The sequence below is a fragment of the Rattus norvegicus genome, chromosome 6 (genome assembly GCF_021556685.1).
Source record: "Rattus norvegicus strain SHRSP/BbbUtx chromosome 6, alternate assembly SHRSP_T2T, whole genome shotgun sequence".
Classification (NCBI taxonomy): Eukaryota; Metazoa; Chordata; class Mammalia; order Rodentia; family Muridae; genus Rattus; species Rattus norvegicus.
Genome location: NC_141539.1, coordinates 76,229,945 through 76,302,033, shown reverse-complemented (window position 1 = coordinate 76,302,033; position 72,089 = coordinate 76,229,945). Strand labels below are relative to the sequence as shown.

Here is a 72,089-nt window from a genome sequence, read left to right as displayed (position 1 = left end):
TAGGTCGAGAGTACAATTTTTAAAATACTCTCTGCTAATCTTTAATAGCATCTGAGAATTCTATGACCTAGAAAGTCAAGAACTGAACTTTATTTTCTGACTTATAAAAAAGAATTTCAGCTCATAACTTGTAATCCATACCCAACTCAAAACATGAACTCAGATGTGAAACTGGGCCATGAATGGGGACCAGGCAAGAGAGGTGCTAACTAAGGCATCTCATGGCTTCCTGTTCTCCTCTTTCTCTGACTTGGAGCATGAAAGGGGCTGGTGAAGAGACACAGCTTTCTCCACCAAGACAAAGAGAAGATGAATAGACTTCAGGCTTCTAAAATAATGACTTTCAGAATTATTGAAATGCAACTTGGCCTGAAGTTTTTGAATTTACTAATCTAATTCCGAGTCTTTGGGCCATGTAAACAAATTTGGGAGTAATTACAATTTCAGGAAATCCTACTAATGCTACTAATGTGCATACTAACGTGTGCTTTCTCTCTCTCTCTCTCTCTCTCTCTCTCTCTCTCTCTCTCTCTCTCTCTTTCTCTCTCACACACACACACACACACACACACAGAGAGAGATTTTGGTGGAATGTATCTATTTTGTAACTGTAAGATACATTTAATTTTATTTGTTTCTATGTATTCACACAGCAATTCTTTGAAGCAATTGTAGTCATATATTTTGTTTTTCAGTTAAAGAAAATGAAGCTCTTCAAAGTTAAACAACTTATCAACTTATCAACACGGCTGATACTGGTGGAATCAGAATTTTACCCAGGCATCTTTATTCCATTTCAAACATGTTTATAGAGTATGTGGTGTGTGTGTGTGTGTGTGTGTGTGTGTGTGTGTGTGTGTGTGTGTGTGATATTTATAACTATAACTCCTTTTCTATTTTCCCAAGGTGACTCTGTAGTGGTGATCCTAGTTCCTGCTGAGTTGCCATTAGCTGTCAAGAAATGAGGTGGTCATCTCTACAAACAGCAATATAAGACGTTTAAAAGAGATTTGAACAAGGAACACTGAATTTGTGATACACTGCACTGTATTAAAGACAGTCTACTTCACTCAGCACTTCAGGTGACATGCTGTTAATGCTGTTCTCAAAAGATATGGAGCATCCAACCTGTTCTTTTCAGTGGGAATTTCCTTAGCTCTATGAAAGCAAAGCTCAGCGGTACGGGGTTGTGGTTCCTTTCTAAGACGTGTGTGCATGTGACTGTGTACCTGCAGTCCCCTCTTTACTGGTCCTCCTTTGCTTGAGGCAGGGCTTCCCGCTGTCCATCACTGTATTTGCTAAGCTAGCTGGACTGCGAGTTGTAGGGATATACAAGCTATCGCATCCCATTCCGTGTGGTCCTGGGGATCTGAACTCTGAGCCTCCTGCTTCCATGGCAAACACTTGAGCCACAGAACCATCTCCTTTCCCCCGTTATGGTTTCCATGAACAGATTCCAAGTCTTAATGTTAGGAGTTGAGGAGAATGGGAAAGCTCTGCTTAGACTTTACATGAAGTGCCCATAAGACAGAATTTGTATTCACATCACTGCCTTGATGTGCCTGCAGGAAACATCACCATCTGAACCTGGAAAGTTTGGCCTAGAATGAACTTGTTAGCAGTGAACCCTCATCTCTCCTGTTTGAGGGTCAAGGGGTTTGAGTCCCAGTGGAGATGGAAGGACTCCCAGAAACTCGTGCAAATTCAAGTATCTTAAGCCACAGCCAGCTAGAGGACACTTGTTCTCCTAAGCTCCCTACTGAGCACTGGGGGTCTTTTATTATCTGCTCCCATACATATCTCATACCTTGGCACATTAACAAGGACCAAGTTCTCTTACTTTCAATTTATTTGAAGCTTAAGGTCAAAATGGTCAAAGAAGTTGCTGGGAAACCCTGGGAAGGCTAAAAAGATTTTAATAAACCATGTGATGTCTAAAATTCCTAAAACTACAAGTGTCTTTTCAAAATCACCCCCATTAATAATCACATTCTTACTGTCTACAAGTCCATCCTATATTTCATAAAACATTTTATTATTTCCTTATTGGATAATGGTTACTCCTGAACCTATGGTCAGATTAGAAGGTTTGGCAGATGTCACTTTCAATTTAAGTGGATTTTTATGCCATTAAAAAGAATGTTTGCTCTGCCTAACAAAAGCATTGACTCTAAAAGTCACAGGCTCTGGGCCATTTCCTGTGGGATTTTTCTTCTACCACCCTTCCAATTAGTCAGTCAAAGTGATGCTTCTCTAAACACAGCCATCTATTTCTCTCTGGAGGGTTGCCTTCTATTCCAACCAAGAAAGAAGATCTTGGAAAATAAAGAAAGCTCTCTATATGCCTGCTCCCCCCCGTACAATATTTACGATTAATCACAGTGCCTCAGTGAGTGACAAGAGAAAAAAAAAACCCACTGTTTCCTTGTTCGTCTCAAATAGAAAACCATTTGTTGCAGCTTGAGTTGGCGCCAGCTTCCATTGTTTTGGCAATAATTAGTCAAATTATACCAATCACTAGTAATAATAACAGAAATTGTATAATTGTAATTTAGACCGATGACCTTGGACTTATGAAAATAGAATGTTGGGGTACTGCCTTGCATAATATATCATTACAATTCTATACAATCCGAAACTCGAAGGTTTTATATTAGTTGATTAATTTACAGTACCTTTGACATAAACTCTAAAAGTAACAAAACTACGTTAAGTTCCACAAAATGCTCAAGAAGCACTTTCTTTTAAATGTGTCCGTCCATTATTCAAATAAAACAAGGCCATCCTGCAAACAGCAACCTTAGTTATTTCGCAGATAAAGACTGATGTGGCAGGAAACATCTCGATTGTACGGAAGATGGACTCTGGTTCAAATTATTGACCGATTAAAGCAAACCAACATCGTTTCTAGTCGGAGAGACGTGGAAACGGCTCTACCCCGTCAGTGGAGTTCACTGTGAGTAACAGAATGAGCCCATGTGCATACAGAAACAAACCTCAGGCTGGACGCTTCACATCAACCGAACGATGAATAAAAGACTCTTCCAGCACAGTAGGCACATTTCCCCTTTAATAAGCAGCCAGGAAAAAGCAATATTTCAGTGTTTGCTTTCCTTCCGCTGAGGGGGAAGGTTTCATTGGGACTTATTTTACTTCCTTTTTACTCTGTCCTATTTTCTTGGCTCTCACAGTCAGCTCAGTAGCAACGCGACAATACCACTTTGCACTTGCCCAAAGCGCCTTTTCTCTAAAACTCTCAGCTGTGGTCTATGCGAGGAGAGTATAAAATAGGGGAAGCAACGCAAACATCCAAGTTCATCCTCTCATACAAATGTTTGAGAGACCTAGAATCATATTAACTCAAGGCAGGGAATGGAGGAGCTCCCGCCCCCTCCCCCTTTCCCCTTTCACTCCTCCTCCCCCACCCCCCACCGCTCTGTCCCGATAAAAACCCAAACAAATGAGCAAACAAAGTCCCTGAAAAAAATGTTTAGTAGCCATGAGGCCTCGGGTAAGACTGGCCATTATCTTGAGCTCTGTCCCACATATAAAACAGAGCGTGCCTTCATGAAGATGTGAAAAGTAACCAGCTGGACTCTCCTAAAGCAAAACTGGGGGGGAGGGGGACGGGGCGGGAGTGGGGGGAGGGTCCAGACTTTTATAAATTTCTAAAAATAAGTCTGAAGTGGGTACCTAGAAACTATTCATGTTTCTGGAATAGGGGATGCTTTCACTTTTATCATCTTTATTTTTATTAAAAAATGAAAAGGCATTATTAAAAATGAAAAGGCTCACTTATTTAGGGAAGACACATCACAAAATTAAAACGTTACAGACAATAATACTTAACAAAAAATTGCTGATGCTCTCTCTATTGGCAGACATTCTTTGCTAATGAAAGAGCATTCTTTAAAAATGCCTAAGCTCTGTGTTGTAGGTTTAGGACTATTGTGAGACACAGCATTAGAAACTCTCAGGACCCCAGTACCTGAATTCTAGAGACCTCCTTTCTCTCTATTCTTGATTATGGCCTTTAAACATAGAGTAGTTTCCCCTTCATATTCTGCTAAAGATGCAAATGATTTTTTTCAGAGTTTATCAGCTAATTAGAGGAGCTGTTTTGTGTGGGCTGGAAATTTCTCATCTCTCAGCCCAGATTTTGAATCTAGTGAACTTGAAATAAAATACACGTAATAACTGTCTACTCCTACTGCAAACGAAACATAGAAAAGAGAGAGGCAAATATGCTAAAGTGTGTGTGTGTGAGTGTGTGTATGTGTGTGTGTGTGTGAGTGTGTGTTTGTGTGTGTGTGTGTGTGTGTGTGTGTGTGTCCCTATGAGGGTCAGAAGAGTTTATTAAATATCCTAGAACTAGAGTTTCAGGTAGTTGTGAGTTGCCCAATACAGGAGGTGTTTATAAGCTTAGGAAGAACATCAAGTGCTCTTAACCACTCAGCCATCTTCCCAGCCTCACGAGCTTTTATTATAAACATCTATTTCTTCTAGATTTAAGAAAATGAATTTTCAAAAATATTCTGTATATATAGAATACTGTATTATTTTCTTTAACTACACAAACAAATCAAATACAACACATATAAGAAGATAGCATAGCATGGCAAAGATTTACCCTAGGAATACAAGGCTGAATACTGGGAAATCCACTGATACACATGATCATCTCAATACTTACTCACAATGTTTTCAGTAATGAATAAATGAATAAATAAATACAAAGTCTCCAGGCAATAAAGAGCACCTACACGAGACCTTCAGCTAGCCTCGTATTAAATGCTAAAAGAACAGACTTTTTTCTCCTTCTAAGCAAGACTGTGATGAGGATGTTTGCTCTTAACAGTCCACTTCGCATTCTACTGCAGGTCTTAGCAAATACAACAGTAGACAAGAGAAATGCAGATGAGTAGAAAATAAGTAAAATGTTCTCTGATCAAAGATAAAAGGATGTATCAACAACATTAGTTTTTAGGGTAATGCTAGTTAAAACTAGACTTTCATACAGCTACATACTCGTAACAGTAGTCTAAAGCACAGATAAGGTACCAGTTGGTGTGTGGGGCAACAGAAGCCTGTTGGTGGCGGTAGAAAGAAATATTGCTGGACTCATTCTAAACCCTACAACAGAGAAGTAGATGAGTGGTTACAGCGACCTGGGACTAAGACCTTGGGGAGGGGTTGAAGATAAAGCCATGTTGATTTTGACAACAACGTAACTATGTAAGTGCCAAAGAGTAACAACCCCAAAGTATGAAGGCTCTCTAGGTCCCTGCTACACATTTAAAGAATGAGTTGGCACACACGGATGAAAACAGGGAAAACTGGAACGCTGTATACCAACATACGAACACCAATCATCCCCTTAATGCATATTTCGGAAGATTAAATTTGCTTCCCGGTCTCGTTCTGAGATTTAAAAACAGACCTTGATCGGTCTGTGTGGTGGTTTGAAGATCCCTGGCACTGTTTGGAGGTGTGGATTTGCTGGAGGAAGTTTGCCGCTGTGAGGGTGGGCTTTGAGATCTCCTCCTAGCTGCTTGCAGAACAGTCTTCTCCTATCTAAGGCAGCCTGCATTACTTTTGTTTCTTAGAGGAAAAGAAAGTCACGTTTCTATCTGTTCATGTGAGAGCTCCTAGATCTGGTCAAGAGTACAAGTGCTTCTCGGAGGCGTCTAGATTCCAGTCTTGTTCCACTTGCCCCGCCCCCCTTGTCCTCCGCAAAGAGTTTTGGCATGGCAGTCCCTCATTTAAAGAAGCTGGGTTGATTGATTAAGGCCCACCCTGTTGTTTCTCTAGTCTAGATCTGACATAATAAGCTTGGGCCAAAACAGACTGAGCTGTTATTACAAGCCAGGCACTGCTAGGAGCTCGTAGAGTTTCTTACGCAATCCTAGCACTTTTCGATGATGTACTTTTTCAGCCCTCAATTTAGAGATGATCATGGTCAAATCCAACATCCAAATTCATAACCATCTTTGTGAAGTGGAGGTACTGGGGAACGTGGCGTCTGAAAGAAAGCTATCTTCCAAAGTTCCAAAGCCTGGCTTGCGGCTTGTTCGCCATGCAAGATTGGAAACATTGCTTAACCTCCCTGAGCCTGTTCTTACGTCCTTGCCTGCCACAGGGATTTTCAGTTCACACAGAGGACTGTCTAACTGCCCAGTAACAGCACCAGGCTCTTCTGGCTTCTAGTTCATTGCTCTCTGATTCCCTCACCCAAGTATATCTCCCCTTCTCTTTTCCTCTTCTCCTTCTCTAGCCAACAAGACTCAGCCTAAGACTCTGGATCTAAAACAGTGTTGCTTTAAATATCCCTGGGTAGTTAGATGATCATTAATAATTCTACGAACATTAATTTTACCATCAATTAAGACGTATGATTATTTATATTTTAATTATCATTTGTTTTACTGGGTTTAGTTGTTTGTTTCTTGAGACATAGTCTAACTTTGTAGCTCTGGCTAGTCTCATATTGTGGCAATCTTCCTGCCCCAGCCTCCCAAGTAGTAGGAATATAGGCACCAACCATCATACCATCTGATTATTTTTAAATGTAAGTGAATAGGATGAAACAAAGTTTAAAATGATGTTTTTCATTTGCACTAGCCACATTTCAGGGTTTGATGGCACCAATATAGGCTGTGTCCTTCACCCTATATGTCCTATGGAAGAAGCTCTTCTAATACGTAAATCCAATATGGAAATCCAATAGTATCCAACAGTGACAGCATAGGAGAAACTCAGATTGAGTACTGTGTTTTGCCTTGACCAGTCATCATTTGATGAGGAAAATAACGTGAGCCTAAGCTATGAAATACTAACTGATTAAATTATATATGCAATTGTAACTTTAGTTGCAAAAGATCAAATTTCTAAAGAGACAGACCATTTCCTCCTTTCAAAAAAAGAGAAACAAAGTAATTATTCTGCCAACCATGTCCTCTATGACACATGCAATTACACAGGATCTTAGATGTGGGAATGCTTATGTGAAATACTCTCCTGTGAAACCGTCCCTAAAACAATGCTGCTAATAAGACATCAACGTGCCTGGCAAATATTGCCTCAGCGACCTGCAGTATCAAAACAGAGGTAAAATGAATGTGTTTACCTAATTGTAAAGATGACTAAGGTCAAGTGGTTTAGCCAGGGTCACCTGTCAGCATTACTAGTGGATCCAAGTGTCATTGGACACCTGAGCTCCTACATTAGCCCCTCTTCATGGAATACTGAAGCTCAAAATTCCTCCTATACGATTAGGACATTTTATACCCACTAATGATACCACTTATTCTGAGTGCCTACAATTGGAAAGCTCTCTGCGAGAGTGGAAGCTGAGGCCAATGAACCCCCCCCCCCAACTCTGTCACATAAACAGCTCTGTGGCACTTGAGTAGATGCAGACAGGAAAGGACTCACACACAATAAAACCAGACCAAGCTTCTACCGTTCCACTAACTCTGCTGCAGGCAAGCATATTGTTAAGAAATGACATAAAATTGGTAAATCTGCATTACTACCACCATATGCTAAGAGGTTTTTCCAAAAGATAATACACACAAAAATCCATATTTCAGACAGGAGGGAACTGGGGAAGTGGCTTCGGGGATATGATGGCTGAGATGCTCATACAAGATAAATTGCTTTTTGATAATTAGATTTGAGGCAATTTTTTCCTCTTCTGACTCCATTGTTTAGTATAATTCAGAAAAGACTTAAAATTCCAAGGAGATAAATGTCTTCTCGACAGGCTCAATCTCTTTACAATTATATCCAAGATAACTCAACAAGAAATTTTGTGAAATTTATTTGATGGGCTTATTTGCCAAATATTTTCAAAATTCAAGTGGTTCATCTTTTTCAACCAAGCTATAATAAAGACTCAAAGAAGAAAGTTAATCCAGAGTACATCATCACTAACATTCTATAAGAAAGCAAGGAAGGATAGATATGCATTTCAACAAATGAAATTAGCAAAACAAACCTGATTTTGTGTTTTAAGTGTTCCCAGATAGATCCAGGAATCATAGTATAAATAATCAGTCCCAATTATTAAAACAGAAATTTAACAAGGCACAAGATTGAAGTACATGCATAACCTCACTCTCCTTCATTAACAATTATTAAAAATGCTGTCCTCTGGCCTTGTGCTTCAGATTCGTGATGATTTCTTAACCAACAGCATTTCCTTATTGCAACAAATCTGCTTGGCTTTGCATGTTTGTGCTGACATTTTGATAAACTGGTACTCCAGGTCAATTGAGAACCAGCATGAGAGTAATCTGCAGCCTACAAGCATTGTTTTTATGGGAGAATAGAGGAATAACACCGATCTTTTGTAGATCAGAAAATCAACAGTACCAACAAAAATTTATGGCAGCCTCTTTGCTTGGTCCATGTAGAAGCTTATCCCATCTGCAGCCCCAAGATCTGTTCATTACAGATCTGTGGATGGCTAATATCCTCTTACAAGCGAGTACTTATCATGGATGTCTTTTTGGGTCTTGGTTACCTCACTCAGGATGGTATTTTCAAGTCCCATCCATTTGCCTGCAAAATTCATGATGTCTTTGTTTTTAATGGGATACCCATGCAACACCCCACAAAAAAATCTAAACTCCCCAAAAAGCTAAACAAAAAGGAAGTCCCAAGTGAGTATGCTTGAGTCTCACTTAGAGGGGGAATTAAATAGTCACAGGAGGCAGATGGAGGGAGGGATCTGGGTGGGAGAGGGCATGGGGATGGGAGTAGGGTGTATAGTTTAGGATTAGGAGTGGGAAGAGTTAAGGAAGATGACCAGATGACCATGAGAGTGAATGGAAATCTGCAACTGGTGGGCATTGTGGGGCATTTTGAGGTAGAGACTTGGGATAGGGAAGACATCCAAGAATCAATGGGGGTGATTGGAACCATGACTCACAGCATTGGAGATATGGAACCTGAAGAGACCATTTTCTGTAGCCAGGCAGGAATCCCAGTGGAGTGATAGGGACACTAACCCACTCACAAAACTTTGGACCCAAAATTTATCCAGTCTACAAGAAACGCAGGGACAGGGGATAGAGCAGAGACTGGGGGAACAGCCAACCGAACCCAACTTGAGACCCAAACCATAGGCAAGCACCAATTCCTGACACTATTAATACTCTGTTCTGCTTGCAGACAGGAGTCTAGCATGGCTGTCCTCTGAGAAGCTCCATGCAGCAGCTGACTCAGACGGCTATGGACACCCATAGCCAAAGAGTGGATGGAACTTGGGGACTCACTCTTAAGGAAGAGTTGAGGGGAGGGGGGAGGTAAGAACTCCACAGGAAGTCAATTACCCTGGACCCTTGGGGCTCTCAGAGACTGAACAGCAACCAAAGACCTAGCCTCCATTGCACACATAGGTAGCAGATGTGCAGCTTGGTTTTCATGTGGGCTCTGAGCAACTGGGGGTGGGGGTGTTCCCAAAAGCCGTTGCCTGTCTGTGGGATATGTTCTTGCTGCCTTGTCTGGCCTCAGCAAGAGGTTGATGCATCTAGTCTCACAGAGGCTTGAAGTGTCAGGGTAGGAAGGGGGAGGCACCTGATCAGAGGAGAAGGGGAGGGGGGGGAGAAGGATTGTGGGAAGGAGTGACTGAGAGGAGGGGCAGTGAGCAGGATGTAAAGTGAATTTTTAAATAAATTAAAAATAAATAAGTGGATATTTTCAAATTTTCATAAAGGTACATAATAAAGATAACGAATATGCAAAGAAAGAGAATATTTGGATGAAAGTGGAGGATAAAGATTCTGAAGGACAGAGTATGACAAACAGACACAGGAAGAAGAAGAGACAGTGTGGAGCAATGGGCAAAGACCACAGAGAGATGACTCGGAGAGGGGAGCAGAGAAAGGAGCAAAATGCTCTAACATAGAGCTAGTCTATGGTGGGATTTGACTGGAATGATCTATCAGCAAGTTCAAGCAACAGTAAAATGCAGACAATACTCCATGAACCCTGACTTGGTCGTCGTCGTCCCAGTTGTCCCTGTGTTTGTTTGTTTTTTTTTTTTTTTTTACCCCACACCACACTGTGAATCCTGCTCAAGGGCTTTCTGCTGAGAAACATCCAACCTTGGAGTTTTCACTCACACCATTTCTGTGATGCTCCTCTCAGAAAGTATGTAACCTCCAAAGTATTCAGATCGTGAAGTGACTTTTTTATCCGAAACTCATCTGTTGATATCATCACACAACACAGCTGCCCACATTAGTCTGGGAGCTTAGTCTCTCATCGGTTGCTACAAGGACAACCTCTCCCATCGTGAAGCAGGAAGTGGAGATATTATAAGACGACTGAGTCTGGGGAACTGGCAGTGGGAATCAAGGGTCTCTATTGGTGTGGCTTGGTATTCCATTAGAGTCTATGGAGTATTCCAGTCATCTTTGTTTTAATGTGCTAGCCAAAACATGCCTTTGCCAGCAGTTTTCAATGCACGAGTCAGAATCCTCTGGAAAGGAATGTGCTGAACACACAGTGGGGGACCCTCCCCAGAGTTTCCAACTTAGTATGTCTAGGGACCCACGGTGAAAATCATTCATCTAAGTAGTGCCAGGTATTTAAGACAGAAAAATTGCAGGTAGGGGTGTGTGTGTGTGTGTGTGTGTGTGTGTGTGTGTGTGTGTGTGTGTGTGTCTGTGTGTGTGTGTGTGTGTGTGTGTGTGTGTATTTTAGATTACTAGATACAAAGAAGGTTAGCCCAGTCCTTTCAAAACGTGCAGATTCAAAGTGACAGGAGGCCTGGGATGGGTTCTTTAACTCTCCATTTCTAACAAAGTCTCAGGTCAAATTGCTGACCCTAGAAGCACACTGACTTTCGGGGTCCTAATAGAACTAGGGGAGTGTTTCTACATGTATTTCTTGAGAACTATCAATATTGAAATCACTAGTAGGGAAGGGCTAGTTGGGAGGGTGATGGGATTGTGACAAATGCATATTCTTGGTCTACCCCTACACATACTGTGTCACAAGCTTTAGAAGTGAGGCATATGGCCCGCATGTCAAACAAGAGCTCTGAATTCTCACATAGGTTGGGAATACTGGCCTGGCAGCTGAGGGCGACAGTAAGAATTTAGAGACTGGCACTTGCAGGCACTGACTGTAGATTATGATGTCTTCATTTTACTGTTTATCTTTTGTTAGCTGTTGATGGCATGATCAGAAAAGGAAAAGAGGATCTTAAAATAGGAGGTAAAACTTTCTGTGATCTATGTTGCTCCACATTAGCAAAAAACTCCATAGACAGAAAAAAAAAAGAAAAAAGAAAACTGGAAACTAGGCCATCTGTTATATTTTTTCACAAATTTAAATTATTTGCCTGTTTCCTATTCTGCTTTACAGGCAACCACAAATTGTTGTCTAGGGTTCTTTTGTTAGTAGTAAGTGAAAATGGTTTTATTTTTGTGATGATTACTTAATATGTTGCTAAATCCAGAAGATAGAAGTGATCTGCCAGCAAATGCCATATTGAAGTTTCCTAAACACTACAGAAAATAGAAATTATTTACAGTTAGCATCAACATTGCCAAACAAGTCATGCCATTAAAGATGGATTTGCATATGTTACATTAGGAGGCATGCAAATGTATGTACAAAACGAGGCATCATTAATCACTTCTCCCAATGAATACCCCACTGCCCAGTTTTGCCATCCATTCCCCATCCCTTTCTTCGGGGCACAGATGTATATTTACAACCCCCTAGGATCTCAGCATATGTTCAGTAGCTCTCTCTTCACCCCAAATTTTTGTCTAACACCTACGCTTGAAGGACTGAAACGCTTGGAAATGATCCCATGTTCTCATCCAAAGACCAAGAAAAGAAGTTTGAACAGCACTGAACATAAATAGTTGTTTCTAACCCTTGTGCTTATTGTCAGGACCACCTTGAAAGCTTTCTGAAAGATCAGACCCCAGCCACCTCAACATTCAGATTCAATGAGTCATGAGTGGAGGGGAAATGGAACTTTCTAAAACAGCCTACATTAATCACACGATCGCCCTGACCTCAGCACTACCTGACGGGCTTTGAGCAGAGTCTTGGAAGCATAGTAATACTGCGTCTCCTATTTAGTTAATGTCTGACATGGCAGACTTTTACTAAGTACATCACATGTCATTGTATGTACCCACTCTGTAGTGTAGCCATGCAGCATTTGGCTTTATCACTGAGTAGGATGAGGGTCATTCAAGAAGTTAGGCAAGGCATTTAAGTTGTTTGAGGATGAGGGCTTTGGACTAGATGCTGGGTCACAATCAACTTCCTTTATGTTTTAACGTTCACAAGTGGAACTGAACTGAACTGAACCGAGACAAAGGGTTTAGTTCTAAAGACAAAATGCACTGGAACACTTCTTTCTCCACCTTAATACTTTGGATCTAAACTACCACTGTACCTATGGCCCCTCATTTCTCATAGGGCAAACCTCCTTTACAGCCAGCTCTACTCTCTCTCTCTCATGTTTCCTGCCCAGCCTTTAAAGCAAATCCCCAAGTTACTCAGTGTTCTTAGTGTTTGGCCTTAATAGATATGCAGTGGACATCCTTCCTTTCTTGCACAGAAACAATTTGCTCTTTTCAGAGAGTGTTTTATTCATATCAATGTGTCAAGACTTGGGAGGCTTGACTGAGACAACATGGTAGCTGTAGGTGTGGCATATTCTGAAAAGGAATATGAACCGCCTCATTTTGGGGGAGATTCTAGAGTGAGTGTGTGTGTGTGTGTGTGTGTGTGTGTGTGTGTGTGTGTGTGTGTGGTATGTGTGTGTGTGGGTGTGTATGTGGTGTGTGTGTGTGTGTGTTGTGTGGTGTGTGTGTGTGTGTGTGATTATTCTTTCATATCTGGCTATCCAATCTTCTATTACCCACCCATTGATTTTCAAGTAAGCCAAGGCATAGATTCCAAATTTAAATCAGCTGTTAATGTTTTGTCACAGCAATATCAACTGTTTTATAGTAAATATGTTAAGTCTTTCACAGTCCAGTTCATTTCTAGCTCTGCCTCTGAAATATTGGCCAAAAACTATTTCCTCCCCAAAGAAGTAGGTAAGAAAGTGGCAGAGGAATGACAGCTGTGGAGAATGAATGGGAGGACAGGAATGTTAAATTGGATTAGAGCAGACTACTGGCATAATAACAGAGACAAAGCTTACATTGTGCTTTGGTTCAAAGATAATGATGAAGGCCAAGCTCTTCAACTGGACTCATGCCCAGCACTGCCTTTGTACCAGGCTCAGAGAAGCAGTCAAACAGCATGTAACCAATGTGACCTGTAAACAAGGGTCACAGCAAGGCCACCAGAGTCAACCACATCATAGTAGAGTGGCAGTAAGGGAAAAATATGGTAGACTTCTAAAGGGAGTTTCTATGTCCAAGGACGTAAGAGAACAGTTTGCATAAAGGGGAGTTTTTGCTAGGTCTGAATCCTCTTTTCATAAGGCAGTTGTTGCTTGGCAACATAGGGCAGTTTTCACTGGCATCCTAAGGTCTTCTTAAGCATCATCTATACTCTGAGACCTTCCTTCATTAACTATTACACCGTGGCTCACTAAGATTTTATCTGTCACATATGCTGAACTAAAAGCTCTCACTGTGTGTTCCAATGGCCTCCTCATGTTATGGCTGGAGGAACTCCATGAGTTGGATAAATTGATGAGAGGGGGAAATTAGCTATTTATATCTATCACAGGTAGTTCTCTTTATGACATGCATTTTTGAATGGGAAGTATTTGTTTTGGTTATCTTGATGATAAAGTAGGCTGCCTCAGACTGAAGGTGTATTTTTTCTTTTCTTTCCATCTTGGGAGTGGGGAGGATGTTTTTGTCAGCTTGGCAGTAATGAGGCAGAAAAGGATCTAGAACAGGATGCCCAGGTAGTCCAGATCTCCTCGAAAAGGGAAAGCATCAGACCTTCCTGCTTCCCAGTTACTGCTAAAGAGCAGTTCTGGACCTGACTGAATTGTATCAGGACAGATGGATGCTTCCTCTGTCAATGCCCATGCCCTTCCTTGTGACTTTGCATGTATATGAAAAGAATCTTGGGTAGCAAATGCTCCTGGTCCAGAGGAGAATTACAGCTTCAAAATTTTCTTCCTTCTTCTTAAGGAGGGCCTAGGAATCTTGAATCGATAATTTCAAACACAAAATGGATGATGGACCATGATTTCTAATGTGTTTTTTTAATCTCACTATGCACACAACTTGCCATTTTCTTTTTGCAATCACCTGCCATTAGTTTTCCTATTTAGAACAGAAGTCTTCTGATCGTCTATTTGAATATTGTACAATTACTCCACATTTGGTGAAACCTAGGTTATTAAAAATAGTTGGGCACAGATTACAGAGAAGCAAGACGCTGATTTGAGACCTGAGTCAGAGGACTAGGGGAGAGTCAGAGAAACATTTCAACATGTTCCCAGAGAAGTCTCTAACATGTAAGTCACCTTCCCTGTGTCTCAGATATTTAAGGTACATGGCCTATGACTCTGCCTTATTAAAGAAGAGGACATAGGACAAATAAAAAAATGTACAAGTAGTCAAAAAGTATGTGAAAATGTTATCACCATCATGTCACCCTGGAAAAGGCAACCAAATAGAGAGAGCTATTACCCCACTCAGTAAGAATAGATTGCAAGTGTTGGCAAAGATACAAAACACATGCACACTGTTAATGAAAATGTAAATTGGTATATCCAGCTATGAAAAACAGTATGGAGGTGACTTAAAAACTAAAAATAGAACTACCACATGGAAACCATTCACTACTGTGTAAATATCTCAAAGAAACAAAACCATTATATCAGAAAAATAACTTAATTCAGCACTATTTGCAATAACCAATATGTAGTAAACCAAGGTACTCATTGAAAGATAAAAAAATTAAGAAGTATAATAGATGATAGATAGATAGATGATAGATAGATAGATAGATAGATAGATAGATAGATAGATAGATAGATAGATAGATGCATTGGATACTATTCAACCAGAGAAGTATGAAATTGTGTTATTTGTAGCAACAAGAATGGAATGATGCTGCTGAATAAACTAATCCAGGTACAGAAATAAAATACTAAATGCTATTATCTGTGGGATCTAAAAATATCAATCTCACAGAAGAGAGCATAACTATGGCCAGAGGGAATAAGAAAAGTAGAGATGTGGGGTATTGAAATAGGATACCTAGTAGATATCAAAGTACAGTTAGATATCAGGAAGTTGTTCTGGTCTTCCACACATATTACTGTAACTATAATCAACAACAATTAATAGTATATTTCAAAATAACTAGAAACGAGTGATGATTCAGATTCTGGGGACTTTTGGGAGGATATAAAGATGTTAGGATTCTGAGAGGCAGAGCAGGTTGTTGGTTGATTGGTTTTGGTCATGGTTTGCTAAGTAGTCGTGAGCAAAGAAACAACAACAAGAAGAAATTAGATGTCCTGATGGTGAAGATCAAACTTGGCCCAAGGAACTAGAAACCCCTAATCAACAGGAAGTAGTCTAATGAAAACGTTTCCTCCTTCCTTACTCCAGACTTTATTCAGGGAACTCTTTTCCTTCCCATCTATCTCTTTTATCTGTCCTATCTATTATGGGGTTGAAAGAGTAGAAGAAAAAGGGTAGAGAAGGGTAGAGGAAAGAAGGACCCACAAAATAGCCAAAAAACAACAATAATTGCAAATAGACATCTTTTTCTACCAAGTGAAATCTCCAGAGCTGGAATTGGCAACATCTTATGAAGTTGCCAGCTAAAGGGGTCCCATGGAAACATCCAAACATTTCATATTACTGCCAAGGCTACTAGTTGCTTTCCACAAGCCCTACTGTTGAAGACAATATCTACAGATCATATTCTCATTGAACATGGAGAAGTTAAGCTGGTGTCTAATTAAAGCCATCACCCCTAACACTTCCAGTGTTGATGGTACTGGAAGGTACTCTGCACAATACCAAAGGAGAAAGGTATCCACTGACCCAACCATACACCTGATAATCTATACTGTTGATCAGCCCGCATGATAATCTAGGGTAATAGTAGTACAAATGTTGTGAGAGTAACCAATCATTATCTGACTGGATTCAAGACCCACTCCATGATATGGAACCCATGCCTGACACTGTTTGGGTGCCTAAGAATCTGTAATTACATAGGCCCAAAGGAAAACCAAATACATAGCAATAACACGATTTCTAACAACGTTCTGCTATACCCATAGGTTAGTGTTTCACTCAGTCATTGTCAGAGAAGCTTCCTCTTGCAGTAGATGGAAACCAATACAGAGCTGGATGATGTGTGGAGAGAGAGAGAGAGAGAGAGAGAGAGAGAGAGAGAGAGAGAGAGAGAGAGAGAGAGAGACAGAGAGAGACAGAGAGAGACAGAGAGAGACAGAGAGAGACAGAGAGACAGAGAGAGAGAGATTGGAACACACAGTCCTAAATGGGATGTCTTCATCAAACTCATCCCCTCAGGGCTCAGGCAACTATGTGGACAGAGAGGCAAAAGCTTATAGGAGCCAGAGAGGATGAGTTACCAAGAAAACATTAACTGACACACGTATGAACTCATAGAGACTGGCAGCATGCACTGGGCCTCCATGGGTCCAGGACAAATGGGATCCCAGCATTGAGAGCGGGAGGTGAATGTGATCTCTCATCCCTAGCCAAGAAGCTATCCTCAACTAAAAACCATTTGCAAAGGAAATTTAATTTTCTTCGTTGGAGTATCACTGGAGATATAAGCCGTGTGTAAAGGTAGGTCCCATGCTCAATAGAAGATGAACAACAAAATATGGGCTCAGTGGTATTTCTGTGGATTCTCAGTTTGTTTTTTATCTCTCTGGTCTTCTGCTTATATATTATCATTCCCAATTTTGTGCTTTTATGTTTTGTTTTGGGTTTTGTTAGTATTGGTTTTGTGTATTTGTTTGTGTGTGTTTCCTGTGCTTTCCTTATTCTTTTTAAAATTATTTATTGGTCTGTTCATTTTCTAAAGAGAGAGAAAGGTGGCATGGTATTGGATGAGTGGAGAGGTGAGGAGGTTCTGATAGGAGATGGGGGAGGGGAAACTGTGCAGAATATATTGCATGATAAGTTATTTTCAATAAAAAATTACAAATGTTTGAGGAAAAAGTGCTCAGAACTCCAATTTGGTATATGTGCATGTGTGTGATAATACCATATGTGTGTGATATATGAATGGGGTGTGTGTATATATATATGCAAAAAATATATAAAATGAAGTAGGAAGATAAGTACCAAGATTATTATGGCAGTGTCAAATTGCTATAAAGAAATTTTAAGTAATGACAATTGAAAATATTTTTTAAAATTATATGTAAATTGTCAATAAGTTAATGCTTCCCTTCATTCCAAATTCATGCAAATAAGCTTAATGTCAATCAGTGGAAATGAACGAAAAAATAATGTGTGTGTGTGTGTGTGTATGTGTGTGAGTGTGTATGTGTGTGTGTATGTGAGTGTGTGTGTGAGTGTGAGTGTGTGTGTGTGAGTGTGTGTGAGTGTGTGTGTGTGTGTGTGTGTGTGAGTGTGAGTGTGGTCTTCATCTGTGGAGATTTACAAATTATGACTCTCCTATGTTTATTTTGACCAAGAAGTTTTATTGTCACACTGAATCTAGACTGAGTTTAAAAGGGGTTAACAGACTCGGAAAGACAAACATGCTATGTACTCGTTTATAAGTGGATATTGGCTGTAAAGTAAAAGATAATCATGCTATCGTCCAGAGACCCAGAGATGCTAAGCAACCAAGAAAGCTTGGAGGGGAGGGGATGCAAAAATCTCCTGGGGACAGGGAATAGAATAGATTTTGACTGGGGATGTGGAGTTGGGAACAGGAAGGATCAGATGGAGAAGGGGAACACTTGGAGATAGGACTGGAATTAGGGGTTTGGGGTATTCCAGGAGTGAGGTGGAAAGCTAGTGCAATGGAAACTCCTGGAATCGAAGCGAGTAACCCTAGCAGAGACTCCTAATAACGAAGGACATGAGATCATCCTCTGTAACCAAGCAAGGCCTCAAGTGGAGGGACTGGGACACTAACCCAGCCACAACTCCTTCAACATAGAGTCTCTCCTGCCTGCAGAGTGTTCTTGGACCGGAGCCTAACATAATTGTCATCAGAGAGAACAGGGAAACTTCATCCAGCAATGGATGGGGGCAGAGGGGGCACAGCCAAACATAATTGGGCAGAACTCGGGGAGTCCTGCTGAGTGAGGAGGGGTTTACTGGGTTGCCTTGTCCAGCTTTGATGTGATGGTGTACGTGGCCTTATTGTAGCTTGTTGTGCTATGTTTATTCTTCAGAGGCCTGCTCTTTTCTGAGGAAGCAGGGGAGATGTGGATTTGGGGAAAAGGGGAGTGAAGGAGGCTGGGGGAGGAGAGGGAAACTGCAGTCAGGATGTAATATGGGAGAATGATATTTTAAAAATAAATTTAAAAAAGAAAGGCAAAGCATTTCAGAAATCATTATCTACGTATAATAGTGCAGACCTTCAAAGGATACTTTTGCTTTCTAGCATTCAACAATGCTGACCATTTTAATATTATATATGCAGAAAGTATAATCTTCCTTTTCCACTTTATTATTTCTGAGAGTGATAGCATAGACCACAGGATCATCAAAGTTGGAACTTAGAATTTTTTTTCTTCAAAGAACTTCAAGATAAAATTATGCTTTTCTAAAATCAGCTTATCACTGACTGGTCTCTCCTTAGAGTATTAAAGTTGCAAGAACCTTCACAGACATCATCTACTACTTACAGAGGGGAAATTTAATTATTATGGTAAAGAGACAGTAACAGTGTAAGTCAATCCAGGATTGCTGAGAGGCAAGGTTGACAAGGCACTGCACGGTGCTTTGCAATAGTACAGCATCTGAGTCACTCCACTTCTGATTCTCCACTTGGTGTGGGTGAAACCTTTGGCAGCTACCTGTCTCATTAGGACCAGAAAGTCTTTTCTTTGGACTATTTAGTACAGTGAGTCTCAAGATGCTAATTTGGAGAGAATTCAACCTTCAAGATTGTAGAAGAGAGAATAGAATGGAGTGGTAGAGACTACATTGGTTCTCAGCACTAGTTTTTACATGGACTTGTGATAAGGCATGTTAAGGAGCCCTGGGATACTGGTCAACCCAGTTCTATCCATGTGATATCAAAGACATCATAAAGATGGGAGAGGGGAAGGTACGGCTTAATATGTTTTCCAGGCTGGTCTCCAACTTCTAGGGTCAAGTGAGCTTCATTGTCTCCTCCTCCCCAGTGCTGGAATGATAGGTGCCTGCCACTTCATGCAGCTCAAAAACATCTGAAAGCAGAGTTTAGTGCAGGGAGAATTCAGCTCCAGCATTTTTACCTGTGTGATTCAATAATTTTCCTCCCCAGTCTCATTGTTTATGGGATGGACTTGATAATAATCCTGGCTCACTAGTTGCCGGGGCTCTTTTCCTTCTTCCTACTTTGCCCAAGTTAAGATAAGGAAAAATTTTCTCTTCATGGATGTTCTTTCCAGTGTCAAGAACAACCTGACACTCATATCACAACCCAGCAAATCTTTAATATATAAGTGAATAAAAGAACACCTGAGAAATTCTTAACATAAAGCCTAACAAAGATTAAAAATAATAGGCGCACAATAAATATTAGTATAAAGAACAATCTAGTTCTGTGAGATATTTCTCAAATGAAGGGTTGTATGCAATAGCCATTTCAAAGACTGATACATTCTTTGGGGAGTGGATTTGTATAACTGTTTTCTATCTCCATCTGCTTTTCTAATGTGAGCAACACATTCTTCCCTGTTGTCCCTACTAATATTCTGTATAACCTATTGTACTATTGAATATACCTTGGGAGATAATAGATCACTTCAGGGACCCCATAGTAAGGAAACTGAGACCCAAATATTAAGTGACTTTCCAAAGCCATTTAATGATTACCAGCATCAATTCCAGAATGAGAGACAAACATCCTGTCTCTCAGGCTTCCTTCACCCTCCAACAAGGAGGTCAGGCAAGTGGTGGTGTATGGGAAGTGCACTGTTGTTCAGTATTACAAAGTATTATACTTAAATCCCACCTGCATTCTCTGCATTGAAGTCTGCATCACAGTGGTCACCTCATGTCTTCTCTGTGGTGACTTGAATGCTTGGCTAAGTGGCAGTATTTGGAGGTGTGGCCCTTTTGGAGGAAGTGTGTTACTGTGGGGTGGGCAACAAGACTCTCCTCCTAACCATGTGGGAGCTAGTTTCTTCTAGCAGTCTTCAGATGAAGATGTTAAAACTCTCAGCTCCTCCTGCACCATGCCTGCCTGGATGCTGCCATGCTCCGATCTTGATGATAATGGACTAAACCTCTGAACCTGTAAGTCAGCCCCAATTAAATGTTGTTCTTATAAGAGTTGCCTTGGTCATGGTGTCTGTTCACAGCAGTAAAACCCTAAGACAGAAGTTGATACCAGGGACTGGGGTATTGCTATGATAACTGTGCATGCTTTTGTTTGAAGGAATGTGCATGTAGGGACTTTGAATTGGGAAAGCAATGGAATGCTTTAAGTGGGGTTTAATGGGCTACACCAGGAGGAATGTGGAAGACTTTGTAGTGTGCAGACATAGCCCAAGAGTTTCAGTGGAGAAGAATTTCAGTATGTGGCATAGAGACAACTTTTGTGGTATTTTGGTGAAGAGTGTGGTTGCTTTTTACCTTGTCTGAAGAGTCTACCTGAAGCTAACATAAAGAGATTTATATAAATTACATTGACAAAGGAAGTCTCAAAAAAGCCCAGCAGAGACCTCCCCTTCACCCCCGATTTAGTCTTATGAAGAGCATTTTAATGAAAAGGAGCAAGCTGCAAAAGGAAAAATGTAAAATATGTGGTTTAAGTAATAAAAGGGAATGAGGAAGTGAAATGGAGCTGAATCTTCTGTTCAAGGAAATAAAGAGATTAAGAAGCGGTGATTTACAAGGCAGGATCCCACCCAGCTAAGCTTATTGTTTGTGTTTTCAGTTGAACAAGAAATAGTTTGTGCTTTTAATCTGGAATGAACTATAGTAGTAATGGAGGGCACACTTGTAATCCAGATCTTGAGGCTGGAAGACACAGACAGGCTTTTGATCTGGATCTTGAGGAGCAGTGGCAATGAAAAATTTAGGCCTAGGCCTAGTAATAAACATCTTTAATCCCAGGAGAAGATGAGCTCTTAAAGCCCATGCCCACAGTGACATACTTCCTCCAAAACCTCCAAATAGTGTCACTCCCTGGGCCAAACATATTCAAACTACCACAATCTCCTTAATGACATCAGGGAGAAGGCCCCCTGAACATGGTCTACGCAGTATCTACTTCTTCTGAATGGTCTACTCAGAAATAAGTGTCTTTGACAAACAGAAGATATGAGCTAATGCAATAGAGCTGTCCATCTACTCTCTTGGAGGTCCTGGTGGGATGCACCCCAGTTGCTTCCATTATCTACTTGGCATTATCTACTGCTGTTTAGCATTGTAGACAAGCTCTAAATGACTAACTTTCCCTGCCTCAAGTCACGCTGTCTCTTCCCAGGTGTGTTACTCTTTTGTTTACTATTGAAAACATCTGTGCCATTTCTTGTGAGCCCATTAAACAGGTGCTGTGTTTCACACCAAAAAGGTGGCTACATTTCAGCAGGTGGTGGTGTAAAGAAGGAAATGACATCTAAATATAAGTTAGACTAGAACAGGAACCTCTAACAGATGAGAGGTGCTACTAGGCTGGATGTTCCGCTTTCACTCTTTCCTACCCCTGGCAGGTTTTCAAGGATTTGGGAAAAGCATAAGAATAATGTGTTTACAAACACAGCTCTGTGTTTATGACACCTTCTGGTTTCTCTGTTATGTTGAATAAAAAGAGGAAGCGTCTCTCAATGTGGGGAAGCAGTACCATCTGAGATAGCTCCCACAGTCTTTTAGCAACTTGTTGGATAACAGCATCAGCAGATGAAGCTGTTTTTCTGGTGATTATAATGCTCTAAGCCTTGGTGGGAAGAAAGAAGGAGCATAGCTGAATTAGACTGTGGGAACTAATGGACCCCTGTTATAGTTTTCTATTGTTGGGATAAGACACCATGGCCAAGGTAACTTATAAAAGAGGAAGTGTTTATTTTGGGGCTCACAGTTTCCAAGGGTTATAGTCCATGATGGCCATGGCCGGGAGCATGGCAACATACAGGCAGGAATGGCATTGAAGCATCTTGAATTTACATCTTGAGATGCAACCATAAGGCAGTTGGGGGGGGGGGGGAGAGAATATGTGTGTGCATCTGGGAATGGCCCAAATGGCTTTTCAAATCTCACAGCTCACCCCCAATGACACACCTCATCCAACAAGTCCATACCTTCAAATCCTTCCCAAACAGATTCAATGGAAGACCAAATATTCAAACATAAGTCTATGAGGCCATTCTCATTCAACCCCCCAAACTTCATTGCTTTTTTTTTTTTTGCTCATGTAATAGTACAATAGGGGTGATTTGCACAGTCAGTTTCTTCCATGTCATGATTGACATGGTAGGTACATGAGAAGGTATAAGCTTATCCACATTGTGGTTCAATTGTTCTTGGGAGCCTTGAAGTCACTGGCATTATGCTGGCTAAAGGGGAGAGTGTGGAAGCAGCACTCTGCCTCATGTGAAACTCCAAAGAGAACACAAATTCCCCTGTCAAAAACCAGGTGGTTCCCTGTGGGAGTGAGGACTGGGAATTCAGCAACCAGCTGGAGAGAATCAGCCACACCTGAGTTCCTGAAGGTGGCGAGGAATAGGGGAGCACACCTCGCCATCTCCTCCAGGGCAGTGCTAATATCCAGAAAGCCAATATGGAGCCCAGTGGCTTGTAATTCATCAGTCATGAAATCGGACATTATTTTACCTTTCTGCGCCCCCTTCCTTACATGTAAATTAGGGGGAATGTAACAATCCACATCAAAGCGTTGTCACAGGTTTATATAAGATTACATTGAGGAAAGTCTTGTCACTATACCCGGTGCATAATTAGCCCTCAGTAAATGAGGCTCTTTCATTAATATGGAGCACGGCCACCATCTTATTCAGTAATTCATTAGTTTCTCTCAGCTTGTGAGACACAAGTATCTCTATTAATCAAACTATTTTAGAATACGAGTAAATAAGAGACAATATTAAAAGCAATCTGAGCAGCACTGTGACTCTGCATCATCCTTTTCTGCTGTGTATCTGCTTTTCTCAGTGTCACTTGCTTTCTTCTATGAGTGCTGCTGTGTCTAGCGGTCTTTGACTCAGATACCCGAAGAGAGCTAACAGGTAGAATGCATGCAATAAAGAATACCCAGCACAGACCAGAACCTAGAGCCATAGATGATCTGGTATGAAACAAATGTATTGTACTTCATATTTAGAAAGGAACTCTGGTTGGAGTCTTCATCCAGAATATGAACTGTGGAGCAAAATGCTTAAAAATCCCACTGGCCCTTGATTTGCTGTGAATTTTATTATCTTTTATCTGGGCTCCTTGGCTAAAGTTGGTTGGCCTCTAGGCATGTTCTGTATTGTCACTAGAGTTTTTGATTCCATAGAAATCCAATCATTTTACTCTTGTGTTCTATATAGAAGATAAGACTTCAGCTTCCACCCGCCGTCTCTGGCTCGACTTCTACCCACTTCCACCAATGTCCTCCCATGACATGGGACCATCTCCATTCTCTCCCACCTTTGTGACCTGGCATATGCAGTTGTCAGTTGGCATGCTGGTCTCTATCCCTTTACCGTGCGGCAAATGATCGTTTACCCTTTGAGGCTCACCTCAGTTATTCCTTCCTCAGAAGTTTTCTGGGATCTGCCTAGTTACATCCCATTACGGTAACCGTCCCTCTGTGCCAGGGCAAAACCACCCCTCCCCTTATCAGATTCCCATAGAATGCAAGCAACCTCTTTGTGCTTTTCCTATTTTACTTTTCCAGAATACAAGAGAGTGTCTGCCTTACTTAGCATCCACCACTCAGTACCTATATGTTAAATTATTAGAATTCAAAAGTCTGACAGCACAGAACAGTCTAGAAACGAGTGTGCCCTTGTAGTGTATTTTCTTTTGAAAATTTCACAGTGGATCTCTTTTAACCTATTCTATGGAAACGTGAAAGAGAAAAAAAGTTTACATTTTCTATAAAGCAACATGATGGAAAATTCCAGTCCTGACCAAGGTCTAGGAACCGTGTATAAACCATGGACTTCTCATGGGACTTTCAAGGGCCTTCTTACACTTTTCTCTGCTATGCCAATGTCATCGATCCAGTGAAGAAAGGCACTGACAAGGCATGCTAGTTGGAGATGGATGGAATGATTGAAACCACTTTGCTTCATATTTCCACATATCTGCACAGACCCTTTGGGGCTTTGTGATGGTGGTGATTTTGGTGGTGGTGGTGGTGATGGTGGTGATGTTGGTGGTGATGGTGGTGGTGGTGATGAAGGTAGAGGTGGTGGTGATGGTGATGATAGTGGTGGTGATGGTGATGGTGATGATAGTAGTGGTGGTGATGGTGCTTGAGCTTGAACCCAGGGTCTGAGACTCGCTATGCAAGAGTTCTACCTCTAAGGGACTTCCCTATCCTCATCTCCAGGCTTTTGGAAGGAGCGTGCCCACTTTGCACTCTTTCAGACAAATTGGCACTTGGAAATATTTGCGGACCGAGTCTGACTTTGCAGTGCATGGGTCGGCCATGCAAACAGAACTGCACAGCACCCACACCAGCAGAATCCCAAACAGTAACAACTGAGGAAGAGACATGGTAAGGGATAGGCTGAAACCCTTCAACTTTCTCTCTTTATACAAGATGAGTCCAAGCCATAGGACACCAAAATGGAAGTCAAGATGTCTCAGCAGGTAAAGAAGCACTCGCCTTACAAGCTGAGCTCAGTCCCAAATATCCCAAAGGATGGAAGGAGAGAACAGACATCTTGGAACTGTGGCCATGCCATGCCCACTCCCAATAAACTAACAACAAACAAACACATGTAAATTTTTAAAAAAGAAATTCTGACTCAAGGAAATTCAGTATTTTTCTTTCGTATACAAAATATGGACTTATGGAAGATTGCTAGGATACAGGAGACTCTGGAAAGAATCAATGGGCAAAGGCATTTAGCATGCCATCTTGCTATTGAATATGGCAGAATAGCAGAATAAATAGGCCCTTCCTTTGCAATGCATTTAATTTAATAGAATAGCAAATTAGAGGCAGGGCAGTCTCATCTCCCTGACAAAATTACCTGCAGAGTGGAAACTGAGACATGCACAATTTCATTAGCCTTCCATTCATAAGGCATAATGCAGGGAGAAAGTCCTCTCCACACCCAGGTCTCCACACAGTCTCATTCATTAGCCTTATTTGTCAGTGTGGATACAGGAAACACTGAGGGGGAAAAACGCAGCCACAGAAAGCATTTCTCCTTCTAACAGCCCATTCTTTGGAGTTTTCCTCCTCATGGAATGTTCTCTCCGCTTACTCAAGCATTCTTAGCATCATTAGCCAAGCCTGTCACTTTGTGACTGACTTCTATTATTATCATCATCATCATTATTATTAATTTGGCTTTTCAAGACAGGGTTTCTCTGTGTAGCTCTGGCTGTCCCGAGATTTGCTCAGTAGACCAGGTTGGCCTTGAACTTAGAGACCTACCTGCTGCTGCCTCGAGAGGTGGGATTAATGGTGTGCACCACTGAGCCCAGCTTTGTGACTGAGTGGGAGATAGTCTTAGATAGTCTTAGATCCTGACTTGGGGTGTACACAATCACAGACCTTTAGAACTTCAGAACTTAAAAGGCTCTAAGGATCACAGGTTTCACAAATCCTGGAATCTAGTTCCACTTTACAGATAAGAAAACCGAGTCTCTGGGAACAGCAGATAATACCCTTCGAGCTTTCAGTGTCTCCCAGTTACTAAATGCTGTACCTTTAGTTATTTCTGGATGGATAGTGGTAAATCAAAACTCTGCTCACTATAGAGCATTTTAAGCTTTTAGCGCTAACACACCAAGCTCCAAAAGGGGAGGGTTGAATTAGGCAATTTATAAAACAGCAAAATCATGACTACCTACCACTTGAATAGTGCATCCTACTTCATGAAACTACTCTGCTGCATTCAAATACATCACCACGGAAGGACAGAGCATCCTTCAGCTTCTCAGACACGGAACAGAACAGGCTCATCTTTGTACTCACCTCTTCCTCTGTCCCATGTGGCATCTGCAAATCAACTCTATGGCTAACATTGGTGCAAGCTGATTTAAAGTGGAAACAACACTGTCTATTTTAGCATGTTATAGCAACAGCTTCAGGCTTAATGAGTTTCCCCTCTAATGTAGCAACTGAGGAGTCTCTTTGAGCTTGTAAAAATGAAATTCTACCTGAGCTTCTACGAAGGGAGAATAATACTTGGAATGTGACCATGTATATGAGACTTTTTTTCTCTGAATGTGTGTACAGCAAACTGACTATTTAATACTGCTTTTTCCTTCCCATAGCTCTATTCTGTGACCGTTGACAACAGAACAAAATGTCCCCATTTGACAGGTATTGTAGCATTTCAATAATTAACTTAAAATACTGTTGATTTTCTGCCTGCTGCTCCACCCCCAGCCCACACCCCCACCGAGGTAGCAACTATCTAAAAGCTTGGTTTAAGCCATTCAGCAAGCAGGCAGAGCCACACCTGTTGTATCTGATTTCTTCCCCCATTAAATCAGAATGAATAATTTAATAAGGCCTGCTTCTCCTGCTCAGACACTAGTCTGCTGGCCGTATCACTGTTTCTGGCTGGCTATGAGCAAACACTAGGTCTCTTCTCCCAGGGGCAGCAAGCCAAACAACCAATGGCCTGGCACTTCCGCTTAGGAGCTCAGTGTGCCTCTGACTTTCCCCTATCACAAAGGCCATTGTTTTTCCTGCGGGGGACCTACTGTTGGTTGGCTACTCAGCTGACCTTTACAGCCTTAAGGTCAATTCCATAAAGCTGTCCTTGTAGTACAGCCAGGGAAGTCATGTGACCCACATCTAAACAGTGAGCCATAAGGTGAGAATCTTCCCAGGAGCTTCTGGGAAATGCCTTCTCTCCTTATTAAAAAAAGTAGTTTGACCCTGGGAGGGTTCTGGAGCCAAGATGCCAATACTCAAGCCTCCATTCTATACCGTTCTTGTCTGTGTGAGGCTGAGAAAGTTAACCATGCCTTGGGCTCCTCTGTTTTCCTTCTCTGGTGTAGAATTAAATGAAATGCCACAAACAGAATGAGTTTATAGTGCCTCCTAAAATCTGCTAGTTAAGGCCATAAGCAATAAAGGAGAAAGACGTGACAAACATCCTTGCCTCCTGCTACCCACCTGATGACCATGAAGGAAGATCAAGAGAATGGAGACAGCCTCCCTGCCTTTGTGTTACAGAGACAATGCTCTACTGCTGGGGCTGGCTAGCCCCATGGAGATGGGATGGGATTCTTCCTTCTGGCTGCCTGAGAGTGATGTTGTGTGATCTGTTCTGGGAACTCCATGAAATGGGCTGTGGGACTGATAACAAGCTTCGCTGCGAAAGCTAGGGTTCAATGGAGGAGGGGTTTTATCTGTTGGATCTAGCAACCAAGTAGCAGGCTTTCATGAGGCTGGCTGCAGTACACAGACATCTTGAAGGACATGCAAGGCTGTGGGGTTGGCTGATCTGGCAACCCAAAGGCCCATCTAAGGTGCTGTCAGTCTTTTAGAACTCCACGTGTCATCACACAAAGGGAATACTGGAGATCCAAAAACTACTGCATGCTTTGGGAGGAGACTAAATGACACCCAACGATAGGATGTTCTTTGTCAAGGTCATAGCAAAGCAGCAGCCCATCTCTGCTCTCCAGGGTGGGCTATGTTCCTTCTGGCAACATGCATTTCCCTGGGTTGTTTTCTGTATCGGTCCTGGGCGGACTCTTCTGAAAAAGGCCTCTGCTGCTGCTGCTGCTAAACTCATAGACAACGGAGCAAGCAGAATTATGGAAAGGAGAAATTCTGGGACTCCAGGTGATTGGCTTTGAGTTGAGAGTTTTAGATTTCTGGATTCCGCTTTGATGACAAGCCACTCAGGATTTTGTCCAGGCTGTTCTTTACTGAAACTACTGAACAATCTCTATGGACTAAGGATTAAAGAGAAAGGTCACCTCAGAGGCTCGAAGGTTCTGGAATGAGACCCAGCTCAGGTAGGAATGCAGCCTAAGACCCAGCTGCTGTCACCACCAGGTCACTATTGTCTATATTTCCAGGGCATCTGCAACACTTTTTTCCATCACATAAAATTTAGATGAGCCGAAATTTTCTCTAGGGAAATTCAGAAGAAAGGAAAGTATATTCACCTATTGCCTGAATCGCCTTTTGTTTTTTTAAGGACATCAATGTGTTTATTTATCTAAATCCCCACGGAGTCACATGTAAGGTGTCACAAGTATTGTCACAGCCTACGTTCTCAGAAGAGGCTAGAGCCTTCTGGAAGCTGATAGTTCATGAGTATTGGTTAATGAATTACCTGAGCTCTGGGCACCCAATGTTCTGCTAACTCCAGTGACATGCTTCACAGAGTCATGCATCCCTCTAGAGTGACCCAGGGCTGTACGGGACCTGCATCTGTAGAACTGCCAGAACAGAGAGTAGTGGAAGCCCTGTTACAACCTACAGTCCCCAGAATCAGATCTGCCAAGGCCCCACAAGCCCTGTCCCCTGCCTCTTCAGCTTTAATCCTTCTATTTGAGAAGTCAAAAAAAGGGGTCAGTGCAAAAAAGGGGGTTATTGAAAGAAAAATCCTGAATCTGTGGAAACCAAGGAAAACAGGGCATTTCTGAATGCTGGCACAGACACAGTAGAGCCCCGTCTCTAAGTCGGTGTTCATGGCAATAGCCTGGGTTCTTCCTGGGGGAAAAAAAATCTTCTGGATGATACAAACTGCCATGCTCACACACCCCGGGAGAGCTGCAGCAGTCCTCTGGGCCGTACGAGGGGTACAACAGACCAAGCAATTATCTACACACTTTATATGAGATAAGACTAAGACTTTCCGATCTTACAGCTGTCTCACCTCATGGTATGCCAAGCCCCCAAGCACCCAAGGGTAGAATATTTAGAAAGCAGGCCTCTTATCTTCCCAGAATTTAGACTCCAGCAGAAAGACATAGCCATTCTATGCAAAATAAATGCCTGTGGCAGGAGGGAGGGAATGTGCCTGGGAGCAGCAGGAGGGACCACAGCTCAGCTGCCAGGACCTTGTCAGACAGGCGGGGAGTCAGAAAAGAGACAGCAGAAAAGAGGCTATCGGTGAGGGTCAGGAACACAGACAGCTTGTGTTGGGCTGAGTTGAACTTTGTGCATAGTTCAGAGTACAATCTATAGCTTCAAACACCTTTGTCCTTACAAGAAAAATGAGTTGAATGCTTAAATGTGTCTGGCTGGAAGCACTACAGTAGGAAGCTACTGTAAACTTCGACAATCAACTAGTCAACTATGTCAACTATGTCATCAACTAGTCAACTACGAACTGCTCTCTCTCTCTTCACCCTCTCTAGAAATGGTGGATTCTGGACAGATGACTAACAAGGAAAATATAGTGAGCCAACTAGTATTGAAAAGAATCCACATAGGAGGCACAATAGCTTTTATTTAAACTAACTTTAAATATTAGGCTTTTATAACACATGGGGTGGGGTGGCTACTGAAACAGTGATTAATACTGAATGTCTTTCTCTGGTTCCTTTTTCTGGGAGGAATTACTAGTGAAAGGAAATAGAAATACATGACTTGGTCATGACCTAAACGTAATGAAAAGTGCTAACTGTGTGTATAATTTTTTAAGGGAAACTTAAAATCTGCATTGACTAGCCAACAGTTGATGCCAGAAAGTTTGCTCACAGATACTTGGTCTTTGAATTAGGGGGTTATTTTAAATATTTTAAATATCCACTTGGGATTCTTGGAGAAATACCAGATTAAATTCCATTAGTCATTAATGCTCAACTGCAAATCAATTTAAATGACCACTTGCAATGCCACATAGTTAAAAGGGCAGGAGTACAGGAGAGACAGTGAGGATATAAGCCCTTAGGGGAAAGCAGACATGACGACGGACTTCTGGGGGCGTTAGCATCTTTCAAAGTCATCCTGGGTTTTCTCAAATCCTGACACGAATGTTTGCTTCTCTTGGATTCTAGGTAAAGGATTTCTGGAATTCCACTGGGAATACCCTATGACAATTTAAAATGGATTTTTATTATTGTTACTGATTTACTATTTGTAGCATCTTGGTTATGCATCCTAGGTTACTGTTGAATCCTTCTGCCCCAGCTTTGCAGTGAAGGATTATGGGCTATGCTATCACACCTGGTCTTAACAATGTTTTTAACCTGCCCTTTCCAGGGTTCTTTTTTTCCCCCTTTGGTTATTTTGCTAATGGGGTTGGCTGGCCTTGAACTGCTACATAGCTTAGGACAACCTCGAACTCATGATTCTACTACCCTAAAAGTCTGGGACTACAGCTATGTACCCCCGTGCCTGGCTTTGTCTTAATTTTTGACTTATGTTCCCTGTATAGAGGGGTGTATTTTTTTTTTATATATTTCACTATTTTCCCTCTGTGACACTAGTTTTACTTAGCTTCGTTTATTCAGAAAGCAGAGATGATACACAAAAGTAATGTTAAATGGACCCAGTAGGTTGGACCTGTGTGTGTGTGAGTGTGTGTGTGTGTGTGTGTGTGTGTGTGTGTGTGTGTGTGTCAAGAATTAAAGAAGAGGTGATGAATTCAAGTGTGAGCAGGGGGACATGAAAAGAATCAGAGGGAGAAAGGAAGGAGTGGAAATAACAGACATATATAGAGTCATATGAAATTCTCAAAGAAAATAGGATAATTTTTTTTAAAAGAAAAAAGAATACAGAGCTAGAGGTGAGAATTTGTGTTTCTTTCAGGACAAGTATAGTAAAACCCGGGGGGAAAGGGCGGGAAGGTGATACAGGAAAAAGAGGTAAAATCTTCAAGGCAAAGTACTGGACTAGCCACCAGAAGCAGGACTGATTGAGTAGCACAGGGCCATCTTTTATGAATCTATGTAAACAAAGTCTACCCATGAGAGAAAAAAGGAAGCAGTTCTCTCCTGTCCCACTGACTGATGTTTCCCCTGCTGGGCTCATTATCCTGGGTATCTCCTGTCACAGATATTGGAGACGTCCCAGAGAAGCGAGAGAGAGCATGTTTAAGACACGGCCTGTGTACTTGGGGAAAGCTCGCTGCTGAAGTAACAGCTCAAGTGAGACAGGGGAACCTGGGCTAACGCAGTGGACAGATATTCAAAGAGTCCATCCCTTGATTACAGAGCTGGCTTTGGCCCCCATTACCTGGCTCACTTGGCCACTTTTATAAAAAATTATTTTATTTATTTACATTCCAGTTATTGTCCTCCTCCCGAACCCCACTCCCACTGTTCTTCATCCGATTCTTCCTCCCTCTTGCCTCCTAGAGGGTGCTTCCCCAAGTACCAGGCCTCGCCCTCTCAGAGGATTAAGTGCATCTTCTTCACTGAAGCCAGGCCAGGCAGTCCTCTGCTACATTTGTGCCGGGAGCCTCAGGCCACCTGTGTGCGCTCCTGGTTGGTGGCTCGGTCTCTGAGAACTCACTGGGGACTGAGTTAGTTGAGACCGCTGGTCTCCCCTTGAGCTTCTTCAACCCTTCCCCTGATTCAGTCATAGGCGGTCCCGACTTCAGTCCAACGGTTGACTCTGTATCTGCAGTCTCCATCAGCTGCTGGTAGGGCCTCTCAGAGGCACTTGGCCACTTTAAAGGCTAACTTTTCTGACACTAAGACACACTCTTTTTTTTTTTCTTTAAACCCTGAAGTTAGGGGAATTAGGAGAGTTATGAGTCTAATTGGTTAGATTCTCTCCCAACCTGGTGGAAGCTGAAATTAAAAAAGAAAAAAAGAAACAGACAAACCAACAAACAAAGAAAACCCAAGGTAAGAGATTAAAAACTGTGGTTGGACATTGGGAACTGGTCCCAAGGCTGTAAGCAACACTTACTACTTCCTGGCTCTACTTCTCAGTTTATATTTGTCACCCTTGGCTAGGGCTTTGCCAATGCTCTGCACTGCCTGCCTAGTGAGATGGTCAAGACCTACATTACCAAGGTCTCTGAGCTGGGATTGTGCAATAACCCATTCATGTGGACGGACCGAAGCACAGCCTTGTAAATCCTGCGGCTTTCAGACATGCTTTCCCCTGCTCAGCTTATAAATCAAATCACAGCTCTTCATGATGGTCAGCGATGCCTTCTTTGCTCGCGCTTAGTGTCCGACGGGAGCAGCTCAAACCGACTGGATGGGAATTGCAGTGTCAAGGTCAGTGGAAAGTGTACTGACCTCCAGGAAACAGGGCCTCAAAGCCTGGGAAATTCCAGTATGTGGGCATGGAAAATAAAAATTCCATATGTAGGTCACTGAGAGTGAGCTGGTGAGGCAACACTTGCGTCTCAGGATCATGCATACTTTTAAAATATTGTTTTCTGTTAATCACTCGTGTGTGTGTGTGTGTGTGTGTGTGTGTGTGTGTGTGTGTGTGTGTGTACATGTACATGTGCTGTGCAGGTGGGAGAATGAGCATTTGGAAGGGCAGAGTGCAGCCTCTAGGAATCAGTTCTTTTCTTCCACCATATCGCTGCTAGGAAATGATTTCAAGCCTCAGGCTTGGCAGCAAGTGCCTTTACCACTGAGCCATCTTGCCAATCCCAGACTCACGTGTCTCTAATGACTGGAGACATAGCATCATCCTGGCTGTCAGCTATCCACGTGTTGAAGACCCAAAGCAGGCTGTTTTCCTCAAGCTGGTAACATACACGAGCCTTTTAATAGTCCATTATACCATCCTGAAAGACTGTTAGCTTCTGACAGTAGTAGATCCCTTAGCCTGTTGCCAATGCCTCTTTTTGATTGCTATAAAATTCGTCTCCTGGCTTTAGGTAACATAAAGGCTACTACATCAAGATACCAGGCACTGTGAAGTCCTGGATGGTTATGCTGTTGAAACTATGAAAGGGACCCCACATGCAGATTCGGTCACTATGTAGTCAAGATAAACTGCCACTCTATCCAGAGAGAAGAAACCACATATAACCTCACAGGCATGAAGTGCCTGACTGGACCGAATGAAGTTTTCACTCTGATAGTTTCCCATTGGTCAAAGGTTTAACCCAAGAGATATTTGACTCTGACATTTCTAAATTGTGGATGGGCCACACATAGGTACCTAGTGGGGGCCTGTGCCTTTGTGTCAACAAGGAAGCCTCATAACAGTCTAGGAGCTTATGAGGTAGTTATGAGGCTGCCTAGCATCAAGTTGTACCTGTGTGACATCAACCGGAGGCCATGTAATGCTGGCCAGACATGTAAGAGTCAGAAGGAGACAATCGAGGCTGAGAGAACCAGAAAAGAAACAGGGATGGGATTCTCCACTCCTGAATCCATTTCCAAAGATGAGTAGGCCAATCATACCTAGGCTTTAGGGACCAATGTGGCAATTCTGTTCCCATTATGGCATCTTATTGGCTCATGGGACTCTGTCATCATTGCCCCCTTTCCACAGCCCCGCACTGTTGATATTCCTGAGGCCCTGCTGAGGCTTTCAGAAGTATTTGAGAGTCCTCTGGGACTGTGCTCACTGTGACAAGGCTTCCTTGTATACCCTGTCCCCAATGCCCGCCCCTCCAAGCTGTGACCCCAATGCTCTGCTGTAGTCAGTGCCTGAGTCACCATGCAAAGTGCTCTAATGAAGGAAGTGGTGCCTTCCTGGAGCAGCGCTCTTTAGGAGAGAAGTCTTGTTCTGCAGGGGAGTTGCTTGGGCTCTGTGTTTCAGTGTGGTAGTACTGCTTTTCCAAGCTTATTTATTCTTCTCTCTAGGGCTAGCATACAACACCAAGATAATTGGGCCAGGATGGGTTCAAATAACAGCCTCTGTGCTGAACCAAGGCTCATTACTCCTTTTGATCCTTAAGGCCTGTTGCTAAGCCCAGCTTGCTATGCCAGAATTATTCTTCCCCTAAGAATAAATTTTCTCCCAGGGACTGCATAACTCTTGCAGTTTTGTATTGGAGAGATCTTTCTCCCTAAAATCTTTCTTCCAGTTTCCTAGAAGACTTGGTATAAATTTCTTGTGCAGAGGTTGCTGAGATGCCTTTAAACCAGAACCCCCGAAGACTGGGCTCGCTACTACCACAAAACCCCACTGACAGGTTACAGTCACTCCTGATTATCAGTTCTCATCCAACCTAGGAAAGAAGAACTGAGGAGCCCCTGTGACCACCACCACAGACACACACACACATGCACACACCAGGTTAGTGACTTAAGGACAATAACCCTCCTGTATAATGTTTCCAATGCTTATGACCACAAATTTCCCCTGTTGTGCAGATTCTGGTGATCAAATCCTACTGGCCTCTTAGGTGCCCCTCATGACCGAATCTGCATGTGGGGTCTGCCTGCTTTGGGTCTTTAACATGTGGATGTCTGGGCTTTTGCAATACACAGAAACCAGGAGGTTGATACTAAATATCCCCAGGGAATGAGAGAGATGCAAACATGAACACCCACCTTGACATTCCAAACTTAGGCCTCAGTCATCACCCCCAGTCACTGCATCTCAGGACAGAGGATGCAGTGGATGGGCCTACCACACAGGGAGAGTTTAGCATCCTCTCCAAAACTTCCACAAATCACAGACCTTGTCTTTTCAGACTTTTGGACTGAATGTCCTTGTCCCCCAGACAGAAGATACGGAATATTATTTGAGCCATGATTCAAGTTAGCCATTGCAAACTTGGCTGAAATAAGCAAGCTTTGCTACTTCAGGTACGCCCAGCCTGGACGAGCAGCCTGGTGCTGAAGTCGTGTAAATGTTCACTTTGATGTGCATGTGCAGGTCAGTGCCCGGGACAGGGTCCAAGATGTCACTGATGCTGATTTACTGAGCTGTCATCTTGTGTGGGTTTCTTAAGTGCAGTGGTCTTATTGTTACTATCTTTAGACAGCACAGAGGGCACAGATGGTACTAAACATGCTTATTAAATAACCATACGACCCAATTACTTGTAGAAATCATTGTCTGAATTCGGTGGCACAGCTGGGATGTATGCATTTTTCTAGAGCAGTAGATCCGTTTTCACAGTAGGAAGCGTTTTTGAGAGAACTGATGTGTAGCTTACTTGGATAGCTGTAGACGTTGATGGATATGGACTAGCATGGGCCAGAAGACTAATGTTCAAAGGCAGGTGAAGGATATAGTATATTCTCTCAGAAATTTCTTCTGTACATACTTATATGCTTTAGTAAGTTATATTAGTAGAGCTGATGGACATTCTCCAGATTTAAAAGAAAAAACTAGGCCAAATAAATACACGGAGTCACCCCAGGTCACACACACGTTAGTTAGCAGGGCCTGGAGGAGAGCCCAGATGTCTAACTCCTACTGGTGTTTCTGTTTGTCCTTCTTGTCTCAGAACCAGGTTTTCTCCTTAGCTGTGCGCTGGCCACCGTGTCTCACCAGTGCGTCCCTCTTGGGTCCTGAAGTCTACAATGTCAGTGGCGAGCCAGTTTCATTCCTTGAGAAAGGCAGCTGAACACTGTATTTATATCACTGGATTGTAGTCATTCTTGGGCTCAGGGACATTTCTAATGAGCCGGTGGACATATTGCTGTCTGAACTATTTCCAAGTCAGCAGCTACCTCTCCAGTGCCTAGCTGTGCTAATTTAAAAGGGGAGCAGTGTTATTGAGTGTCTCTTCTCTTTGCCCTCCCCATACCCTTGCTGTGTTCCTCCCTTGCCCCTCCTCCCCTCTCTCCAAAAGTCTATGCAGCTCTGGATGGCCTTGAATTCCTGGCAGCCCATGTGCTTCAGTCCTCTGAGTGTTTGGATTACAGGTGTGAGCCCGCCATGCGTGGCTTCTCTCCTCTTTCTGTTGCCTTCCTCCTTTCTTTTCTCCCACCCCAGGATTTTTTTGTTGTTGTTGTTGTATTCAAAGGACTGGAAGGAGCTTGCAACTTCTTCCCCTCACATTGGCCACAGCACTACTGCTGGAAAAGTTGTCTGTTTGCACAGAGGAATCCTCTCTTGGGCTGCATTTAGATGTCTGAGCCCCATGATCAGACAGCTTACATAGGCGCAGTGTGGGTATAAAAGGGCCCCAGGAGGAATCCTGGCCCTGGAGCCCAGGGAAGGCAGTGCAGATGAAGGCTGGTGAGTTGACCAGCAGCCACATCTTTAATGCCCGGTGTTAAGTGCTTAAGTGCAGGCTCTTTATCTAGAAGTTTTTCCTAGAAAACACATTCCCAGCAGAACCACAATTCTAAAGAAACACAGATTAATCACACCATCTTGTCAAGAAGTACTTCCTAACCTACCACTCATACAAAGGCCTCTCAACGAACAGACTAGGTTGGTTCTAACAGGGGGTTACAGTCTTTATCTCTGTTGGGTCTTAGCTTCCTCTAGGCCCAGCCATTATCCCAAGAGTACCAGCTACCCCTCCACCAGCAGCTACCACTGCAAAAATCATCCAGCAGATCTAAAGGGAGAGCATCTATGTGCTGAGCTCTAGAAAAAGACATAAATTCTTGTACTTGGGAAACTATGACCAAGTAGGGAACAGTATTCTTGATGATGCTGATAACGACTAGACCCTTTACTAAATACTTTCATCTCTCGGCAATGCTAGAACATCATCATTATCCACAAAGAAGCTGAAGCCCACGGAGGCTGACTGGCTCAAGGTCACACAGAAGATTAGTGACAGAATACATGACCTTTCTCCAAAGACCGCATGCCAATTCCTCTGTGTTGTGTGACAAAGCATTTCCTGAGGAGATACAACACATACTTCTACTCACCCCAGATAGGGAACTGATGACAGACCGAAATACAAATACCACCAAAGTCCAACTTGGAGAACCAGTGAGTTTTATTTACCTTACTTACAGGAGTATAGGTGAGGGGTGACTTACTGGAGAAGAAATGACTCAAAGACAGCTGCATCACCAAGGCCCATCCAAGCATGGGTAAACACTCATAAAAGCTAGGAATCTGGAGCATGTCACACAGTCTGCAGGTGGGTCAACAGGTTGGAAAGTGTCTTTTCCAGGTGCCTCAGTTGGTCTAAACTTCCTCCAGGCATCTTGGCTGGTTTCAGAGTCTTCTTTGCAACTTGTCTTGTCTGAGAGTCACACTAAGAAACTTGGCTTGTTTACTCTTGGGAAGGAACACAGAGAATCTTGTCAGTTTCAGGGACTTCCTGAAGCTATTTTGAATTGTTTGCCTTCCTGCTTGACCCAGCAGAATGGAATGTTTTAATCTAGATGGAAACTGCTACACAATAGTGGGCTGAAGTGAAAACTTAAGGGTTCTTTGGGAAGTCAGTTGTGTTGGATGGTGTTTTGCTGGGGCAAACACGTGAAGGAGTGTTATCCTCAAGTAGAAACAGGTGAAAGGCTAAGGCAAACTCCGGAAGGAAGGTTTTGCTGAAGCAGACAAGTGAAAGGATGTTCTGCTAAAGCAAGCACGTGAAAGGACTTGCGATGAAGGATTCTTTGCTAACAATGCCCATGTATTGGTCTGCCTTACATTGTTTAGTTGAGTTCCATTTGTCTGGATTCCAAAGAGAGAAATGCACCAAAAACCTTCTGGTGGTGTACAGTGGCTTTTTTGCTGTTCCTGAGGCCTCAGGTTGATTTGGCAGAGTGATGTCAGCTGAGACAAATGCATGAGCTGAGGCAAAACCCATAAAGGACATGTGATGTTTGGAGGGCGTATACAAAGGACTCTATGGAGGCTTAGCAAGGCCTTGCTTATAGAGCTAGCTGTGCAGCTCTTGTTGGTCTCAAGTCTTCTTCACTGATTTTCACTTTGCTGAGAGAAGCACAGCTGGGAAATACTCCTAGCATTGCTGCTGGTTCCTCCTCCTGCTGACTCAAGCCAAGGTTGAGGCCTAGCTGTCTCTGCTGGGTAGTGCCACCACTGCTGATTGGTGTTTACTGTCCAAACTCTGTTGAACTGGACTGCCACGGTATCCGTGACATGTTTGCGAGTGGATTGAGCTGCTGCTCTGCTGTGGACCTGTGAGCTAAACTGCTGATTTCCAGACAACACAGATGGGAGTTGTTCCAAAGAACCATTTCTAAACAGGCCTACTTCCCCCATATCCTTTCTTTCCCACTACCTCTGGTGGGTGGTGGGCCAAAGGGGAGGTTAAAGCATTTAAGAGGGATTGGGGATTTAGCTCAGTGGTAGAGCGCTTGCCTAGCAAGCGCAAGGCCCTGGGTTTGGTCCTCAGCTCCGGGGAAAAAAAAAGGCATTTAAGAATCATCATTAAAAGTAAGCGTTAAAAAAAATTAAAGTTGCAGTGGGCAAAGCAGACATTTTCAGAAGTAGGGAGAACTGCGAAGGAGCAAGTGCAAGACAACTTGGGAGTTCATAGTTCACAGTCCTGGTTAGGTTTTCCATTTGGTTTGGTTTGGTTTGGTTGTTTGTTTCCTCTCCTAACTTGACACAAGCTAGAATCATTCAGGGGGAGGGAACCTCAGCTGAGAAATGCCCTCACCAGGTTGGCCTGTGAGGCATCCTCTTAATTAGTAATTAATGTGGTGGGCCCAGCCCATTGTAGGTGGTACCACCTCTGGGTAGGTAGCCATGGGATGAATAAAAAAGCAGGATGAGCTGTCCAGTAAGAAGTATTTCTTCTGTGGCCTCTGCTTTAGTTCCTGCCTCCATGTTCCTGCCTTGTGTTCTTGCCCTGACTTCCCTGAGTGACCATGTGTGGCCTGAGAGTTATAAGCTGAACTGAAGCCTTCTTCCCCATGTTTCTTTTGGCCATGGTGTTTACCATGGCAGTAGAATCCTTAAGACATTAATCTTAGTGTCAAAAGCTAGAAAAGAATTCTCAGAAGAGGACAATCCCTAGTCCAGGGACAGAGCGAAAGTTAACCACCTCTCCATGTCTGTAGGCCCCCTGTCATGTCTCTGCTCCTTCTCCCTCCTCAGCATCTTGACTAGACAAAGTGTGGTTGACCAGCTCAGACTATGGTTGGTCCTGGTAGCACATTTGAATTCAGTGGGAGTTCACCTTCCTTTCTTCTCTGAACTTCAGCATCTACCTCAAGTCACTCATTTCCTTGCTTCAGGAGCTGCTTTTCTTACATCTGAGAGTGAGCCATGGTGTTTGTGAAGGAAATCAATGTGTCGAACCTGGATGTATCCGAATAAAGTGATTCCATTACCAACTCAGTGTGTCACGGTTGGACAAGCGGAGGATTCTTTCCTTCTCTCAGAGAACTGCAGCTGCAGTCTGTCTGCGCTGGTTCACAGGCCCTTACCACAGCTTTAATGGAGTGTGGTGGGCTTGAAGCAAAGTCTGTTAGTTCTCATGAAAAGAATTAAAATTTGCTCTCGTGCTGCATTCTGAGTTCTGAAGCAGAACTCCAGGCTCATTATTCAGAAAACAGTCATTTATTTTCATCCCCCAATATTAATTGTGCTGCTGTATTTCCACCTGATGGGATGATGGGCTCATTATTAAGAAGGGTTTGCCCATAGGCAATGATTGATTACAATTACTTACAAAGCAATGTTCAGGGAGGATTTGAAGGGGACAGATACTGAGATGCTAAAGGGGTCCCTGGCTGGAAAGAGAAAACTAATTACCATCAAGTGACATTCCTAGGCAAACCAGTGTGGTGGTTAGGACTTCTGCAACACAACCCTTGTGACAGTGCCCAACTGAGCTAGCCCTCCCTCCTTCCCTACTTCCCTCCCTCCCCCCTCTATTCTTCCTTTCCTTTTCTAGCAAAAAAATCACTGCTGAGGATCATAAGTAAGGTGGGGGAATCAAGCAAGGTCTTCAGTTCATCCCCAGCCATTCAATTAATTGTGTGTGTCCAAATGTAAAGACTATCACTCTAATTCTGTTTACGGATTGCCAATAACCTTAATTTCAGGGGACCTGGCATGTAAGTAGCTGCTTGGCAAACACCTGCTGGATAGATAAACAATGCCAAGGACCTGTTCTAGTTCTCCTGTGCACTTCCCCGCCCTGCAAAGAGCTCACAGTCAGAAATGCTTTTGGAGATCTCGGAAAGCAACCTAATTTTTCAAACCATGATTCTGACAGATGTCAGGAGGGAGCACAGCTTACAAGGAGAGTGAGAGAGAGATGGGGGGCAAGTGGGGGGGGTGAGCTACCAGAACACTGAGAGAAAGTAAAGGAGGGTGTGAAAGAGTAATAGGACAGGAGGAGGAGAAGGAAGGTGATATCGGGCAGCCATGGGGTCAGCAGCAGCCTCATTACAACTTTAAATAGCTCTGGGTTAATCTAAAACAAGCAATGTGACCTGCTAGTCTCAATCAGTGGGAAGCACAGGTTGCCCCATGGGAAGATGGTCCCTGGCAGTTCAACAAACTAAATAGAAGGATTTAAAGAGAAGGAGAAGGGAAGGGAAATCCTCCCTGTCAGAGAGATAGCTTAATAGTTAAGAGCTCTGGATGCTTTCCCCAAGGACCTGGCTTCAATTCCCAGCATCCAGGTGGTGTCTGAAAACCACCTCTAACTCCAGTTCCAGGGGGTCCAGTTCCACCATCCTCTGGCTTCCTCAGGCACTATATACATGAGGTACACACACACACACACACACACACACACACACACACACACACACACTCATTATTAAAAAAAAGCAGGAAGGAAATTAGAAAACTCTGGTCTTCTAAGAACTGGAGGGGAGTCTGCCTTTAGAGTGATGAGAGATGTGACTGTTTCTAGAAGGAAGTTCTAGGAAGAGCCTCTATTCACAGCCATGCCACAGGTCAGAGGCATCCTGCAGGGAAATGAAGCTCGCATCTACTGGACTCATAGATTCTGCTTGTGTAAAATGTGGCTAGAATCATTGAATACCTTGGCCTTGGCCAGCAGAGACAACACTTGGAAACCACCAGTAAGTTCTTTACATTTCTCACCTAAATCTCTTCTCTAACACAGGTTTCTACCTTTTCTCTCTCTTGGCTCAGCAGGGGAGACAAATTATTGTCTGTTTTATATACAACATACTCCTTCATACTCTACGGTTTGGTCATCTACCCACCATCAAGGTTCTGAAAAGTAACAAGGTAATGAGCCACTTGCTAACACACCCTGGAGCAAGCACGGTGGGGCAGCCATGGAGAAGGAAGTCACAATGAATACTACCACGTTAGAAACTAGGTGCACATATCTTCAAACTCTCTCCTGAACACTGCCTGTATAATCTTCATAGGACACCTATACAGGTAAGAGTGGTTGCCGCCACAAGAAGGAAGAATGTAGGATGTGTTTCCTCCAGCAGAGTATCAGAATAGCCGGGGAAAGGCCCCAATGGCTGAACTACAACTTTCTTGCCCAGATACCCTTAAGAAAGAAGAGTTCTCTTCCAGTAGAAGCCAGAAATACTGCAAGGAAATTCTGAGAGCTGTAGTCAGAGAGGCAAGCTTGCTCTAGCCTCCTAGCCATCAGAAGTGAATAGGGTATGGGACCCTCAGACACCCATTGCCTTCTTCCACACCAGACTTCGGTTCGCACCCTCAAATTCATTTTCTGGAAAAAAAAAAAAGTCCTCTCAGGAAATCCTCGTGATTATAATGATAACTTTCTCAAAATTTTCCATCTGGCATTAGGCCTCCTTAAATGAAATTGAAGAGAAAGGTCATCTTTCTTGATGCTTAAATGAAACTGTGACTCAGAACAAACAGCGAAGAGATGGCAGTAATCCCCACATTATTTTTAATACCTCACGTGGTACTCCAGGTCCCAGACAGAAGAGCCAAGATTCAAACAAGCCTGACTTTCCTTATATAACTGTTTACCTTAATGCAGACTCTAATCTCTGCGACATGAATGTGCCCACAGAAAAGGCAGCAGCGTCCTTTCCTCTCATCCAGGCAGGGAACCCACATAGAAAGACTGGCTTCCCCTGGAGCCAGAAAACAGACCATTGGCTGCAGGTTAGAAGGGTAAGTAAGATGCTGCCAGTGTGGGTGGACCTTACCTAGACCAGAGAAGGTGGTGAGACCTGGGGTGGGGGCTGGGGGCGGGTGGAATGGCCCTGGGTTGGGGGTGGAGCAGGTGGAATGGCCCTATCACTGGGAATACACCCTCCTTCTGGAATATTCTGTCCTTGGTGGTTCCTTGCTTGACACCTTCTTGAGAAGACGACACTCAGAGGGCAAATCATTCGCAGGCCAGTGCACATCTGCCCTGGAAGCACTGCTTTGGAGGACAGCTGATGCTGGAGCCTGCGGGAGTCCCCAGGTGCCCACAGTCTGGGCTGGGCCTGGAAGAGAATGGGCGAGGGAGTCACAGGCAGACTTCCATTAGTGATCCTGCCCAGGCCCTGTTAAGAGGTTATAAGTAGAAAGAAAGCACAGGAATAAATGTCAGGACTCTCCTTGGTCTAGCTAGTCAGTGGCTTTGAAGATGCTGAGGCCACTTCCTGCTTTCTGGACCAGAGTTTGTGTACTGTTTACACGCACACTCAGAGCAGTGCCCTTATGATCTTACTCTGCAGATCTAGGCCTTCAGTATGAAGCTTTTTCTGACGGACTTTAAGTTATGTGAACAGAATTTCAGCTTTATTACTGGGCAATTCTTTTTCAGATTAAAATCCCCCCACCCCATTCTTCCCCAAAGGAAAAAGGAGAAAAGAAAGTAGGTATCTGTCCAGTTACATTTAGGGAAGTAAGAACTGCTTACCATGGTGAGTGGTGGGAAGGTCTACTCTTTTCAAACAGTTTTGCGCTGACCTCTTTATACCACAAGTTCCTGATGACACAGCGTCCCCTTGACAACTCCAAACACAAGGTCACAGGGTGTAAACTTGTCTTCTTTTGTACTGAGATAGCCCAGGCTGGCCTGAGCTCACATGTAATGTAGGCTGGACTTAAAAATCTGTAAGTTCTACTATCTCAAACCTCGTAAGTGCTGGGATCATAGAGAGATACATCATCTTTTACTGGTTTGGGTTTTGGATTTTTGTTCGTTTGTTTTGTTTTTTTGTTTGTTTTTTTAAACATGGGTTTGCTGCATACCCTTGGCTGGCCTGTAATTTGCTATGTAGACCTGGCTGGCCTTGGACTTCCTGTGGCCCTCCTGCCTCTACCTTTCTAGGTGATTCAGGAAAAGATCTTGCCCTGTCTGAGTCCTCCAAGTCAAGAAAGAAACAGTCTGGATTTCACCTGGGTTCTTGTGTCCGTCGGCTCTGCCTTGAAGACAATGGCTTTTGGACGTAACAAGCAGCTGAGCTCTTGAGCCTCAGCAACATGAGCCTCTCATGCAGATTTTCCAACCCAATGGGGTCATATTTATGAAACCAAGCAGGGATTCAAGTTTTGGTTCTGTCTTCTCACTTTCTACACTGTTTTAGCAAAGGGAGGAGTTACATGTTGTTATAATACCCTTTATTCCTACTCCAAAGTGAAAAAGGAAGAGGTTGGTGACCTCTTTTGCCCATCTGTATGCCAGGACATATGCTGTGGTCCGATTTGGACCACAAGGTGGGGCTGACTCTGCCCATGAAAGACAAGTGGGTTGCAACATCGTGGAGAGGTTCATTTCATTAGGGAAGTGGCTACACAGCTGTTTATCTTGCCCCCATGACAGAATTGGCAGGAACTGACATTCAAACAACACTGGAGGGTGACAAGGATGGGCAGTGGAGGTGGCAGTACAAGATGAGGACTCAAGCAGTGGCATTCCCACCCCAGCGCAGACAGGACAAGCGCGCTACAGGCATTGGAGCACACTGACTTTCTGTTCTATTTTACAGACCAGCTCACCCACACTGCTCCTCTGGGAGTGTGTAGCCATGTGTCAGGTACAGGTAGCTAAGGGATAAATAAGGCCATTTTCCTAGAATATGACGTTTACTGAAAGACTTACAGTTGGAACATATAGAACACTAATTGAAGCATTTCTATATAATGCGCAAACCCAAAATGGGGGAGAGTGAAGCCCGATTCTGTAGCCACAGTGGGTTCTCTGACAAGAGGCTCTGGGTGAGCTGCACTTGCTTGCTCCTGCTCCTGTGGGTGGGACACTTGCACGCATACACTTGTGACACGTTACGGTCCTGCCCAACAATGACTCCGCCGCCATTGCGGTGTTTTGAGGCAGTTGGGGTTCCATCCGAGGTCTGACCGAGGCTGGCTGCACGATGCCTGTGCCGGAACACGCTATTCCACTCTCCCTGCTCCAGATAAATCCTCACTGTTTGCCTGTCGCTACTGCATCTCACTTGACAGTAGTTAGGAGGCCATTAGTAGAAAACGAGAATCTGCTCTTTCCCCATCTGCATATTGGACAAGTCCTGCACTATTCAGCATGCGAGGCCTGATAAGAAGCCAGCACAATCTGCCCATTGACTGCTGGCCTCCTTTTCCAGTCCCAAGTACCAGAGTCTCCCGGCCAAGACTCTTACTTTGCATGTTTCTGGCTGTCCCCGATTGAATGCCTTTCAGTTGCACCTGCGCGGCACGTGGAAGAGGAGAGAAAGGGAGCCTTTGCAGCTAATTCAAATTCCTGGCCCTCGCAGCGGTTCCACTCCTGCGTGTCTTGGGGATTTCTGAGTGAAGGCACAAACATGTTTAAAGAATGCTGTTTTCATGCCTTCACAATGCACTGTTGATTTTGACCCGTACTCCCCGAAGCATGGCTGCTACTTCCCTTATGCCCCACACCCCAAAAGGAAGCTGGACTGCGAAGACAGGGCCCTTTCTCCTCCTCCTTCATGAGTGCTCTGAGGTCAATGAGGCCTCTGTCCAGCTATTCAGGGAGAGTTCAGAATCTGTCTCTTCTGGATCAGCCATCCTCACTGTGTGTTGCAGATCTGACTGGCCCTTCTTGGTTTTGCAGGACTGAAACTGACCTGGAACGTAGATAGCCAATTGCCCTAGTCCCATAAAAGGAATTTGTCTCATTGGGCGCCATACCGAATTCAGAGTGTCAGATGCCAACATCTAATGTAAGGTTTAGAAAGAAGGGCTCCAACTGCTGCTGCTAGGATTCACTTTGGAACTCAGCAGCTCACTTCCATGGAGATAGGGACTTTATCTCTTTTACTCTCCTTTGACTCCCCACCCCCAGTGTCGAGCACACAGTAGGTACTCAGTGAATATTTTGAAAGAAGTAGTATATATTCATGGGTCATTCAGAGAGGTCACATGCAGCACCTGGCAAGGCTGAACTGAGCAGCTCTGTCTAGAGAATGAAAGACACTGGTCTCCAAGAACGAGATAAGGAGGAGATGAGGTCCCACCAACATTTCAGGAGGCAGGAGAAGAAATAGTTAAGCTCAGGAGTATATTGAATTCCATCCCAAGTTGTTTTTAGTTTGCAGGGGTGTGAAATCCCTGTCTCCCCTTATTTAGACAAATCCCACTGTGCATGCCAAGGTCTCAAGTAAGGGTTCTTGCTGTTTTCTTACTTCATGGGAGCAGAGAAAGGTGATGAGTTGTGTGTGGGGGAGAGTGAGTGAGAAGAGTGCTCACGAGTGTTGGGCGACCTGTAAACTATTTCTCTTGAAACAAGAACGAAGTGCTGGAGTGGCTGCCTCCTCTCTCCACCCTAGTCCTGGGAAAGTTTAGCTAGGAACTGGGGATGGCTTCCCCTGGTCTCCACTAACCTTCCATCATGGTTAGAAGCATCTTTTCATATGGCCCAGACTTGGCTTTGCTTCGACCCATCTCGTTATCCTTCACGTTCCTTTGGATGCCTCGTGTAACTTTGTCGTGAAAGACGAAAGAAAGGGTTTGCTGAGAAAAGCCCGCAAGTGAAAAATATGCTTAATGAGTCCTCCGATTTCTCAGAGACACTTAAGGCAGGCCTTGTCACCTGTGAGATCTGTAATTGTCCTCTGTGAATCCCAGGTGCTTTACATATAGTTGCTTTTGAAAGAATGTTTATTATCTTGAATCCAAAGCAGTAATTAATTAGCACAAATAAATATGATAAGAAATTATGATAGCATCCAAAGTAGTTTTGTCAGAGAGTGAAGTCTTTCAGGTCGCTCTGGGGATGTGTTTGCGGCAATGAGGAAGCACGAGCAGAACAATAAGCTTTCTTCAACTGGCTATGATGACAGTGTCTTTTGTACTGTCTTCCATTTCAACTTCAAAAAGTGAATTCAACTAAACTTGAACTTGTAGGAGAATTGATCACTGAGGGACAGCTAGAGGTTGGTATTCTTTAAAATTATTTCAGGCTTTTTGCCAAAGTCTCCATGGGTTTTTCCTCAGACAGTATTGAGGTAGGAAGTAGAAGAGTTGGCCCATAACATTTCCAGATTTACCTCTGCTGGATTTAAAGCTTATGGTTTCTGATATTTTGGGGGGAACCCTAGAGTTCTGGAAAATATAGGAATCTGTAGATATGAACTTGTGCTCAGCTTGACTTTGTACCTACCGCTGTGATCCTCAGCACCTTCCCTGCAGCTGTGGTCCTCAGCACCTTCCCTACAGCTGTGGTCCTCAGCACCTTCCCTGCAGCTGTGGTCCTCAGCATCTTCCCTACAGCTGTGGTCCTCAGCACCTTCCCTGCAGCTGTGGTCCTCAGCATCTTCCCTGCAGCTGTGGTCCTCAGCATCTTCCCTACAGCTGTGGTCCTCAGCACCTTCCCTACAGCTGTGGTCCTCAGCACCTTCCCTGCAGCTGTGATCCTCAGCACCTTCCCTGCAGCTGTGATCCTCAGCATCTTCCCTGCAGCTGTGGTCCTCAGCATCTTCCCTACAGCTGTGGTCCTCAGCACCTTCCCTACAGCTGTGGTCCTCAGCACCTTCCCTGCAGCTGTGGTCCTCAGCACCTTCCCTGCAGCTGTGGTCCTCAGCACCTTCCCTGCAGCTGTGGTCCTCAGCATCTTCCCTACAGCTGTGGTCCTCAGCACCTTCCCTACAGCTGTGGTCCTCAGCACCTTCCCTGCAGCTGTGATCCTCAGCACCTTCCCTACAGCTGTGGTCCTCAGCATCTTCCCTGCAGCTGTGGTCCTCAGCATCTTCCCTGCAGCTGTGGTCCTCAGCACCTTCCCTGCAGCTGTGGTCCTCAGCATCTTCCCTACAGCTGTGGTCCTCAGCATCTTCCCTACAGCTGTGGTCCTCAGCATCTTCCCTACAGCTGTGGTCCTCAGCACCTTCCCTGCAGCTGTGGTCCTCAGCACCTTTCTGCAGCTGTGGTCCTCAGCACCTTCCCTACAGCTGTGGTCCTCAGCACCTTCCCTGCAGCTGTGGTCCTCACCATCTTCCCTGCAGCTGTGGTCCTCAGCACCTTCCCTGCAGCTGTGGTCCTCGGCATCTTCCCTGCAGCTGTGGTCCTCAGCACCTTCCCTACAGCTGTGGTCCTCAGCATCTTCCCTGCAGCTGTGGTCCTCAGCACCTTCCCTACAGCTGTGGTCCTCAGCACCTTCCCTACAGCTGTGGTCCTCAGCACCTTCCCTGCAGCTGTGGTCCTCAGCACCTTCCCTACAGCTGTGGTCCTCAGCATCTTCCCTGCGGCTGTGGTCCTCAGCACCTTCCCTGCAGCTGTGGTCCTCAGCACCTTCCCTACAGCTGTGGTCCTCAGCACCTTCCCTACAGCTGTGATCCTCAGCATCTTCCCTACAGCTGTGATCCTCAGCACCTTCCCTACAGCTGTGGTCCTCAGCATCTTCCCTGCAGCTGTGGTCCTCAGCATCTTCTCTGCAGCTGTGGTCCTCAGCATCTTCCCTGCAGCTGTGGTCCTCAGCATCTTCCCTACAGCTGTGATCCTCAGCACCTTCCCTACAGCTGTGGTCCTCAGCATCTTCTCTGCAGCTGTGGTCCTCAGCATCTTCCCTGCAGCTGTGGTCCTCAGCACCTTCCCTGCAGCTGTGGTCCTCGGCATCTTCCCTACAGCTGTGGTCCTCAGCACCTTCCCTGCAGCTGTGGTCCTCAGCACCTTCCCTTGTCCAATACCCATGAGCACAGTTCTCACTCATTCTGTACTTTCCACACATGCAACTCATCACCTTTCTCTACTCCCATGAGGTAAAAAAAAAAAAAAAAAAACAGCAAGGACCCTTACTTAATATCTTGGCAGGGACAGTGGGATACTGTGGTACTCAGCTTCTTCCCTACAACTGTGGTACTCTGCACCTTCCCAGATGTGAAAACTCTACTTCTCTATGAAGAATGACCAATGAAGTTATTTATAATGGAAAAAGATTGTGAAGTCATGATGTAAAGAAAGTATAGAAAACTGACTTTTCATCTATTTTTGCAGGGCTAGGGCTTGAACTCAGTCAGGGCTTTGTACGTGTAAAGAAAGCACTTTAACACAGAGCTATACCCTCAATCAAGAAACAGGCATCTATTGGAGATGTGGTTCCAGAAAAATATGTATTCCTCCAAGTAAGACAAAACCCAAACTTTCTTATGATGAAGTTGTTTTCTGGTGGCAAGTGAATAAAATTAAGATTCCAGAGGAATCATCTTTGGGACCAGATCTTAGCTCACCTATAATACAAATGCCAGTTCCCACTGGTGAATTAGGGATAGTTACTTTGCCTCTCTGGCCACTTTGATCATTATTAGTAGTATTATAGCCAACATTTATTGCACTCAGTATGATTTGGGCACTGGGTTATTTTCATTAGCAGTTATTTCTTGGATTATGTCATTTAATGTTTCCAACCACTTGATGTGAACTATGATTATCTATAGAAGCAAACTCTACTTGGTAACAATAGCTAGTATTTATTGAATGCTTATTGCTGTGGCTAGGATATTGTTTATTCAAACTAAGATTCATTGAAATAGATGCTAATGTGATGGCATTGGGAGAAGGGCCTTCTAGGCCTTTCTAAAGGGCGTGAACTCTCTTGAAGTTCTGGATTGGTGACCTCTGGAATGGGTTGCTATAAAGTAAACAGTTAGCCTTCCCCTCTGTTTACACATGGTTCTCTCTGTCCATTTCCTGCCTGTCCACTCTGCTCCTGTTGTCATGGTATTACACAAGGCCCTCCCTACGTGGGGCACTGAATTTTCCAGCCTTCAGAACTATGAGTCAGAATAAATACTTCTCTATAATTTATCCAGTCCAGTATCTTGCTGCAGCAACAGAAAAATGGAGTAATGCATTTGCCACAAAATATACCTTTACAAGTATTATTTCATACACTGTACATCATAACAGACTAGGTGCTATTAAACCTACATTAAGAGGAGTTTGGGGAGATGGCTTAGCAGTTAAGAGCATATACTTTTCTTCTATAAGGCCAGCATTTGGTTTCAGGGACACACATCAGGTGGCTCACCTACTCTCATATATATATATATATATATATATATATGTGTGTGTGTGTGTGTGTGTGTGTGTGTGTGTGTGTGTGTGTGTGTGTAGATAAGGAAAATTACAAATAGTAAAAAATAAATTCTAAAAAGCAAAAGAAAAGTTTTAAAAAGCCTTTCATTTAACAGAGACAGGAGGCGGGGCTTAGAAATAGCCTTTTACTTGCATATGACCTGTTACTATCATGTAGTCATAGCATGTGGATGGCATTTCTCACCCTTAGAACCATTTCCTGCATAATTTTCCTAGCATCAAACTCATACCATGTGGCCTACAACAGACACCGTGAGGTCAGCTGGTCAGGGGACAGGTGTGAGACATTGTTTGAAGCTGTTTCATCACTGCTTGACTTCAGGAACCCATATTGTGCTCTTCAGTTAGTCTCCACTCTGTCCAAAGAAATCAGTAGCCTTAATCCTGTCCTACGTGTTACCTTCAGCAACTTGTCTCTATAATTCTGGCAAAGAGATAGCAAGATTAGGGGCTCCTGACAACTGACATAATTTCCTCTTGCCTTTCCTGATTTGTAAGGACAAGAGAATAGATTAATGGAAATTCACTGGAGTGAATAAGACACAGAGTTATAACTTAGTTTCTCTAAATCTTTGTCTCTCTGTGTCTCTGTTCTCTCTCACACACACAAATATACACATCTACATGTATACACACGTACACACACACACACACACCCCTACCCCTGTGTGCAGACTCACAGGGTGACCAGTAAGAGATTAGAGATACAGGTGTGGTTATGATCTGCCTATCACAAGAACATGGTGGGAGATTTGGTAGCACTTCACGTTCATGCATTTTCTGTAAAGGATCACAGGTCAGTGCTAAGACTTCATAGAAGACGCAGAAACACACACAATCTGTTAGATTGTGAATCTGAAGAGTAGTTGTCTCTAAATTATAGTTATTAGTGTTATTTCTGTTTCTTGGGAAGTGATAAATTGCATTTGGGTCTATTAGTAGGGTTATTATGCATTGAGGAACTTAATTTGGGGATAGTTTTGATTTCTTTGGAAGAGAAAAGATACAGACGTCCTCTGCTGCAGCCTGACTATTTTGGGTCCTAGGCAGACATCATCTTCTTGTGTGAGATTGGCCAAGTGTCACTCGTGTGCTCCACGGGTGGTGCAGATGAAAAGAAGACGCACACGCAGGGGATTTGCTCTCAGCTTCGTAATGATACTCTTTCCTCTTCTGACATCTACTAAAAATAACATTTGAATGAAGGAATTGGGTCACCTGTGACATTTTGGGTAGTAGCATAAAATTGGGAGTGGTAGAAGGGAAGCCTTTATATGTTCAAGTAAAACTGTATAAGTTCAGTGTATTGGAATTGAACAAGACATTGCCAGGCACAGCTACGGAAATTCATCATTTGAATCTCTTCCAAGCAAGCACAGGAGAAAGGGCTGCATCTCCAGACAACTGTGTTATTCCCTGGCAGAGGTAGAAGCAGATCAAGACACCTTGAAAGTCTCATTTCAGTCTTGCCATTCTTGGCCTTCCGTATGTGATACACTGGCCACCAGAAGAAAGTGGATCACTACATTTTGGCTACCACATTTGTTTCACTTCTCCAGTACAGGAAGCACAAACGGCAGACTGTTTCAGTGTCAGAGGGTTGGGGTGAAATTTAGAACTTTTGAAGACAAAGACACATACCCTCATTCCAAGACCTTTAGGGATACTTGGCACACAGTAGGGCCAGAAATGTTTGTTGAGTGAATAAAAGTCTGAAAGGTCATTCTGCCTCTGATATGTGGTCCACTGCTTTCACCTTAGCTGCTCAGTCCACCCTTGGGGCTCCCTGGCTGGCTCAAATGCATGAAGTGTGATCTGGTGGAAACACAAAACTTATGCAGTCCCATCCTACATGAGAATATAAACCATGCCTGGCCCCTCCAGTGTTCTGTTACTTCTTTGATTCTGCTTTTGTGTTTCTACCATGTTTACATGAGACTGGTTTGTTTACCTCTGAAAGCCTCTGCCTGAGTGAATCTTGATGGTGAGAACTTCTATCCTGATGTTCTTCACCCTTCCCCAAATCCTCCCACTGCACTTATCAGCATCCAGTAGCTTACATATTCACCTCTTTAGCATATTTGGTACCATGTCCAGATGCAAACTGAGTAGGAGCAATGTTTGGGTCTCAGTGCTTAGAAACCAGAAATCTCTAGAGTGAATGAGCAGGAGATGGATCATTTGTGTAAATTGTGGTTCGCTGGTTGACAAGAACATTAGTGTAAGAGCTCAAATAAAAGGATTGCACAGAAAGGATCCTATAAAAAGCCAGTCATTGGAGTGTTGGTTGTAGACTCTCTGGAGGCAAGAACTGGATGGGGCTACCAGAATTTCAGAGGCAGCTCAGGGAAGACCTGACCTTGACCCCAGCATTCCAGAATTGCTCCTTGTCTCTGACTTTGACCCTTGACTCCTCTCACTCTTAGTGCCCAGTGTGCACTAAGCCATATAAAAGTATGAGCTTGGAGTTCACTGTTGCACTGCCCCACCAGCTCCCTAGAATCCCACCTTACCTACAGGGGACTCCCAGGAACATGAGCTCCTAACTCTTTAGCTTCTCCATCAATGAACTGGTGCTAATCAACCTACAGTGAGGAGCAGACATCGTACTGAGTGCACTCTGGAAGCCAGTTGACTGGAAAGTCGACTTCTAGAAGGATCGGGCTGCTGATCTTCCAAACATTATCTTTTTTCTCCAATGGTGTTCAATTTTCTTCTGTGTGATCCTGCATCTGCAGGGGGTGGTCCATCATCTACTTCATCTGATGATTTCAATCTGTCGATTTGATGAAAACAAACAAGCCCTTAATTTATGATACGCTAGAGGATGAGGGGGGAATCATGATAACCATGTTGGTTTTAGGATTTATGATTAGTGTGGAATCAGAAGTACCAGTGAACACTCTTCATCTTCACTGTCCTGGGTGGATTCTAATCCGGCTTGTGTTGCTGGCTCTGAGCAGTTGAGGAGCTGTCAGGACAACCTGACTAGAGATGCTGTGACCACAGGCAATGCGAGCGCCGTCGGCAAGGAGGACGGTGAACTTAGCAGAGGGAAATACTGAGATGGCCACATTGAAGCAGACTGACTGCAGGAGACGACGACTGTTCATGCTGAAGCTGTGGCTTTGGAAGACTTGGAACTAGTCCTGCCCAGGTCCGCTTCTGCTCCCTCTGAGCCCAGGCATTCTTTCCCTTCCTGGTATGGAGATTTAGAGCTAAGGTACCTGAACTGAGCACACTGAAGGTCAGAATGGACCCTGGCAAGGTCCTGCTTGGGATGTGGTTATCCTTAGCCCCCCACAGACAGCAGACAGCAGCGAGAGGGAAGGAAAGAGCTGAAAGGAAGCCTATCCTGGCAACCAGTGGTCACTGAGGTTCTCGGGTCCTGTGGGCCTCTGCTTCCTCTTCTACAAGTCCCATAGTTATGAGAACTAGACTCTTACTGGCACTTACTGTTTCAGAAAAATCCTTAGATCATTCTAACAACAGGAGTCCACAGCTACGGGGACAAATATAGAACTCTGACTGCTTTTCAAACAATGTCTTAATGAAGAATGGTGATCATACTTTTAAGTTGTTGGAGAAAAATCAAAAGGATAACTATTTTATGACATGAAAGTTGCATGAAATTCAAATATTAATGTCCACAAGGTAATTGTGACAAGGTCCTCAGATGCTTAACAGTTATTTCCTGGATTTTTGCAGATCAACTTTTAGAGAGTAAAGTGGGTTCAACATACTCAAGGGCATGGCTCATCTCCGACAAGGTGCAATCTGGGACAGCTCTGTGACCCTTGGTTTTCTCATCTGTAAAACAGAGCTACAATCACTTTTATCTGGGAGTCTCTTGTGGGCAGGGATGGACTAAGCCCACCATGGGGTACCAGACAAAGATCACCACATGGCTGAGTGAAGCAAAGTGGGAGCCCCAGACTCCTCGGCACGCAGCTCAGCACCTGCTGGCACATGCCCTACTCTCCTTGCAGGATAAACACATGAGCTGTAAAGAGTAACTTACATATTAGCTTGCTGTACCACCCTGATGTGGGGGCCACATAGTCAACAAGAGAAATAGAGAGGACAAGACAGAGGTCCAGGATGGCTCCAACCAGGATAGAATTGACGATCCTGTCAATGCTTTTGAAGCCTGTAGGTCATGCCACTGAACAAAGAGATTTTTCTCTCAGGCTCAAGTTTACCAAGTCCTTCTAGAACCATATGGTCCCTCCCCCTTCTTCACCCTCCCTCCCTCCCTCCCTCCCCCACTTCCTCCCATTCCTCCCTCACTTCTGTCTTCCTTCCCTCTCTCCCCATCCATCAAGGAGGTCTTCTGGCTTTACCTTTAGGTTGACTCAGATCTCTCCCTGTCACTTTCTCTCCTCCCTCTGTGGCCCCTCCTTCTGTGGCCTATGGCAATATATCACTTTCCTCTGATCTCTCTGCTTCATCCTCATCTATTCTTAGAGCAGTTGGAATGATGCTTTTCAAAGAGCTGATCATAGCCTGATTCATGCCCACTGAAGGCCAGAGTCCTTACAGGGACTTCCACTCTGCCCTGCCCACTCACCTCTGACCCCTTAGTCCCTCCCCTCTTGCTCACTCTGCTCAGTCCCTCTAGTCTCTGTGTTTTCAAGTGTACTTACGGTTCTTGTCTAAGGAATTCTGGTCAGTCCACCCTTTAATCTGAATGCTTTTCCTTCACTATTCTGACACTGAATTCTAACACACCCTTCAAATCATGCTGAATATTATACCACTCAAGTGGATCTACCCTAGAGTTTCAAGAGCCATGTCCGATTAATGCTCCAACCCCCTGACCTTAGTATTTATTTATCATTCTGTTTCTACTGTTTGTTCTCACTAGAATGTAAGCTCCGGCAGAGAAGAAACCTTCTCTAGTTAGTGGCATACCCCCAGCATCTGGAACTCCTTCTGCTAGATAATAAAGACTGCTGACTAAATCAATGATCTGCTAGTTTATAATCCAATAATCTTCCCCCAGTCCCAGAAGCTGCCTTTCACTGAGTCTTTGGGAGTTTCATCACCTCCCTGAAGCCCTTGTGCCTTTATCCTTGACTCTATAATGAAATCCAGGGTAGGGGGAAGAACTGTATTCCCCCCCCAAAAGTGAAATCATCTAAACCACCCCAACTTTATCTGCGGCTTGGGTTGAAGTGATCAGCTCAAAGAAAGACAAACTGATTCTAGAATGTTAAAACTCCTCTCTTCTTCTTCTTCTTCTTCTTCTTCTTCTTCTTCTTCTTCTTCTTCTTCTTCTTCTTCTTCTTCTTCTTCTTCTCCTTCTTCTTCTTCTTCTTCTCCTTCTTCTTCTTCTTCTTCTTCTTCTTCTTCTTCTTCTTCTTCTTCTTCTTCTTCTTCTTCTCCTCCTTCTTCTTTCTTCTTCTCCTTCTCCTTCTTCTTCTTCTTTTTCTCCTCCTCCTTCTTCTTCTTCTTTTTCTCCTCCTCCTCCTCTTTCTCCTTCTCCTTCTTCTTCTTCTCCTCCTCCTCCTCCTCCTCTTTCTCCTTCTTCTCCTTCTTCTTCTTCTTCTTCTTCTTCTTCTTCTTCTTCTTCTTCTTCTTCTTCTTCTTCTTCTTCTCCTCCTCCTCCTCCTCCTCCTCCTCCTCCTTCTTCTTCTCCTTCTTCTTCCTTCTCCTCCTCCTTCTCTTCCTTCTCTTCCTCCTTCTCCTCCACCTCTTCCTCCCCCTCCTCTTTTTAACATTAATGTCGCCATCTGTAAGACTGCACTAAAATAATAGAGGACAGACAGTTTGATTGCGTCTCTCCTAGAAGACTGGGCTAGAAGAGGCACGCTGGAGTGAGTGCGAGGTGGTGTCTGTCTTCTGAGTTCTTTCAGTTACTTGAGATACTGGGCAGGTTGGTCATCATCACCTGTAGGGAGAATAGGTGCATTCCCTCAGGTTCTGCATTCTGCCAAAACCCCACAATCCTATCACTCAGATCATCCCTCACCTGCAGACCCCGGCCTTCCTAGTTGTTAAGTAGTCCCAGAAAACATGGCGTGCCATGGCTCTGTGATCTGGTCTACGTTCCATGAGAGCTGGCTCTGCTCAGAGTCATACAGTATAAATATATGTGAATCGTTGGTGATGATGAATGACTGTGTGGAATATTTTATAATACTTGCTTTACTGGGATGAGATTTATATATAAAGATAACGGTAGCAAAGCCTGCCTCTACCCTTTAAAAGGCCCAGAATCCTTAACAGTGAGCAGGGAAATGCCTAAGGATTTAGTGAGGAGACCTTCAGAAGACATAGTCCAGAACACTCTTGGTACTTCTCCCTAGACATAGCAGAGATTTCTAAGCACAAACATGGGAAGTCTCTCTTCAGAGTATTCTCCTCCTCAGGATGATTTCTATAGTGTGTGTGTGTGTGTGTGTGTGTGTGTGTGTGTGTGTGTGTGTTGCTTCTCATGGGAGAGTGAAAAATGATGTATTTCTAGTCCTTTCTTTCAAACCTGCAGGATCTATTTCCTGGTATGGAGCAATTGCCTACAGTATTTTTCTACCAGTCAGTTTTCAAAGGGGGAAATTCCCTTTAAATTTTTTAAAAAGAAGCCAAGCTCTTGTTTTTCCATGTCTCTGTCCCTGTCTAGTCAGAGTGATGTAGAAATAAAATAAATGAAACCTCTGTGGCCTACAGTGACCCACAGGCAGTACCGCCTTCCCCTCTGGGCCAGTGAGTCTGTTTGCACAGCTGATTTGAGATGAAAAGTGGACGGTGTGAACAAGCCGTACCCTCTGCCCTGATGAATATTCTCTGAGCTGAGTTTGACCGCCCTCAAAATTCTTCACAGATTCAAGAGGGAAGGCATTAGGCTTCTAAACGGCCTAGATTGGGTTTCCATAGTAGCTTGGTCAGACAACAGACCTTTTCCCAAGAGTTAGGCAGAGCTCGTCAATAATACTAGTGCGGAAACAAAGCCAACAATGGGGGCTTGTTCGGTTTCAGCTGAGTCATGAAAATCATGTGCTAAGACCATCTTTGGAGAAAGACCTGATTGGTAAAACAACAGCCACTCAACTTGGAAAGTTTCTGAAAGGAAACGTTAGCCCCTGAATTCTGAAAAGCAGTGAGAGATTCAGGCAAAAAAAATGTGATACTATACTTCTCAATCTCGTAAACCAGTTTAAAAATGAACTCATTATCGTGATTTATAGCAGCGACTAGTCTTTTAAGTCCCCATGGACAATCTGTCTGGCATCATGGTCTCGTCTGTATGATTCATTTTTTTTTTTAAAGGCGGTCTGGGCGGACCATTAAAAAGTAGAACAATTAATTACTTTTATGATGCATGGTTGCCTCCTTGCCCCCAGCTTTTCCTTTCATGGCAAACATTAGCACTGGTGCAGAAAAGCCTGATATTTCTGTCCCACCATGTCGGATGCTTTTTGCACAAAAGCACAGAGAGCATGCAGAACCCGCAAAACTGCAGCCCTATTCCACTGGGTATTTCATATTTAACACTTAACGCTGGTCTGGTCTGGTGTTGACAACAGTCTCTGTCTTGTACTCTAGGCACAGCAAGAGGTTGTTCAGTCTCCTCTGTACTGCCATTGCACCAAACGCCACCATTTCCGCCACCCCACCCCCACACTCAAGGAGAAAGCGTTAGCTGAGGACAAGGCTGGTTTCTGTGGTGCTTTCTCAAGAGGTGAGTGAGGGGGAGTATGGCTACAGGTATGATGAGGAGCTTGTGGCTTCTACTCTACCTCCCTTCAAAGGAAAGCCAGGTGCTAGGTCATAGCCAGGATGGCTTTCATTTCTTCACCATCTTCTTGCCTTTCAATTTACGTCACCATTATGGAAAAAGTGGGAAATTGCTTCTCTCTTCAGAGGTCCCATTGTTTGCTATGATTATTATGGCAACAATTGCTGGGTGGATTTTCATTCTTTGATGTTTTGCCACACTGAAGAAATCGAATCCTCTTATAAATATGATCTCATTGGTTTCTGTAATGATATTTTGAGAAATAAGGACTAAGATCTTCAATACTGTCTCTACAGACTGGAGAAATGATGCAAGATGCCAGGACGCTACAAAGGACTTAGTCAAGCTAGAATTAAGAGCCAGTGCTGTGATCCTCATTTAGTGCTGCTGTGACCCTAGAATGGTTCCACCCCTGAGGGGCATGAAGGGAGCAAAGGGCCAGCCAGGGACACAGGGAAGTGTAACTAATTCCATGGGTTTTTAAGTTTTTATACTTTTGTAAGTTTTAACTGCATCCCTTTGCCTTACCTGATATACAAACCTGTGGCAGTCAGCTGTCGGCTTACTATTGTGACAAAATGCCCAAGAAAGGAAACTTAAAGAGAGATTCATCTTTCTTGTATTTTCAGAGGTCACTTGGGCCTATGGGCAAATAGGATTTTATGGCAGGAGGATTTAGTCAAAGCAAGCTGCTTACTCCATGGCAGCCAAAACACATGGAGAGAGAGAGAGAGAGAGAGAGAGAGAGAGAGAGAGAGAGAGAGAGAGAGAGAAAGAGAGAGCGCTCCAGGAGGAAAGGGGTTGGAGGCATAGTTTACCCTTCAAAGGAGACTCTCAGCAGACGTGCTTTCTCTAGGTCCCACCACCTCAAGTTTCCATCACCTCTCACTATTCCATTCAGCTACAAAACCATCGGTGGATTAGTATTGATGCGGTTTTAGAGCCCTCACAATCCGAGCACATCTTCAAGGTCTTGGAACACCTCTGCAAAAAGACCAAGTCTTTACTACGTGAGTATTGTATGTCTAAACCATAACTAAAAGTGAGAAAAATAAAGACATAGGACTCTAAAGCCTGAACGCCGCTGGAGGACAAGTTAGCCCCGCATTTACATGGGAGGCAAGCAGAGAGTAAATGGCGTGGCGGGGTAACATGCTAATCAAAGTAAGGGGTGCTGTTTTGTTTGGTAAGACTGTTAGGTTGGTTTCTTCAAATAAAGATTGTATGGTATGGACTCCTAAGAGTGCTTCCAGGGCATCTGAAGGCTGCACAAACACTACCCGGCTCCTTCTTCCTTGTAGATAAAGACCATCTCCTTTACATGACGTCTCTATCCATCAGTGGGGTCTCCTGTGGGCAGTAGCTGGGGCTGGCTCTATGTTGTCTGTTCTCACAGTACCTTTTCTCTACGGTGTGGCTCTGCTTAGGGTGCACTCTGCCGTAAAGGGTGGCCTAGGAGGGGGTGAGGAATAGTTACTGAAATTATACCAAATAAAATGGGAATTATTGAAAGACACAGTAGATACTTCTTAGGGTTAAACATTAGAAGTGCTGTGAAATTTTAATGGGACAATATGTAGTCTTCTGCATTTCCCCCTACTGCTGGAATATTTCTATTGCTCTCTGCATCTACTTTGAACTGTATAGATTGCTTACAAATAATTCTTTCCTATAGCCACAACCATTCATAACTTTGGCTTGCTCTAAAATCCACTCCATTGCCAACTCCACATGATTTTTGTAGCTAAACATCAATTACCTCCGAACACAATTACTGAGCCTCCTAATTCAGGTTATTGGAAGGAAATTATATTGCCTAAGCCCTAGGTATGGATGGGTTCCTTGTGAGTCAGCTGTCTAATCCTGGTCCAGCTTCTGTGGTTGGTTGTTGAGAGATCATGTGTGTCCGAAGGGGATCCAGCTATAGATAAGTGAATTATGATATTATAGGTTTTAAAGCCATCACTAAAGATAATAAAAGATTAATATTTTTTATTTATGGAAGGATAGTGACTTCATCTAAAGAAGATGGTCTTTATCTACAAGGAAGAAGGAGCCGGGTAGTGTCTGTGTAGCCTTTAGATGCCCTGGAAGCACTCTTGGGAGTCTATACCATACAATCTTTGCAAGCACCACACATAGGCATTTGTTCTTTCAAAATAATTTTCAGATGAATTTAAAGACTTCAGTTTCCTAAAATGACCAGGTAACTGACTCCTGACTTACACTAGCCTGGAAATAAACTATAGCATTAAAGAAAACAAAGAAACAACAGTTTTAAGGAAATGAATGGGCATCCCAAGACAACAACTACGAAGAGAACACAAGCGAAGCTGCCCTGACTTACTTCCTGGGACCCATTTCTGCCATGGTATAGGGAGATGAAGCCAGGCAGAGATTATAGTTCTGACTGCTAAAATGGTTGGAATTTTTAATTCCAGGAACCGAACAGTCACCTGTAAAGAGGGACATACCAAAGTCAAGGGTGGCTTCACTGTGTGTCCTTGGTAAGGGCTGAGATGCACTTGCTCAGAGCAAGTCTTTTTAAGACTTAGAAATTGATGGCTGTGGAATACCAGAGGTTACCTGGTCCTAGAAGATATTACAGTTAAGGCCTAGGATGCAGCTAGCACGGCAGTAAAACCACTCTTGGGAATAGTCTCTGCTTTAGAAATAAGAACCTTAGGAATAAAGATCACATCCTATGATTCTGGCAGTCCTAAATCCACAGCCAAATTAGATGTGTCAGAACAGGGCCTGACAGACTGAGAAAGGTTTGACACCCCTGGGCACAGATGGCCATCTTTACTTGTTACACTTAGGGCACAGTCCTGAGTTCCTGTCATGCACACTATGTAGGCTGCTGTGAAGTAATACCAAGGCATGCAAAGGGATGGCAAATCGAGACCCAGACTGGTACAATAAGGAGGTAGATAACTTGGATGATGAAGTGGTTAGATGGGGACTGTCAACATCAAGGTACTATGATACATTTGATAACCTAACTTGAAGATGGTTAAAGTGAATACACAGATATGGGTCTCAGCACAGAAATGGAACATGTGGAAAAGAACTAAATGGAAATCCCTAAAGTGCAAGTGTGATTTTTTTTTTTTTTTGCTAGCTGGGTTTAGCAGCAGATTAGCAAGCTTAATTTATGTGATTAGTCGCCTTAAAGGAACGTAGAAATCATCCAACCTGAAAGTAAAAAAATTTAAAGAAAAAACAAAAATAAAAAAGCCTCAGTGAATGGGACAAGTCTGTGGTTTGATGTATTTGGAGTTCTGTAGGGATTGGGAAAGAAAGAATAGCAGCCCAGATTCTCCGAAGTACAGTCCCCGGAAGTGCAGTACACTGATAGCTGCATGAGTAAGCAAACAACTACATCTAGGAACCTCCTCGCCTGAAATTGTCAGAAAACGGTAAGCAGAATGGTAGGGAAATGGTAAGAAAAGCAAAGCAGAAGGAGACTGGAGTGGCGGCTCTGTGGGGAAGAGCACAGGCCACTCAGAGGACCAACGTTTAATTCCCAGCACATACGAGGCGGCAGTTCCAAAGAACTGGACAATCCAAAGTCCCGGTCCAGAGAAGCTCCCTCTTCTGGCCTCTTCTGGCACTGCACATACATGGTGCACAGACATACATGCAGACCAAACACCCACTCATCTGAAATTAATTATTTTTTTAAAAGAACCCTACAATTAATATTTTTAAAATAAAGCAAAAACACAACAAATAAACAAAACAAAATCCCCAGAAACTCTCCTGTTGTGGTTTGAGTGTTTGTGCCCCCTCCAAAATTCCTGTTGAATCGTAATCGGCTTGGGATGGTCTTTGTGGCTGGATCCTTTGGGAGGTAACTGGGTTGGGAAGACAGAACTCTTAGTGAGAACAAGATTGTTGTTGAAGAATCAGGCAAAACTTGAGCTTTTTCTCTCTCCATCCCATGAGGACACAACCAGAGAGTCTGTCCTCAGCAGATAGCAGACAAACAGCAGGCAGCAGGCAGACAGCAGAGAGCAGACAGACAGAGCAGGCAGACAGACAGAGCAGACAGACAGCAGGCAGCAGGCAGCAGGCAGAGAGCAGACAGACAGCAGGCAGCAGAGTCGTATGAACTTGGACTTCTCAACTGCTAGAGCTGTAAGGAATAAATGTCTGGTTTTAAGCCACAAGCCTACGATGATTTGTTAAAACCATCTAGACTGATGAAGACAATTACATTTCGGGGGAAATTACTCCAACTCCTTGGCAAGCACCCCAGGAGGTGGAGGCAGGGAGATCAACAGTTACAAGCCAGCCTGGGCTACATAGCAGGACCCTATGTCAAAAGAAGTGAGGAGGGGTTAAAACTAAAGTAGATAATTGAGTAGTACCCTCCAAGTACAGAAGGAATTGGACACTTTCAACTCAGAATTTGAGAAAAATGTTCTTCATAATTAAGGGTGAAATAAATCTTACGCATAAAAATTGTGGGAATTTGATACCAGGAGATTTGTTCCAAGAAAGGCTAAAGAATAAGGGTAGAGAGAAATCACCTAAATAAAAACTGAAATATGTATAGATGCTGTTAAATATATATATACATATACATATATATATATACATATATATATATATATATATATATATATGGTAAGTAACTTTAACCACTCTAACTTCTCCCTCTAATTTCTTTGAAAGAGTAAAGAATGTTAAGACAGAGTCAGAATGATAGGGGTAAAGGCTCTTGCCACTAATGACCTGAGGTCCATCTCAGGAACTCATGTGGTAGAAGAGAACTGAGTCCTGCAAGTTGTTCTCTGACTGCTACAGAGGTGCTGTGGTATTGGAGAGAGAGAGAGAGAGAGAGAGAGAGAGAGAGAGAGAGAGAGAGAGAGAGAGAATAATGTTTTAAAAAGGAATGTGGGTTGGGGATTTAGCTCAGTGGTAGAGCGCTTGCCTAGCAAGCGCAAGGCCCTGGGTTCGGTCCCCAGCTCTGAAAAAAAAAAAAGAAAGAAAAAAAAAAGGAATGTGAAAGTAACAATAATAATGCTATCATCAGGTTTAATCTCATGGGTAGGTATGAAAATAAGTCATAGGTAGGTCCAAAGGAGGCATGAAGAAAAATGAGATGAAACATGGAGGTCTTTACTGGCTGAGGTTGTCATATCTTACATGAAGTTGAACCATATTACTCCATACATGTTGAGATACATTAAGAATCCATAGCCAGCCATGGTGGCGCATACCTTTAATCCCAGCACTGAGGAGATGTGACAGGCAGATCTCTATGAGTTCGAGGCCAGCCTGCTCTCTGATTCTCAGGCCATTCAGAGCTACACAGTGAGATTCTGTCTCAAGGGGGCAAAAGTTACAAAAAGATAAAAAAGCTTAACATTGCAATTTTGCAATTTCTAGAGTAGTTATTAAACTAAATACAAAAAACAACAGCAAGCGCAGGTGCACACCTGCTAAAGGCTGAAAAGTCAGCAGGATAATTAATGGATCCCTCAAGTGCAGGCCATTCACTTAATAGAAGCAGGAGAGGAGCCCTGGGGTGAAATGAAGATGAGGTGAGTAGAAAACACTGGGGTGGATGGTTGACATCATGCTCCTGCTTCTGTTAGATGTGGGTAAGGCTATGCCAGGTAAGGGGAGGCATTAAAAAGTGAGACCAAACACTGCATAGATGAGATCACATGGCCTACGAAGAGATCACCTGACCCATGAGGGCAGAGATACATAAAAAGTGAAATAGTGGGGAAACAGCCTTTGTAAACAGTAAAACAAGTGGGGAAGGGGATGAGTCCACCGTGGCATAGCAATATCAGACAAGGTAACGAGATTGAAAAGGACATTTTTTAGTTAAAAAAAGTTTTGTCACTGGTCAGAAAAACAGAAATTCTCAACTTTAGCCATCTAATGACAGGAATTCAAGCTAGCAGAACTGAGAGGCTGATCATTGAAGTTGGAAACGCCAATGCTCTCTCAGTATCTGATGAAACAAGTTGGCAAGCCAGAAAACATACAGTCTAACAACACAACGGAGGCAATTTCTGCTGACTATGCATGTAGCTTAATGGGAGAGCACCTGTCCAGCATGTGTAAGGCCCAGGTTCAATCCCCAGCACCCCAAAACTACACACAATGGAAGAGTAAAGATTCTCTTTATGAGAACAGAGTTCTCTCAGAAAAAAAAATGACAAAATGGATCCATAAAGCAAATCTAAATAAATCCAAAAGGCTGAGCTCTAACAGAGCATGCTCAGTGATCACAATGGAGTTAAACTGGAAACGTAAGAGAACAACATGTTTCATGTTGACGTGAAGTAGCAGACTTATTTTGAAGACGTTCATGAGTAACTTCGTACCCTCCCCTTCCAGAAGGCACCACATAAGTCTATTACACTGGTGCCACTATGCTGAATGGCCTCAGCTAGGAAAATTGGAAAATATTCCAAATTGAGTAATAGTAATGTGCACCCGGAGAACTGTGTGCAACCCAACCGTATCCCCACTTAGAAGCAAAGACACAGCCCACGCTTAGCTCATATTGGGAAAGAGGACTTAACTTTTCCTAAACTTCAAGATCTCAGTTTTCATCTTGCAAGCCTATATGTCAAAGTTTAGTTCATGAGTAACTTCATGCCTTCCCCTTCCAGAAGGCACCACACAGATCTATTACACTGATGCCACTATGCTGACTGGACTCAGCTACAAGCAAGAAATTGCCTAAAATGAGAAAGAAAGTTGACAAAAATTCATACGTCTCAGTGAAATTTTTAACAGTTTAGTGGTGTAGAACGTATTGAAATTTCCCTTCAAGGGTGAAGGATAGGTTGATGTTTCTGGCTGCTTCTACAATCACACATAATAGGTCTCTTTGGATTATAAAGACAGCACATTCCTAGATTTGGTAAATTGTTTAGCCTAATTACTATGGAGATGAAAACCTTAGTTTTGAGTGGGGCTAGAACAAAAATGTCTCTGGAGTAGGTCCTGGCTAGTACAGAAGTTACTTTGCCACCAAGGCCATCTGCTAAGTAGATGCCATGGTGCTTGAGACATCAGTGGCTTGCAGAGATGCTGTTCGAGGCATTTGTAGGCCCTCGTGGGTGAGTCACAGCACAGAGCCTACAGATTGCCTTGGCATTCTCTGTGGATTACTATCTATCCTCTGAGAAGCCGCTTTAGGTTGATTGAGGGCCTTAGATACTAGAGACTTAATGACTTACCATGGGCCATACTACCCAAGCTTCTCCTCATGAACGGTGTCGTCCAACTCATCGAGCCATAAGGCTCAGGACAATTACTTAACAGCACTCCATCACTGGGTTTTGATTTCTGGCGTTATGATAACATACGAGAACCAAAAGTAACTTCAGAAAGAAAGGTTCATTTGTTTTACAGGTTGTGAGTCATCACCAAGGAAAGTCAAAGCAGGAACTTGGAGCAGAATGAGAAGAGACCATAAGGAGTGTTGCTTACTGGGTTTCTCATCTGCTTTTCTTATACAGCCCAATCCTACCTGCCAAGGGATGGCATTGCCCACAGAGGGCTGGGCCCATCTGTATTGATTGGTGACCAAGAAAATTCCCCCCCACAGGATTGGCCACAGGCCAGTATGATGGATATAATTCTTAAATGAGGTTCCCTTGTCCCAGGTATGTCAAGTTGGCAAGCAAGCTACCACAGTCATCGCATGGGGGTGTACTTACGGCATTGATCTTGAGAGGCGCTTGAAGGTACACCCTCATGTGAACCTAAACTCATACTTCCCTTTCAAGCAGAGAAAAACACCGAGAAGTTTGCCTTTGTGCTGTCACTGTCTTGGAAGTAACATGAATGGGAAGACGCTACTCAGAGTTGAGGGATGAGATAGCTAGACTGTCTTCTCTGAATAGACAGAGGAATCACAGTCATTTGTGCTTCTTGTGAATGCTCACGAAAGGGTGATCTCCGAAAAGGGATGTTTTAATAGTGGCTACAGTAACACTTCTTATGTGGCACGAGTTTATCTTTTCCCTCAAAGAGGGACCAAGTAATCAGAGGGACTGCATGGGATCAGCAACATGGACTTGTACTCTCCAAGGTTAATCTGGACGTAGCTAATGTTGAGCATCTGACTGGCTACAGCAGAGACTGAAACTGAATCTTTAATATGCACTGTTCCCATGGAAAGGCCAATGCTTCTTACTGGAATCAGTACTTACTGTGGTTATGGATATGTAGACTAAATACAATGTCTCAGAAAGCTATCATCCACAAGCTTACCAAGGGCTTCATTCACCACTGTGCATTCCTCACGGTATTGCTTCTGATCAAGGAACTTCATAGCAAATGATCTATGCCCACAGTAGCATGGCCATGTGGCACCCTAACATTCTCCAGGGTAATAGAAGGGCAAAACAGCCTTCAGGAATTCTTCCACAGCATGGGCTAGCCAATACTTCAGGACTGTAGCAGTGTCCTTCAACGGGCTACTAAATGCAGTGAGTTGGAACAAAATATATAACATTCCTTCGAACACAGCACTCATATTCCTAGCATAGGTAAGACAAAACAGAAGACATCACTCAACTTTGGCCCCAGAGAGCCACTAGGAAACGTTTGTTTCTAGTCATCCTTATGACTGTAGGTTCTGCTGGTCTAGAGCTTTTGGGTTTTAATGAGAATGATCCTACCGATGTGTTACTATTCCTCCAGAATAGCAATTATGAGTAGCATCTGGACAGTTTGGAGTCTTCATTCTTTTAGTAAACAGGCAAAGAAGAAGGATTCCTGACTGGCTGGGGGTTGGTACTATACAAAGGTGTTCAAGAACAGTATGTTAGGAAGTCCTTTAGAGTGTTTCTGCATAATACTGCTATAAAAATAAATGTTTGTGTCCTCCTAGATCAGTATGTTCTAAGCTGTATTCCCTAATACGGAAGCATTTTGAAGTGGTGTTTTTCAAAGAAAATGAATCTGTTAGGGTTGGATTCTTGTGGAATCGGTGACCTTACATGGGAGATGATCTCACTTTCTGCTTTGAGATCATACAAGAAGTTGCTCATTTACAAATCAGGAAGAATGGACCCAAACTAGCCAGCCTCTCTCTTCAACTGTGACAAATCTTCTGTTGTCTAAGCCACCTGACTTATGATACTTTGTTTAGAAGCTTTAGAACTACCATTCTCTGGAACCAGTCAATGGATAGAAAATGGCAGTGGAATCACAGTTCCATCCCTTCAGATATGAAGGAATGGGTTACCTCACTCACCTCACCAGGCAAGTCCCACATTCAGCTAACATGCTGGTTGCAGACAGGAAAAAAAAGGACCAGGGAAACGGTGGAAGAAAGGAGTTATAAATCTCACCATGGCTATGTGATGATTTGTAGAAATAAGAACAGTGAGTATTATGGGCAGTTCTTTTGTATTTTGTTTTAAACATTTTATACAAAACCTTTTGGTTTCTCCCTTTCCTATCCTCACATCACCCAACAGAGTTTTATTAATCACAGTTAACTTTATATCATGCTATTTAAGCTATAGAAGATCAAAGAGGACAGTGAAAATCACCAATGGCCTTTTTTACTTCTTTGAGATGGAAGTTTGCGCTTTGGATATACACGGAATCATTGTACCATGTCATACAGAGTGTGGCTTTGTCCCTGTCTGTGGGGATTTAAGTGTGACCTAAGGAAAGGGCATGGGTGGATGCTACAATGGTAGCTGAGCTGGCCAGTTTTACACATCAGCTCCATCTACTCATCTAGGTGTTTCCTTGCAGGCATTTTATAGATATTAGCTACACAAGTTGGCTTTAAGTAAAGAAGATTAGCATCAATAATTTCAGTGGGTCCGACTGCGATCTCTCTGTCTCTCTGGGACAGAGAAAGTCTGGTGAGTGGCCTCCAAAGTCCAGGGTTGATAAGTTGATAACTTGTCTTTCCTCTCTCTCTCTCTCTCTCTCTCTCTCTCTCTCTCTCTCTCTCTCACACACACACACACACACACACACACACACACACACACACACAGACACATACACACACGCCACCTTTTTCCCTTAGGACTTCACCTGATACATTCCTAACTTCTCTCATGAAAGCAAAGGATGTCAAAGACCAGTATTTCCCATAAACATAAAAATTCATACTAAAAATTTAAGAACAATAATACATTCATGAACTGGAATAAAAGTTAGTGAAGTACTTGGAAATCGGTCATTGAAATTCATTACTTTAGCACAATAAAACAGAGAAGCCATATTATTGTCTCGATGGAATAGAATCAACAAATTCTATATTTGTGTGTGCTAAAAATTGTCAGTAAATGAAAACTAGAGGAACTCTCCTGAGTACATTAAAGAATATCTGTGAAAACTACAACAAACATTACACTTAGCACCAAAATACTGGCTGCTCCCTGGCTGGGGATGAGACTTAGGCAAGGATGTATATCTTACTGTTTCCAGTTGTCACTGAACGTCGAGGCCATAACCAGTGCAATAAAGCAAGGAAAGAAATAAGTATCATGAATGTATTTTTTTATAAAAGGTAAAACTGTCCTTCTTTATATACAGCATGCTTGCTGTATGTGTTGAGTCAGAGCTCTACTATTTAATATTCTCATGATTTGAGACTAAATATGTTTTATAGTAAGCCTACACTATAAAACGATGACGTCGAGACTGGGATGAAATAATACATGTGTGCCCGGCATTGTGTGGGGCTCAAAATGTATCAGTGTTCATAGTAATGGTAAGCTAAATGATTCTACCTTACCCGGAGTTTATATATCTATTGATTTGCAAAAACATTCTTATTACACATTTTATTTATGAATTTTATATTTATGTTCATGAAGAATATTGGTTTGTGATTTTTTTTCCCTGCTTGTGTTTTGTAAAGTTTTAGTTTCAGAGTCTTCTGGTCTTACAAAAGGAATTGGACTACATCAGCCAACATTACATCAGAGAAAGAACTCTAAGACATATGTTGCAAATGTGCTTGTTTGTAGGTCGGTTTTTATGGGCATAATATATATTTTAATCTCCTTTAATCCATCAGCCAACGTTTAGGTCAGTTCTACCTTTGGGCTCATTTCATGAGAAACTGAGACAGAGAGGTCCAGCAATGTGCATTGTGACCCACTGCTCACAATTGGCTAGATCCGAGTATCATTGTTTGGCCCCTGTGTCCAAGCGTCTTCCTGCTTCCTAGCCATGCACCAAATCAGCTTCCAACTAACCTCGGCAGGCTGTGTTTATTCCTTGTGTACAGATAAAATTAGTTAGTCACAAGCACTTACTCTAACTGTCCAAATTAACACTGCACATGTATCAAATGGACCCAAACTGTTGCTGAAGGCAGGGGAAGTGGGAGGCGGGAGATCTCTCTTCATTCCAAGTGATGTGGATCAACGCCAGCCTCCAAGATTCTTCTTGGAGATAAATCAGGGCCGGTACTAAATGGAGTCTCACCATATTCAGTGTCTAATTTTTGCTGGGAATAAAGGACACAGCAGCTAAAACATGACCTGTACTGGAGCCTGTACAAAGTCACTCTGCATTACTTAACTGCTACATATTGGCCCAGAAATATTTCATTAACTACACACTTGCTGTAGATTCTATCTAGTTACCATAGAAACTTTGAAGGAAAAGCTTGTTTTTAACCCTTGGACTAGGTTCGCTACTCAGCTCTATAGCTCTATTTAAAGCCGCCCTTGTTATTTTAAACTCTTCCCTTTCTGCTTGCTTGTTTTCTTCTCCTGCTAGACAGCTCAGTCAAATTCACTCACGACCTTCAAACCACCACTTACGTGATTTTCAAGGCACAGTTCCTGAAGATGAAGATCTCCTTTAATCCATGGGCTATAGCCCATGGCGCTTTTGTGTGTTTATCTGCGGAATAGACTTCAGCTACCACAGAGTTTTTTGTTTTTGTTTTTGTTTTTTTAAAGTTGAAGTTTCACTTCATCAAAAATAAAAACGAACTGTCTTGTTTCTATTCTCTCTTCAAATGACTTCCCATCCAGCCAGGTCTTCACGGAAGGCTTCACGGGTCCCCACCCTACTCCTCAGACATCTCGTAAGTAAGAAGTGTCTGCTTTCTAGAAGCTCTGAGCCTTCCTGCCCTCCCACCAGCCCTTTCCTCCAGGAGTTGCCAAGTACAGCACTAAGCTTTGCTGGCCTCTGCAGCTTCCCTTCCCTGGGGTGTACATATCTCAGAGCACTTTAGAGCCAGTGGACCCCCAGGAAGTGAACTCCTGCCTCCCTCCCTACTAGCGCCCTCTGTTCTCCTGCCTGATGTCCATTTGGCCCACATGGAAATTCCCATCTGGTTGTAATTGACTTTGTACTGCAGGAGAGAGGTGGGTGTTGGACAACTGGGTTGCATTTATTAGGGTCATTCAGGGCCTGGCCTTGTACTAGTTTGGAGGGAAGGTTGAAGACCAGATGTTGATCAATTCCAGAGGCTAACAAGTATAACCTGGGAGAGTTTAGAAGATTATTTTGAGGGTTTTTGATTTTGGTCATAGAAGGAGTAGAGGTCAGATACCACAGCTGAGGGCAACTCCACGTGAACGACATGCTTCCCCTCAAGGCACATCCGGTCTTCCGGAGAGAAAGGAGAGGTAGAACCTCTGAGTCCAGGGCATACCTGCCATCCAGCTCACTTAACCCCTCAAAGTGAGGATACAACTTTGGTATAATTACCCACCGAGGAGCCTGAAGGAAGCAGGCAGGCACACACTGCGGGAGTGCTGCCCATTCGTGGGGGCCTTCATTGTACAACCTCTGCACTGGGGAGCTCCAGAGAAAAGCCGATGGCTCCCGTCAACATGGGTGAAAAGGGAACCACCGCACACAGCTCTGTTCTGTGGTTATCATCAAACCACTGTGATACACCAAATCAGGTGGTGTCTGCCTGCAAGGAAACTCAAAGGTAACCACTGTGGCCAACACCGTGGCTCCAGGATCTAGGTAAGTCCTGCAAGCGGTGATCCTGCAAGCGGTGATGACTATGGGCTTAAGTGCATCCTGGGTTATTCTGATTCATGGACTCCTCTCCCTCATTTGTGCCTCTAGTGCTCTCATCTGACCACACCGACGACGACGTCAGCACAGACGAGATGCCTGTGAACTAAATTTCAGATTTATTTTCCCTATCAGTTATGGATTTCTTTTTAAAGCAATGTCTTTGTAAATCTATACTTTCTATCCAATAAAAAGAACCTCTAAACTTTTAATTTAGGGGAAGGGGAAGGGAGCACTTGCCTAGCTTACACCAAGTCCTGGGTTTGACTCCCAGCTCTGCTAAAGTATATGATATGGTGGGTTTGGGTATTTGAAGAGTTAGGCAAATATTACTTCTCTAATTTTGGAATATTTGTATCAGTCTACTCTAAGACATTCTGTAGCCATTAATCTCAACTTCTCACTCTCTTCCCCAATTCCTCAGAAACCAACAACCTGCCTTCTGTTTCTGACCACAAGTGTCTGGACACCACCCAATGGTTTTAGGTATCTCTGTAGAAGAACGCAAAGTCAAATGTGCACCAGGATCACGGTCCTCAGAGAGCATCCCTGCATTTCTCAGGTTCTAGCAAACCCAGCCGTATCCTCCCTTTCGTTGAACAGAACAGATGGCTGAAGCCTTCTCCTGGCCCAGGCTGTGCCTCTGTATTGCCAAACACGCTGATGAGCCCTGTCACTCAGCCCAGAGTCGCTATGAAAACAAATGCGGAAATACCTGGACAGCACCAAAGCAACGCAGGCATTTCCCAGCTCTCCCGCCACATTGCAGCTGCATGGGTGACTCCTGACCCAGTGACCCGTGGTGGAAATGGGTCTGGGCATGCCCGATCACTCCAGGTCAGGACTGGCCTGAGTGGACGGGCAGTGCTAAGAGCAGGCAGCAATGCTGATTTCAGATGAAGTTCCCAGTGTGAGGGGGTGAGGGGCCTGGAGCCTGAGGCCTCGGGGCCAGGGTACAGGCTGTTCAGGAGCTAAGTAGACAGCTAAGCACTTAACATGAGGAACATGGAGAAGCACCAGCGCAGACTATAGGAGTCTGAGGACTGCTGCCACCTCGTTTGGGAGCTGCTGCCCGGAAGTGTTTCTAAAGGCACACGATCTGCTGCAGCACTCTGAACTGAGAATCACTGAGAGCACAACTGGGCGGGTGGAGATCTTCCCACAGCCGCTTAGCCTCTTCAGAAGAGGAAAACGAGAGAAGAAAACATTCGATTTTCCAAGAATACCAATAGCAGCTTCCCTTGGAGGAAACACTTCACGATACAGATATAGTACTTGTTAGCATGCGACTTTTCCAGCCCAGAACATGAGCTTCTGCAAGGAGAGTGTGTGTCATTTCATTTTTATAAACTTGGCATGTAGTAATGACCAGTAAAGCCTTATTTATTGGGTGAAAATTTTCAAGTACCTATTTCTAATATTTTTTCCACAGAACTCTGTAGCATTAAAATACAAGTATCCTTCCTCTGAAAAATCACTGTATTAAGAAGGGCAGTTATAAAGTGCAAATGTGTGCTTTTAAGTATGCTATTCCTATCAGGGAGGACATGGTGCTGTACAATGCATCCATGAGGAAAATCTGTGAGCTGAATAAAGATGTTTAAAGCCATAGAACACCCGATTTAAGACCAGAGAACCAGGCTCTTAACGACAAATACCCAGAATGCATGTGAGCCTTCTCATAACTAGGGAAGATGCTGTCAATCATGCCCCACTGTTTTCCACCCAATCCAGGCTTAACCGTAGACTCATCACCAGCTCTATTTCACAGGACTGTTCCTGGGTGGTTGGTAAGGAAACAAACATAGTAATTTATCAGCCA

The 72,089-nt window shown here is 43.5% G+C and overlaps 1 long non-coding RNA gene across 3 annotated transcripts; it reads left to right on the top strand.

Annotated features, from left to right (window-relative positions):
• The first annotated feature begins 41,976 nt into the window (after window positions 1-41,976).
• Window positions 41,977-71,660, top strand: LOC134479384 (uncharacterized). Of its 3 annotated transcripts, none has more exons than XR_015622411.1 (5): window positions 41,977-42,147; window positions 57,064-57,199; window positions 58,158-58,266; window positions 69,265-69,317; window positions 70,692-71,660. It is a non-coding gene; the product is annotated as an uncharacterized LOC134479384 (long non-coding RNA). The 3 variants fall into 3 exon arrangements; XR_015622413.1 differs by having other exon boundaries at window positions 58,113-58,266; XR_015622412.1 differs by lacking the exon at window positions 69,265-69,317 and having other exon boundaries at window positions 70,692-71,630.
• Window positions 71,661-72,089: the final 429 nt, after the last annotated feature.